General features: G+C 38.4%; 1 protein-coding gene across 1 annotated transcript; it reads left to right on the top strand.

Annotated features, from left to right (window-relative positions):
• The first annotated feature begins 30119 nt into the window (after positions 1-30119).
• BMP3 (bone morphogenetic protein 3) lies at positions 30120-62494 on the top strand. Its single transcript, XM_075204554.1, has 3 exons — positions 30120-30927; positions 52603-53501; positions 61550-62494. Exons 1-3 carry the CDS (start codon positions 30624-30626, stop codon positions 61739-61741), a joined length of 1395 nt encoding a protein of 464 aa, XP_075060655.1. The 5' UTR covers positions 30120-30623; the 3' UTR covers positions 61742-62494.
• Positions 62495-72089: the final 9595 nt, after the last annotated feature.

The raw sequence follows: 72089 nt of genomic DNA, 5'->3' as shown, positions 1-72089 counted from the left end.
TCAATACCATGATGGATTCCAGTGGTGGTCACAACATAGTACAGAGCCCCTTTGCTTACTAGTATACCATCAAGGTCTGTCCTGCTGACTGGATACCTTGAAGAGACACAATGCTAACTAAACCATGCAATAAACAGACTGTTGACCAGATACAATGCTTAGGCTCCCCACAGTCGCTCCTCATGATGTACATCCCCATTCCCTAAGCATGCTACCAAGCTGGATCTTACCAGTGCTATAATTAGCTGATCTTTCGCTGTGAACTCCAGCAGTCAATAGTAGATCACTAACTCAAGAATGCAGTTAAACAGGGGCAATCTAAATCCAAAAGAAACCATGTTGTTATCTTGACACCAAAAATGGTGTTTGGGCCAAATCCAGGAGGCCTCCAGATTTTTTTTAAATAGTTGGCAGGTCTGTAGTAGGCAACAGGAGAGGGTTAGTCTCTAATTTCTCGCTCCCCAACCCCTCCCCCCTTGGCAAGCTAATGCCGATGTACCCAAGCAAGTGAGAAGGCTTCAGACTATCTTGTTCAGCCCTTCTCTACATCAACACTATAAAAGGAACAATGATAGTTATGCAATTTCATTTGACCCTAGTTAACTGGTGGCCCCTTTAACAGATAAAGTTAGATGCAACAAATTTCCTATATATTAAAATAAATCCCCATTGCTTGCATATCCCAATAGCACTTGTGCAATGAACAAGACTGCGTGACCATATACACATATCATATGTCAAACCCCAGTTCACAAACATGTCACTATTTAAGGACATCTCTGGCTAAACACAGCTGTTTCCTCTGTTATGTTAATGCACACACCTGTGCTCTGCAAGGGTTATTCTTCAAATACAAGCACTGTGTGAGCACTGGAATTTAGATCTCTCTCTCTTTCTCTCTCTCTCCCTCTCTCCTTCTCTCTCTCTCCCTCTCTCCCTCTCTCCCTCTCTCTCTCCCTCTCTTCCTCCAATTTAATTTATGTATATAATAAGACTAAACAGTAAATAGAAAATCATTTCTACACATATTTTATTGTTTATGATTCTTAGAATTGGTTCATGTTGGTTATGGCAACAATAGAAAATCTGCATAAGTTTAAATGTGAGAGAACGGAAACACTCAAGCTACAGCATTGCTAATTATAATATTGCAACATAGTTGCATGTATTGTTAGGCAAGGGTACATTAAAATACTAAATACTCACCTCGATCAGATGAGTATTTAGTGAGCATTAAGTTAAACTGCACTGAATATTGTGCAGGCATCGGGATTACACTGGTGTTTGTCTGAACAGCAGAACAATGCAGGCACTGCGTGATATTCAGAGCAGTTTGCATGTAGTGGATTTTCACTCAATGCGCACTAATCCATATGTGAATAAACCATAAAACTTCTTTGTACATGAATATAAAATTCAAAATAAATTCTGCAGGTATAATTGAATGCTTAAGTTCTTGAAGTGGGATTTTAGCTATTGATAATATTATGAAATAGAAATGTGGTCTTTTCTCCAATATAACATTTACTTATATTATCGTTCTTACACAATATATGATATAAGTTAATTCATGTTAATTGGTTTTAAAACAAAACTATGAGGGTAGCATTATCCTGTCAGCAAAGGTGTATCTACAGGGCCCACTGTTTGGGCTCCACCTCCTCTGTCAAATCCCAATGTGTATATATGTTTTTTCACCTTGAGCGGTATATGGGGTGTCATAACAAGCACTCACCTAAGTCTGCATGACATTGTGTGTGTGTGTAACAAAGGAGTAATCCTTTGTATATCATATGCTCACTATAAAGTCAAAACAGCCACCACAAAGATTTGTTTCAAGAGCTGGCACTCTTACTGAAAGCCAAACTCTGCTCTATCTCAAAACTACAATCAAACCTTAAATCAACCAAAGTTATTGTCATTCAAACAATCACTGGTATTTCAGTTATGTAGAAGTTATTGTCATTCAAATAACCACTGGTATTTCATTTATGTAGTGATTGACTAGCCAAGCTATCTAGCACATGAATTCAGACAGAATATTATTAAATGGAACGGAATATTATGCAAAACAGTTTCTTGCAAAGAAGTAACAACAACTGAACTCACGCTTTTATTTAATTCTGTTTGCCTGGAAGAGGCAGAAAGAATTAATAAATTTTCCAATTTCCACATTGATTCCCAGTAGAAATGACAATGTTTGAAAGTATTACATGACCATTCAAAGCCTTTATTTTCCACCTATTATTCCCCTTCCTGTGACCTTACTAGAAAGAGGTGTGTGTGTGTGTGTGTGTGTGTGTGTGTGTGTGTGTGTGTGTGTGTGTGTGTGTGTGTGTGTGTGTGTGTGTGTGTGTATGCCAGTGGGACTAAGACTCTTCTATTCATAGCACATTTTTTCCTCATGACTTTTTATATGGAAATATATTTTCTCCAATACATCCCAGAGACATCATTTTACTTTAATAAACAGGTCATGTGTAGATACACAGATAAATATCAAAGCATGAATGTAATAGAGATAATATTTTGGATGATACTTCACTCCTTGGCTCCTCTAGTGGAGTGAACTTTGAATTTCACATATGCCCCAGTTCTAACTTCATGGACTAGGATTGTATACAGATCACTAGGCTGTAGAAATTATGAACAACATTCTTTTGATGTGTTTTGCAGTATGAGGAATATATGCAGGGTGAAGATTTCCTAGCATGATTACCATGTGAGCATTTTGGTACCTGGGTCAGAAATCTGTATCTGCTCATCAGATCTGAGCTGGTAGCCATAGAGTCTAGTTGACTATACACACACAGCTTGTTAACACTTCCTTGCTAAGTGACAAGACTGACAATTTTAAATATAGATGAAGTATCACAAATTGACAGGGGAGAAGTAACAAAGGAAACCCTTTTTAAACACAATGGGCCTGGTTCATCAAGGCACGTATCTGCCGATTTTCTGCGTATCACACGCAAAATCACTCCCAGAACCGGGCCACATGCAACTAAACGCAGCAACTTTCACTGCCTCTATGTATGCAAAGGACACATACTACAGCCTATGATTTCTGGGAGTGAACAGGGAAGAGGCGTTCCCCATAGACAATGTACAGTAAGGCTGTGCCAAACTCGAGCACACGCAGCCACGTCCAAATCAAGCTTTGGGCATCTCAAAGTTACTTGTTTTTCTGCCCTATCTCTTGCTTCAGCTGCAGGGCTAGTCTAAGTCCTGAGTACTAGTGATGACAGTCTTGTATGTATGCTATAATGCAATCAGGAGCAACTGTAAAAATGTATTTTATGTTCAGTAGACATTAAGATCATCCTAATGTATTTCATGGAGGGGGAAAAAATGTAAAAACAAACATATTTTTGTTTCTGTTTTGTCAGTAATGCTTATATTATTAACAGGTAACAATAATTGAATTTTTTTTTTTCTGTGCTTTCTTTTGCGACTGTATTATTTTACATTGGACATATCCTGCTTGTATTCGGGAGTACGCAGAGCCAATTTAAGTGCGTTTTTAAACAAACGCTCAATATGCGTGCCTTGATTAATCAGACCAAGTATGCTTCCAAACATTGTATTTAGTAATATAAATTAAAACTACAGTTTAAATGTAAGACTAGCCATTAAAAAAGACATACAGACTCATTTCACTGTGTTCAACATCTCTTATTCACACTTATGTTCCATCTGCAATAACCTGGTTGGATTTAAAGACATTAACACCAATTAACTTATTCCTATTGACAAGTAAGTTGGAAATGCCGAAGTAGATGGTTATTGCACGATGAAAAGGAGTGTAGTTAGCAGGTATGCAGCTAGAGTCCCTTATAAGTGAATGAAATACTTTCCAGCAATTTCCAACTTAAACTGGATCTTTGAAGAACATAATAGAACTAGTAAATTGGCCTTGTTTAAATCTCCTTGAGAGATTCAGCTGAAAACACACAGGGGCTAATGTGTCCCCCAGATTCTGAAATGAGAAGATTTAGACAAATGCCCCAGGTGCAGAGCAAGCTCTGTATCATTAAACAATGTCTGCGCTGGTAGAGATTGTTTACATGACTGGGAAACAATGCATCACAGGTCACTTTAGTTAAATGTGTTTTAAATAGAACTTTGTCCATTTTATAAGTTCCATTTGTGGTCTATGAACACTTTAGAAAGAATGTGCTTGTTTAATTGTTATATTGAGTGTTCTGTACACTGACTTTTTTGTGTGTGTTTTGCGGTTGTTAATTTATGCATTGCTCTGCAGAGATCATCTTGTAACAAATGATGATCCAAGACAAAAAATATGACTTCATGGTACACAGGCGGGGTTTATACTAAGCAAGTAACAGAATCTAAAAATTGTTCAAGATTTTCTTCAAAATATTGTTGCAATTGTATAATAGTAAATGTAATTGAACATTGGAATTTATTCAAATAACTCACATAGTACGTATACATCATACTTGCCTACTCTCTCAGAATGTTCGAGGAATTCTCCTGATCGAGTCGGCCACCGTCCCAGATTCCGTCCAATCTTTGGCAAAATAGACGGAGCGGGCTGACAGTGACTAGATTTGCTACAAATCACATTATTGTGGCCCTGCCCAACTGCCCAAATACACAAATTGCAGCATTGAACTACTAGTGGTGAGTCCATGATGACGAGAATCACGTCATCATCCCACGCACAATTTTCTCTTGGACCTCCCCTCCCCATTGTAGTTCAGCACTCAAAATGAATTCATCCTCTGTGTGTAGGAGAAAAATCTATTTTCATGCAGTTTTTTCCCTGTTTGTACAGAAAAGTGCATGGATTTAAGCATTGAGAGGATGTTAACGGGATAGTTGCAAAATGTTGCTCCTTTCAGTTGAAAAGACTATATAAGGATCATAGTTATTTGCTGAAGGTTGCACATTTGCAATTTGGTGGTAACAGTCATTGAATCTCTGGTTATCCTCATTCCACATCAGTAATACTGTACTTTGATAGTTAGAAAACAAGTAATTTTATATGGGAAAGCATCTCCCTAAATTTGACTTTTTGAAATCGCGACATGGCCATATCCACTGTGAGAAAAGGGGAAGTGTTGGCATCATGTTGGGGGCATGTCACATTCACTCGGGGGGTGTCTAGCCCTTCTGAAATTCTAGGCCACCCTCAAAACCCTTCTCTCCCCATGCCGGTTGTAACTACTCTTCACCACTACTCTACCCCCACACTAAACACGGCCACCAACATGAACAGGAAACAGAAGGTAGCTTCTTACACTATGATGTCACAGCCCAGAGCCATACTCCCATTGTAACACAGAGGATAAAACATTGCAGCTCTTGCTGCCCTCGCCCAACATTTGCTTCATACAGTGTAAGTGGGCAGAGGGTATATGCAGGGGCACAGTGCCTGAGGACAGGTGCAGGCAAAATTTGCAAAGATGATAGAGTGTGTTGTACAAATAATCAGAAAGAGGCATGTGTTTGCTAATCATTCAATTCAGTAAAACAAATATAAAACCGTGGATGCCCCTCTCACAATATGAACAAATAAAAAATGCAGGCAGCCTATACCCCAGAAGAATTAAGATGCAACACAAGTTATCAGCAGTGGCTTTTCAGTCATATAGGAACTGATTCATCTTCGGACGTAATTTCCAGTTGCATGCCGTACTTTGCATGAAGTTGCTCTGCGCATGCTCGCAAAAGGAATTTACACCTTTTGAAAGTACATCCAATTCAAGTTCAAGTGTAAATGACACTTGCAAAAAAAACCACACAAAAAGATAGACTGGCGCTGATAGGTATATACGGGTGCTGCACTTTAGCGCTGCTACAACACTAACAGGTACTGTACCTGCTATAAAACCAAGAACAACAAAACATTAAATAGAAGAGTGCTGGTTAAAGTGAAAGATACATTATTTTAATTATTGCTGTAGTTAATAATAAAATCACAAATATGATATCACATGTAATAATCCTACTATATGTGGCAGGTACATAGATAAAAATTACATCCAAACATTTTCATTGTTCATTTTCCTCAAGCTCAATCATGCTCATGATTGTTCTTTTTTAATTGTCCAAGCTTGGATTGAGGAGTCTCTTATTTGGTTATTTCTAATATTTATATATATATATATATATATATATATATATATATATATATATATATATAGATAGATAGATAGATAGATAGATAGATAGATAGATAGATAGATAGATAGTAGAAATTAACTAAAATTGACCTTGGCTCCATGATGGAGTCAATGTCAATTGCTGGAATAAAATTTTCTCCAAGAATGTTCCTGAACATGTAATCGATATTTAATATTTAAGTATCCACAGCAGTCGGGACCAGTCCCCCAGATGGTAATAAAATTAATCTGTTTTAGGCAACAATCAGAAACTACATGGAAAGTTTGCTTTAGTAACAAAAATGATGATTTGTTTGTCCAGAAGAAGACTTCCCTTGATATAGGTAAGGTTGGAACGTCTGTATACATATGTAACCACAGACGCATATGAGCATATCTTGATATTGAGCTGAGGATGTGTAGCCAGTCTTGAACCACAATAGTGTCAACTGACGTGTTTCTCCACCTCTTTAGCGGAATGGGGTTCCACATAGGACTATGTACAGTCACAGTGTGCCAAGGTTCGAGTGCATGCACATTCAATTGACTGAAACTCTGGGCATCTTTCAGATATGTGATTTTTAGCTGCATTACTTGTACCAGGGCCAGTGTAAGTGCCGATTGATAGTGATGATATGCGTATGCATGCATTAAAAACATCCTGACATATGTATTTCAAATATAAAAAAATTATAAAAAATATTTAAAAAAATGTTAAACGTATTTTTATTAATGTTTACAGTAGTAACAGGTGTTAATGTATTTCATTATTTTTTTCAATGCGTTCTGATGGGACTTTATATTGCACATATGCATGTGAGCATCTTGCAGTCTGTTTTGTCTGCCTGCATATGGCAAGTACCGTATAGCCAGAGTGTACTTAAACCAGTATTCAAATGGAAACATTTCTTGAGATTGGCTTATATTTGACTACAGTGTATGTGTGTGCAATTTGCATCCGATTTAAAAAAAAAACGCAAATTGCGTTCACTTTGCGTTCCTTGATAAATCAGGCCAATGGTGTTCAAATAAATATGCTGAAAATCCGAATGTACCTCCAAAATTACCGTATGATATAATAAAACATTGTATATCTATTACCTATTTGTTTCTTATTGCATTATATGTCTTTAATTACTTCATGTTAACCTATCACATATAAACTGCAGCTTAGACTTCAATGAAGATAGTGGTGTTTCAGGGGCATTTCTCAGTGACAGCCTCTGATTCCATGTCTGGGACCCGTTTATTGCTATGTTTCCCAGAGTGGAAACAGGATTCCTGGTTTAATGTTACCATAGAAACGCAGTAACTATAAAATGTCACTATAAAAGTCACTATAACACCACCAGCCTTCATCCAGTCTGAGGAAATAAGGGGTCATGTTAGGACCGGGGTCTTTTCTTTTCTCACCTGTATTTCTCATGAATAAATCACTGATTATAGTGATCTATTGGTAGCTGGCAAATGAGCTAAAATCAGATAAATTTAACAAGTGACATACAATGTGATCTATTGCTGCAGAGATGCAGGCAGGACATGGATCATGTCCCTCTGATAACCTTTTTTAAATAATTTTTGTAGGGCCATAAAGGGAAGGTAGACGTATCTACTAAAGGTCAATTGTCCAACCTTTCTTCCAAATTGATCAAAATAGCCAGAAATCTCTGTAGGGAAATATGGGAACTTCATCCCAACTCTCTATTCCATGCAGTGATCTTTCTGTTGGTTTGGGATGTTTAAAAATTGCTGGTCTTTTCTTTCTGACTACAAACTCCTTTCCTTCTACCTCATCTTATATCCTGCACCCAAATCAGCACAGTGACATCTAAAAGAGGCAGAACCAGCCACCAAACATCACTTCTGCCATTCCAAAATGCAATCCCAGTACTCGAAACATACCCGCCGCCTGCAAACATGCTACCATACTGCTGAGTGTCAATGGACAAAATCTCACTCCAATGCAGACTTCTTCCTTTATTTTATCCTGTCTTCTAACCGTACTGCTTTGTTTCTCGCCAAGCAAACCTACATTAGTTATATATAATATAATATCCACTCATTCCACCAACTGCTGTTTCCGCTTTGCCACCATCACTCCGCTGCTCTGCCCACACCACCACGTTCCCCTTCTTTCCTCACTATTCATGACTTTGTCACCTACTTCAAAGTCCACATTGACTCCATATATCAAGAGATCTCTGCCCACTCTCACCAACCTCCCCTTCTTTCCTCAATATTTATAACTTTGTCACCTACTTCAAAGTCCAAATTGAGTCCATCTATCAATAAATATATTTCTCTCCTGTTACCCTAGAAAAGGTCTTCACCATAATCTCTTCCTCTCCCCCTCAACCTGCCCCTCAATCCTGTTCACTTACAATTTATCTACAACCTCCACCCAATGTTTGCCTGCACCTAGCTCACCTCTTCAACCTGCCCTTTACTTTGCATCTTCAAACGTGCTCCTTTCTCCTATCCTCAATAAACCATTTACCTCTCTCTCCAGCACCATTTATTTTCACCCCCTTTGCTTCCCAACTAATTAAGCGGCTCATCTCCAAATGCCTGAACCACTTCCTCTTCAGTCACTCTCTTCACAACTCTCTTAATTAGGCTTTTGCCTTCTATGAATCAGGCTTGTGCCCTGTACTGTACACTCTACTGAGACTGCCCATACCAATGTGATTAATGATCTACTTACATCTAAGTCAGAGGGTCATTTCTACCTACTCTTTCTCCTTGACCACTCTGCCAGTTTTGATGCAGTTGACCAATGTCTTCTCCTCATCACCATTCACTTTGTTGACCCTGCCACACTGTACTCTCACAGTTCACCTCCTACCTTCTACTACTACTACTACTACTATTGATACATTGTCTCCTCCACTCCCTCTATCTGTTGGGGTTCTTCAATGCTTAGTTCTCACCCCTCTGCATTTCTCTATTTATCTCTTCTAGGTGAACTAATGCACTCCTTCGACCTCCACTACCACCTCTATACAGATGATACACAAATCTACATCTACTCCCCTGACCTCCCTCTTTCTCTTTAACACTTGTATCCAACTGCCTCTCTGCTATCTCCACCAATGCTATCTAAATAAAGCTCCTCATATTCCCTTCTCCTAGTGTCACTACCTCCCCTCTAGTCTCCATCATGGCTGACAACATCACACTCTCCCTTGTTCCCCAACCTGCTGCCTTGGTGTCATCATTGACTCTGCCTTCAGCTTCACTCCACACATCCTATCCCTTGTACAGACGATGCCTTCACCTTAGCAACATTGCCAGAATATGCCTCTTTCTCACTTAGGTTGATACCTAATCCCTTGTCCATTCTCATATTAACTCTCGCTTTGACTACTGAAACCTCCTATCTGGCCTTTGTTAGGACTCTGTATTTTGTATGTGGCTGCAGTACCTCAATACCACCAGAGCTGCTGCTGTTTTGCTGCCCAGATTGACCCTTTGCCCTGATTATGCGTATTGCTGCCTGGATTGACTCTTTAGCCTGTGACCCCAGCTACGCATATCGCTGCCTGAACCAACCTCTTACCTGGTATTGGACTCTGCCTTCCATCTGCTCCATTGGACTTACCTGGGTTTGTGGTGTCCGCTGTCTGCTCTATTGTACTCACCTGTGCTAACTGTGTTCCAGCTTGATCTGGTCTCTGCTTGTTCTGTGTTGCTATGGACTGTACCACTAATCTCTCCCTGCATTCATGGCTCAAACCTGGTTGACCTTGTTCTGTGGTTAACCCTTCTTATCCTGGAACTGTTGTTGCTATGCATTGACTTGCAATATCTAATGTCTGAAACATATCATTGCTTCAACTGAATTGTTGTTTAGAGATTTCCTACACCTATTGACTTCCTTGTATGTTTGCATTAATAAACATACTTTGTTTTATTCAAACACTTCTGTTTTCTCTGGAGTTCATATTAAGAATTGTAACAGCTTTTTCCTCACCTGTCTTTCCCTTCTACAATCCATCTTAAATATTCCTCCTCACTCTCCTCTCTTCATCTGCTGTACCGCTCTGCAAATCGCTACACTGTCTCCCAATTACCTCAAAAATTCCTTTATACATCTCTGACCACTTCATAAGATACACTCCCTCTTGCCCTCTTCGATTTGCCTTTGATCAACTCTTCTTTTCCTCTAGTAACAACCTTTCACTCCAGCCTCCAAGACTTCTCCCACATTATCCAGTTGAGCTTTCTATTCTGCCTGACCAGACTCTCCCCCAAACCTTAATCTTTCAAGCGCTCTCTCAAAAGCCACCTCTTCGATACAGTCTTCCTACCCCCATTTGATAATAATTCTTCTGCATGCTCGATCAGCTCCAGTGCCATGTACACTTCAAGTCCCACTAACACCTATTGTCCCTCTTGCTCTACACTGTAAGCTTTCACAAACATGGGACTCTCTACCCTTTGTCTCACATCTGTACCTCCTTTTTCAACCTTATCTGTAGCAATTTTATTTTGCATGATTTGGGTGATTCGTTGGTGGGGGGAGCTGGAAGAAAACAAAACAAAAAAAAAACGATACTAACGTGATCGCGCGGCGCCATGTCCCTCCTCTCCTCTTCTCCATTCACACTGACTGCCGGGCGTGATGTCATCAAGTCACGCCCGGCAGTTAGTGAGGAGCGCCGCAGCCAGCATGAAGAAAGAAGACACGAGAGGAGACAGAAGAGAAGAAAAGAAAGGAAAGAAGTTGACAAAAGGTAAGTAAAGTATCGGAGAGGCAAGGGGAGGAAAACAGAGAGGGACAGTACTATAAAGAAAGGGGAGAGAGAAACAGAGGAGGAAAAAAAGCAGAGAGCCACAGAGGAATAAAAAAAAAAGTGGGAAAGAGGAACAGAGGAGAAAAAAAAGGAGAGAGGAACAGAGGAGAAAAAAGGTGGGAAAGAGGAACAGAGGAGGAAAAAAAAGTGGGAAAGAGGAACAGAGGAGAAAAAAAGGTGGGAAAGAGGAACAGTGGATGAAAAAAAAGTGGGAAAGAGGAACAGAGGAGGAAAAAAAAGTGAGAGAGGAACAGAGGAGAAAAAAAAATTGGGAAAGAGGAACAGAGGAGAAAAAAGGTGGGAAAGAGGAACAGTGGAGGAAAAAAAAGTGAGAGAGGAACAGAGGAGAAAATAAAATTGGGAAAGAGGAACAGAGGAGAAAAAAAAGTGGGAAAGAGGAACAGAGGAGGAAAAGAAAGTGGTAAAGAGGAACAGAGGAGGAAAAAAAAGTGGGAAAGAGGAACAGAGGAGGAAAAAAAAGTGGGAGAGAGGAACAGAGGAGGAAAAAAAAGTGGGAGAGAGGCACAGAGGAGGAAAAAAAGGAGAGAGGCACAGAGAAATAAAAAAAAGTGGGAGAGAGGCACAAAGGGAAAAAGGAGGGAAGGCAGCGTGGAGGGCGCAGTGTGAGCATAAGGGGCACAGTGTAGTTGTGAAGAAGGGGCACAGTATTGTGTGTGTGATGGCACAGGGGGCTTGTTGCAATGTAGTGAGTGTGAGGTAGGTGGTGGCTAATTAATGGGTGCTATTTTGTTTGTAGGGTGATGGTGGGGACTATTAATTTAAGATGGGGTGGTTTGGGGGCTATTGAATGTTGGGGTGAGTTAAGGGAGAATGACAGTGATGGTTGCAAGAAATAGGTACTGCTGGGGCTGTTTGCAGGAAGGGAAATAGGTTTATTTATTAAATGTGAATAGTATTATTTTAATGTTGGGGCTGGAGGAAGGCCTAATTATTAATCGTGAGTGCTATTGATTTAACGTTGGGGCTGGCTGTGATTTTCGAAATGTAGCCGTTTTTTTTCAAAATAGGTCCTTCAACATTCCTGGATCCGGACAAGCCACAACTAAAGAAACCAGCAGCCACAGGTGGAGAAAGTGAGAAGAACAGGTAGGAGAGAGTAGCAGAGTGTGTGAAATGTTGTGATTCTAGTAGGGACAATGGCAATTTTTGGTGAATGTTGTGCCCAATGTAAGGTATAGGTCAAGACTGAACTGTTTGTGTACACACTGCATTCTTTGTATACTACACTGTGATGGTAGATGTCCTGAAAGGCAGGAGTGCTTGAACATATGTGACGCTCCGGCGAATTGAGAGTCTAGTGATTTTGATGCTTGCCACGCCCCAATGGCGCATTTGCCATGCCCCCAAATGCATGAGCACACCTCCGAAAGATTTTGCACTGCCATTAGGCTAGCCACGCCCCAATGGCGCATTGCCACGCCCCTGAATGTATGATCACACACCAAAAAAATTTTGCGCCGCCGTTGGGCAGTGCAAAAATTTTTTGGGGCTTACTTGACTATGAGGGGGGGCCCCATGAATTTGTTGTACCCAGGCCCTGAATTCCTCTTGGCAGCCCTGCTTATGGTGGTTGACATTTGTGAGCTTTATGGCTTGTGCTGGACAGTCTGGATCAAATACTGCACAAACCTTCATACTGAATTGGAAGAATTGCTAATGGGACACAATACCTTCTTTTACACTGTGAGTCCACAGGGTATGTTCAATATATTGTGTATTTTCCCTGTAAGTGTAATATCTTGATGCACTGTGTACTTGTAACAATTATTTTTAAAAGTGCTACTGGAATTTGGTGATTAGTTTTGGTTAATAAAATTTATGAATACTTTATTTTAGCAGAAGATATTTGCATAGGTGGGAATTCTGTCACCATACTAGCAGCACTGGCGTAAAAATATACAGGATGAGCCCAATGGTGTTCATCTACAGTCATGGCCAAAAGTTTTGAGAGTGACACAAATATTAATTTTCATACAGTCTGCTGCCTCAGTTTTTAATATGGCAATTTGCATATACTCCAGAATATCATGAAGAGTGATCAGATGAATTGTAATTAATTTCAAAGTCCCTCTTTGCCATGACAATGAACTTTATCCCAAAAACAACATTTCCACTGCATTTCAGCCCTGCCACAAAAGAACCAGCTGACATCAGGTCAGTGATTCTCTTGTTAACACAGGTGAGACAAGGACAAGGCTGGAGATCACTCTATAATGCTGATTGAGTTAGAATAACACACTGGAAGCTTTAAGAGGAGGATGGCGCTTGAAATCAATGTTCTTCCTCTGTTAACCATAGTTATCTGCAAGGAAACACATGCAGTCATCATTGCTTTGCACAAAAATGTCTTCACAGGCAAGGATATTGCTGCTAGTAAGATTGCACCTAAATCAAACAATTATCGGATCATCAAGAATTCAAGGAGAGAGTTTCGATAGTTGTGAAGAAGACTTCAGGGTGCCCAAGAACATCCAGCAAGTGCCGGGACTGTCTCCTCAAGTTGATTCAGCTGCGGAATCAGGGCGCCACCAGTGCAGAGCTTGCTCAGGAATGGCAGCAGACAGCTGTGAGTGCATCTGCATGCACAGTGAAGCGAGGACTTTTGAAGTATGGCCTGGTGTCAAGAAGGCCAGTAAAGAAGCCACTTCTCTCCAGGAAAAACATCAGGGACAGACTGATTTTCTGCAAAAGGTACAGGGATTAGACTGCTGAGGACTGGAGTAAAGTCATTTTCTTTGGTGAATCCCCTTTCAGATTGCTTGGGGCATCTGGAAAAATGCTTGTCCGGAGAAGGAAAGGTGAGCGTTACCATCAGTCCTCTGTCATGCCAACAGTAAAGCATCCTGAGATCATTCATGTGTTGGGCTGCTTCTCAGCAAAGGGAGTGGGTTCATTCTCAATTTTGCCTAAGAGCACAGCCATGATTAAAAAATGTAACAAAACATCCTCCAAAAGCAACTTCTCCCAACCATCCAAGAATAGTTTGGTGATAACCAATGCCTGTTCCGGCATGATGGAGCACCTTGCCATAAGGCAAAAGTGATACCTAAGTGGCTCAGGGATCAAAACATTGACATTTTGGGTCCATGGCCAGGAAACTCCCCAGACCTTAATCCCACTGAGAACTTGTGGTCAATCCTCAAGAGGTTGGGGGGGGGGGGCAAACAAAAACCCACAAATTCTTACAAACTCCAAGCATTGATTAGGCAAGAATGGGCGGCCATCACTCAGTGTGTGGCCAAAAAGTTGATTGACAGCATGCCAGGGCGAATTGCAGAGGTCTTCAAAAAAAAGGTTCAACATTGCAAATAGTGACTCTTTGCATAAACTTAATGTAATTGTCAATAAAAGCCTTTGACACTTATAAAATGCTTGTAATTTTACTTCAGTATACCATAGCAACATCTGGCAAAAAGGTCTAAAAACACTGAAGCAGCAAACTTTGTGAAAACCAATACTTGTGTCATTCTCAGAACTTTTGGCCATGACTGTAGTGATGTAATTGTTCCTGGTTTAGCTTGGGTTCACTCCTTTAATGGTTAGCACAGGTAGTGAGCCCTGGTATTGTGACAGTAGCCAAACAAGATATGTCATGATTATAGCCCAGCCAGGAAAATAAGGAAAATAATATTTATCGTGGTCATGATCGCTCCAAAAAGTGAAGTAACTTTCAGCAAATCACTGTGTGTAACAAAAAAGGGGTTAATGTATTTTGATGTATGCTTCAGAGGTCTGTTTTTAGTTACCTGCCTTTTACTGTTTATTCAGAGATGCCTGGTGTCACAGACGGACAGTCAACTGTGTTTATTACACAGATGCTAAAAGATTGGGAAATTTATATCCAAGTGGAGGTATAGTCCCTATAGGGAAAATACATCAAAAATACTTTCTATAATCAATGTTTGGGGACAACTCTGTATACATTTTTAACTACTATAATTAACAACATAACCTGGGTCAATAATATATACCTCTCCCATAAGGAATTTATAGGAATAATGTATCTCTCCAAGAAACGAGTATTATGTAATCATGTATCATATACATACATGCTGAAAATCGTACCATGTTTAGTGGACTTAATGACATATCTCTATCTATGTTCCAGAAAGAGTTATAATACAAAAAACAGGTGGTGTCGCAGAGGAGGTGGGGAGCGTAATGATTTAAGAAATTGTCAATTGTTGGGGACCAGTCTGCTACTGAGGAATTGTCTACCTTCTATTCTTTTCCTAGGCAACAAATTAGGCAAAATGTAAAGCTTTTCTGTATTTGAGTGTTATTTATGTTTTATTTTATAGAAACATTTGCTTTTATATTTATGTATGCCACTATGGTATCACCATGTCTATTCAATAAACATTTTGACTTGTCATGTTAAATCACATTTAATAATATTCTATCTTTGTGTTCTTAAAGATTTGATGTGTCAAGGGTAATTCATGTTTTTAAGTCCGCTTAGGAATCTTTCTGGCAGCTTTGAGAAAGTCCCACTACTGGGATGAAATGCGTCAGCAGCAGTCTATTCCTTTCACAAACAGCGGCTTCTATACTTATCAGTGAAGCTTTGTAGTAGGAACCAATATGGTCTGCAGTGGCTTCCGGACCGCCAAGTGGAAATAGGTGCACCTATGAGAACGCCCACACTAATGGACGAGGATACAGGGCTACACAAGTAAGTTAAAGTTTACAATCTGAGCGGTGGAGTCCGCGTGAACTCATTATACCGTGGTTGTCTCACCAATTCCTCCGGAGGATTTGTTGCATTTGTGGATGCTGGTAAGATTTTATTCCCCTTTTGGGGTAATATCCATGAACGCTCTGATACAGCTTGGATAAGTTCATATTTTTACTGCAGCCTATTTTCTGGAGTTCCATTTACTGGACTTTATTATTTGCTGAAAACATTATTTTGATTCTCTACTTTCATACTGTATTATGATGAGTATCAGGACAGTGTACTATCAAGCCTAATCTGGACATTCAACAAAGAAATTTGATTTAGATCTAGTCCGGCCTAACTATTTATTCTGTTATTTTCAAGTTACTGTCAAGTAATTGGATTGTTTACTTATATATCTATACATCTATTTAATATTAGTCTTTTAAGCAGGATTGGTGTGTTTTTGCTTATAATTTTGGGATTTTGATATATACATATTTTAATGGGTGATGTATTACATATTATTTTTAATTGAAGTATGAACCAATCTCATTTAATTTTTCTGGATGATTGACATGGTAAGAGCACTGTATATTATCCTATGTGAGACCTTTGAGATTGTATTCTTGCTACTGGATGTCAACTCATCAGATTAATGTATCAAGGTTCATAAAACATGAATGCGTCCACTTGCCAATGCAGAAACCGCAACCTGTGGGTCATGCTTTACGTATATTCACCCATGTAATGTAACAATTTAATTTATGAAGAATAAAAAAATATATATTAATTTTGCCCTTGTTCGGTTAGTGGGTCGTGAATTTCAACTCAGCATTTATCTCGTACACTGGATCTGCATCTCAGGTTCTAGCTCAGTCTCTCTTGTTCAAGTCCAGTAAGAGAGGAAGATTAAGGACTGAAAAGGATCATCAGTTTGCCTCTGAATAGTAATACAAAAAGTATTTTTTTATTTCAAGAAACACAAAAAGTATTTCTTGAAATACATAAGAAAATCTCAGATAGGATTTACATAGTATTTCTCCTGCCCCATGTGCAGGGCCATCTTAACAGCATTATGGGCCCCCGGGCAAAGCAATGTACTGGCGCTCCTACCTACACAACCAATCACAAGAATAAAAATATAAAGTATATAAAATTAAGCTTAAATGTATTGTTATTTGCAACAAAATCAGTGTTTAAACATTAAAAACATGCTGATTTTGCTCCCCTGCTGTCTCCTCTATTTCACATTGTGCCCTCCATTATGTTGCTTTTGCATCCATTCTGTCTTTCCTATTTCATGCTGTGCCCTCCATGCTGCTTTTCCTCTCACTCTTTCTCCCCTATTTCTTACTGTGCCCTCCATAATGCTTCTATTTGTTCCCTTCATGTCTCACTTAATTCACACTTTGTGCCATCAATTATGGTGCTTCCCTTCACTTACCATTCTATCGCCTTCTTCTCTCCTGTTTTTTCCTTTTCTGTTTTCTCGTCTTCTGTCTTTCTTTCTTGCTTGTCCGTCGCGGATCCTCTCGGTGCTCTCCTAACTGAAAACTTTCAGTGCAAGCTCAGCAGGGAGGAGGGGAAGAGGGAGGGAGCCGGATCGCCGCCCCAAACTGATTAAAACATTTTTATCCTTAATTTTTTTCTGGGCCCTATCTCTGGGGCCCCTATGTCTGTGGGGCCCCCGGACAACTGCCCAGCATGCCTATGCGGAAATACGGCCCTGCCCATGTGCAAACAATAAAACGGTTTTGAGGTTAGGAAAATTTTGCCTTGCCTACATCCTAAGATGTGGGCAAGGCAAATAATAATTGTATTTCTATCATTAAAATCAGTTTTAAAATGTATACATTGTAAGTTTTCCAAATTATTATTATATTTGACAAATGTTTTTGGCAGGTTTTCTAAAATATTCTTTATTCACAAAATAACTCATTTTATTTTCATTGTTAAGTGCTTCTTTTAACATTATTATATGGATATGCTATGTTACTCTGTCTTACTCTGCTGTATTTAAAGTATTAATACTAATACATTATTACTGATAACTAATTCTCAAAAGTCACACAAGTCACAAAACAGTGTGAATTGCTTGCATAATAATAAAAAACATTTAAGAAGAAATACAGAGACATTTGTGAATTCCATCCCGTATTTGCAAATAAAGTCAGTATTTAACATTGATATACAGTATATTAAAATGTATTTATGAGCTGAAATATCTAAAGAAATTATTAGCTAAATATGTCCACCATGCATTCTTACATACCTCTACAGCAGGTTGCTGTGTTACAAAGCAGAGTTACCAAGCTAAATGTTCTAGTCATGTGATACACAGTTTAGCTGTCCCTCACATGATCTCTCTGCCACCAAGAGAATATGCGCCTGTGGCGATAATGAAAATAAAACAGTTTCCTTATTTTTTTCCTGCCAACATGTTTGAGTTTATTCAGATAAGGTTCTTTCTGTAGACATTGCTACAAATTCTGTATTTGGATTATTATATTATATATATATATTATTATTCTTACACAAAGAAAATACATTATATTACTAATACAATTTTTAAAATAGTTTGGTAGTATGGACTACTTGTATGTGTAGTGTGTGTTTGCATTTTATTTATTTTTTTTGGGCTCTTGGCATTTTGCCGGTATATAGTAACAAAATGATGTAACGAATACAACTTGGCAAAATTCCTAGAATGTTTCTACAACAATAAAAGAAGAGACACAGGCCTGCAATATAATGTTTCCTTGAGGAGCCTGCTAGATAAGTAGTGAATAATAATACAGGCAATGGGAGGGGAATCCCAATGATAATAGCTATTTTGGAAACTATTTTTATGTGGTTATAGGAGGATGTGATAGTGATAGAGCAATGAAAGCCTCCTAAGAAGTATAAGTGGAGCGTAGGAGATTACTTTGAGGTAAGTGTTTCCATTTTAATGACTTTGGTAAATATTTTAACCTTGATTTGTTTAATCCTAAACCTGAATTAAACTAAGTGGTGTAAATTTTGAGGGGAGGTAAGTATCTAGTATCGCTGAAACCCAGAGCAACAGTTTAGTAACCAGATTAAAAGTGTTCAAGTTCTAAGTGAGCCCAACAGTACACAAGGACAATAGTCAGCATTCACCTGAAACTCCATATTCTACTCCTGATGTTTCTATGTCTCCCTAGCTGCAAGATTCACACCACAATAAGTCTGGTTTGGTCTCTGATCTTATCTTGTTCTCAGCTCATGAAAATTTGTTTTATCTGCGAGATTATTTCCCTGCAACATCCCCTCTGTTTAATTAGCCTGAATGTTCTACGTACACAGCCAATCCCTCCCACTACTACAGCTGTTTCAGACTTCTCTCTCGTCAATGTATTTTCAAGGCTACTCAAGGCTTTGTCTGCCATCACAAGTATGAAGAGTTGAAACTGAATTTGCACTGACATTGGCCCACTCGCCTATTTCATGACTCTGCAAGAACCCAGTCACTACATCACCTGTGCCTTATTACCCTCCATTCAACACTTCTACCCACTCCCCCACATGGCTCCCCACACCCACAATCCATAATACATGCCTAAACCTATCCCCTCTATGTGCTGTCGCTCCTCCATATATTACCTTGTCTCCCCAGGACATCCAATCCCACCAACCTTAATCCCATCCTTCCTCTCACACACCTTCCCCTGTCCTTCGCACTGTGAAAAGCAAGATCTGTCTGCAATAAGCTCACTCCCATTCATGACCTCGTCCTCTCCAACTCCTTTGGTCTCCTGGCCCTTACAGAAATATGGATCTCCCCTTCTGATACTGCTTCCCCTTTGCACTCTCCCACGGTGGTCTGTCCTTCTCCCACACTCCCCGTCCTAGGGGCCACCCGGAGAGTGGTGTAGGTGTCCTACTGTCTCCTGGCTACACATTCAGTGTTATCCCCCTTGAACCCTCCCTCTCCTCCTCCTTTGAAGTTCACTTTATCCTTCTCTTCTCCCCTCTCCACCTTTGTGTTTCTGTCATCTATCGTCTTCCTGGCCCTTCCTCCCAATTTCTTGATAACTTCTCCATCTGGCTTTGCATTTCCTGTCTTCTGATCTTCCCATGATTATTATTGGTGATTTTAACATCCCCATTACTACAGCTGCCTCTATACTCCTAGCTCTCATTTCTCCCAGTAGACAACTTCCGCCACTCACCCTGACATTCACTCCCTGGACCTAGTGTTCTCCTATCTCTGTGACATCTCCAACATCTCTAACTCTATCTTCCCACTTTCTGACCACAATCTCCTTTCCTTTAACCTCTCTTTCCCTCTTGTCCTCCCCCTATCCCTCCCAAAGTCACTTGCACGCAGCGTACCATTAACAGCATTGACTCCATGATCTTTGCGTCCTTCCTTGAATCCCTACTCACTCCCATTTCTTCCCTATCCTGCCCCAACGCCACTGTCACTCTTTACAATTCCTCATTCTCTGTTGGCCTTGACACTGTAGCCCCAAACACTCCACTCCATTTCCGCCAATCTAAACCCCAACCCTGACATTCCCTTCTTACTTGTCTCCTCCAAAGTTACTCCCACTACTTTGAATGCCAATGGAGGAAATCCCGCTCCATTGCTGACTTCATCCACTTTATATTCATCCTTTCCTCCTCTTACTCTGCCCTCTCTCTTGCTAAACAAACCTATTTCACATTCCTCATCTTTTCCCTGTCAAATAAACCCTGACGCTACTTTATTACCATTGATTCTTTACTGTGTGCCCCTCCACCTCCCACCTCATCGCTCTTGACTTTTCCACCTACTTCAAAGACAAGATTGACTCTATCCACAATGATATCTGCTCTCGCCAGACTCACCTCCCCCCACCCGTCCTCTCTATCACTCACTCTGCCACCCTTGGCTCCTACACTCCTGTAACTGTGTCTGAGATCCTCATTCTTCTCTTCTAATCTTACAACCTGTCCTCTTGACTCTGCACCCTCCAAGGTTCCTCCTCTCCCTCTCTCTCAATGTCTTGCTCACCTTGCTCACCTCTTTAACCCCTCTCCACTGGTATCTTTCCCTCGGCTTTCAAGCATGCATTTTTTTCTCTATGACGGGATGCATTTAAACTAGAGTCTCTGATATGAGGCAAGGTTTATATTGTATACTGCCTTACACAGTGGTCGAAGTGGAGAGTATAGAAGTGTATGTAAATTTAGAAATGGCAGTATGGAAAAATGCAATGAATTGATCGTTTTTCAATTAAAGCAGTAGGTGAAGTAGCGGTATGCCATAACACAATATAAAGTGGGCTTCATACCGAAGCCCACTTTGACCACTGGTCGTACACATACCTCTTATTAAACATCATACCTCTTGTACAAAAATGTTATCAGTATTAATTACAGTTCCAGCCAAAAACCTTGGATAGAACCATATGTATTTCATTAGAACTAAGGATTTGTCAGGGCTATCTCCCACCCAGCAGTGAACCCAAGTGTGGAAACCTACACAGTGCTACTACTTGGAAGGTAAAAATTCAAGGATGGCGCGTTAGGCTGGGTACACACTATGCAAAAATTCTCCTAGTGCGATATCCTTAACGATTTTACCAATGACTGAAAAAAATAAAAGTCCCGATCAGCATGACGATTCATGTGTACACACTGAACTAATTTGACATGATTTACCTTCAGATCTGTGCTTTTCATCGGTCATAGCCCTCGACTGAAAAGATTGTGACTCTGAACACTCCACACTCGTGTGATTTGCCAGGTAGTTGGCTAAAAACTCTGTAGTCTGTAATCAGCCTTATATGGGGTCATCCTTTAATTAATGGTTGGATCAGGAACTGTTAGTACAATATTCTACATAAGAATTATGAGGAGTTGGGAGAACAACAGCTAATATAAAAAAGACAAGATCATATTTAAGATAATGTAAAATATGAAATGGTAGATAAGAAGAGCCAATTACTTATTTCTTGCCATCAGCTTCATGTATTCTATCTGTGAAACGCCTTAGGGCATTCAATCAAACTCCTCCACTTTTCAGAATTTTAAATCGGCCCTGAACCAACACTCTTCAAGGAAGCCTGGCTGACAAGCCTGACACCTACATCACCCAAACAGGATGAACTATGCAGACCTTATGCCACATACTCCCAAAATACCAATTGATTCAAATGCTTTTAATGTGTCCTTCACAACCTTCAAAAGCTTTGAATACTTTAGTGAGTTTTTACTGTCTGGTGTCACAAACTGTGCAGCTACAAATCTATTTTTATAGCATTGTGAAGCATGCAGAACTTTGTATGCATTTATGACTGTAAACCATTTTAATAAAATACATTACTATTATTACATCATGTGGTTTTAATTGAGGTTTTTTTTCTATACAAGCTTGTCTAAATAGCTATTAGTGCTTATTGTAACTGAACTATGTACATGAGTGTGCGTCTCATTGGGCCTGTATACACTTCTTTATCTATTACAATTTTAATTCCATAACAAAAAATACGAAAGGAAATTACTCATTCACATACAATTTAAAAATACAGTAAAACATTTACATTGAAAAGGGTGCATAAAAAAATGGTGAGTATGAATATTACCAGATTATTTGTGTTTTACATACTCGCATATAAATACATGGCAGTCTAACAAATGCAAAGAGTTAAAAAGAACACTAGTTTCACAATATTCCACCTGGGCCTATCCTGCTGACAGGATCAGTGTTCAATTTCATCACACCCATGTGTGGCCAATTTGGATCAGATACGGCCATTCGGCTCATCAAGCCTATTGTCTATAAGGTCTCTTAAGACATTTTCTCGATCTCAGTTGTTATATTACAGCATATGTGACCAGCATTCCATATTTAGCTATCTAGGCATTTATATACCACTATTATAATTTATATTCATTTATTATAATATAATTTTCAATATTTAAAACCGTGTTTTAATTATGTGTTGTTATTTTGAAAAAACAGCATTGCAAATGTTTAAAGTTGTATTATTGTTTATGTATAAGATAGTGTTTTATGTAGTTTGTGTTTATTGTATTATGGTCCCTTTATATGTTTTATTTGTTTGTGATTTTGTTCCCTATATGTTTTAAATGCTGAAAATAATGCACAATAATATCTAGAGATGTGGATTTTTATTAATCCTTTTAATATATTTGTAGAGGTTATGTTTGGTGACAGATTTCACAAGTCTTTATTTGAGAATAATCATACTAATTGATAGTATTTTCATACAAATGCAATATAAAAAGTGGCAAGCATAACAATCAGAAGCATAATAAAATATGAACAAGAGTGAATGTAAAGTCACATTGTTTAAACTATAGTCTAGACTATTCTTATCTACTAACAACACAGACTGTTTGTTGGAATTGTGATAAAAAGCATATCTGTTCAGCCCCCATTTAAATGGTTTAGCTTTGTTTAATATTTGACAATCTATGTTAGCTGGTTTACTTACTGGACACACACACAAATTAGGTAATTAAAGGACATATCATGTCCAATGTTTTAACTCAAAATTAAGGAAGAGGTTAAACAATTCATCAAGCAGAAAGGATAATGCTTTGTTTTTCTTGCTTTTTTCTTTTTTTAGATGGTAGTATAGATAACCTCACTGTTTAAGTGGCCATACACATTTGTCTTGCTGGGTTGTAAATGTTAGGCATTGATTTGCAAATTATGAATTTATTGACATTGTTTGCATTTAGTTTTATATCAGAAAAATGACAATTTCATGCTCAGAAGATAAAGTTGCTAAAATATTACCCAGAAATTACCTACTGCATCTGCTAATACAGTCACGGCAGTTAGCACATGTCCTATTATGCTGCTCTTGTTTTAGAAGGCTCTCTTTATAATTCTCATACAGGTTTTGCATAGACTTTGATTATTTTCATAGTTAGTGATTATATTCTATTTTCTAAGCATCCCTAAATTTGAGGACTCGTGTTCATAATTAACATATTTAATTATCATACTTCATTTAGCACATTTTCTCCAGCTCTGAGCAAATTTCATGAGCTTCAGTTCATGAAATACTAGTATTATGGGTGTTCTTGGAAGTGAAGTAACACACAATTCCCAAATGACAAGAGGAGCAGAAGGAACATTGACGATTAAGTTCTCAAACTCTTCAGAAGTCAGTAAGATGTTGGGCCTGAAACATTTTGGAGTACAAATGCCGCTATGTACCGTTTTTGGCTTAAAATGGTACAGCACGCACACAGAACCGGACCATACGCTAGTGAACGCAGCTTCATCTTGAGAGCAAAGGACCGTTACTACAACCTACAATTTCAGGGGCTCAATGGGGAGGGGAATGTGTATGCATGCAGTCAATTTTATGTGCAGTAGACATTCCTTACATCCTAATAAATGTATTTTATAGTAAAAAAAATGTTTAATGTGTTGTCATGACTATATTATTAACGAGTGACAATCATTGAATCCTTTTTTTTTTTTTCTGTTCGTTCTTTTGTGACTTTATATTACATATATGTATTGGACATATCCTTCAGTATATTGTCTGCTAGAGCAAAGTGCAACTAGACACATATTCACTAACAGACGTTTCTTCAAATCCGCTCCTTGAATACAGACGTGCGTATGCCTGATGTACATGCATTTTCTAAAAGACGCACGTTATGTTTGTTTTGCATTTGTTATATTTATTGGTAGAATCTGTGGGCATTTAATTTCTTGAATTAATGTGTAACTTCCAATCCACCCAAAATCCAAAGAATTGTGAAACTTGATTTATTTTATAATCTCTACCTTTGAAACCTGTCAAGTTGAATAATGTCCTTTTTGCTAAGTGATACCCAATATTGTAATGGGTATTGAAAATAGAACCAAGCTACATTTTCTCTAATGGCAAAATGATTATTTCATCCTTATTTGGGAATTTAATTGCTAGCGATATGGTGCGTGGACAATTCGCTGCATACATTGCCAGTAATTATGGTAGAAATCTACGCTCATTTTCAATTTAGTGGAGATTTCTGTCAAATCTCCGCCGCAAAGTGTCTCACAGATGTTCCGGAGACACTTTGCGGCTAATTGAATTTCCCCCTTAATTAAGTTCAGTATCAAAATTACCAGACTTTCAAAATTACCAGACTTTGAACATAAGCTTGAATATTTCATATATGTATTGTCATAATGTACCAGGGGCGGATCTAGAAAACTACTGTACCCGGGGCGATTAAGGAGGGGGGGCGATTTAGGCCCCGACCCTTTCTAACAGTTTAGGCTGCCGACGGCTGCACAGTATGTGCAGGTCCGTCCAGCCGTGACAGGCAGGGACAGTGACAGGCAGGGACTGTCCCTGCCAAACACAATCAGAGCAGCCGGGCAGCACACTGTCCCTGCCTGTCACTGCTGGACGGACCTGCACATACTGTGCAGCCGTCGGCAGCAAGTGTCTGCTAGGGGGGGATCGCCCCCCCTGGATCCGCCACTGTAATGTACAAGGTAAAATATCTGAATAGAGATAAACCTGCTGACTCTTTTCCCATCTGACAAAAGTCTTCACTAAGAGATTTATGAATTATGTAGAGAAAAAGCCCTATCTCCTGTGAAAATACATACATAGGGCTTCTCCCTATTTATCAAGGGCTATCGCTGTGCTGTTGATGGAAGTAGCTAATGCTAGTTAATAGCATGGTAAGTCTATTTAACAAGGATTGCTTTGTTACATGTACAGCTACAATCCTCCATTCTCTATCGCCAATTTCAGAATGCTAATAGCAGAGGGTAATCATAGCAAAGAAAATTGTTTTACATTTGAAATCAGAATACCAGAAAATGATATGATTTTGTCCAAAAAAATTTTTTTTTAGTTTTTACATATTATTTTATTTTAGCTGAGTAATGCATGCGCAGATGCACCCTACTCGTACTGCAGCCACTAGTATCACCAGGCAGGGTGAGCCCTAGCTGGGCATTCAGCGATGAAGGCCAAACATGAATCCACTGCTCCAGCGATTCTTTCTGGGTAAATTGCGGCAATAACTAATTTTCTGGGCAATCTGAGGTGTCAAATGATTGCCTGTGTTGGAAGTCAGACCAAAGAGCTCGCTACAGAGTTCTCTGCTGTCACATACACCGAACCTTCTCCGTTGAGCACTGCATGACACCTCCTTTAAGTTTCTTGAAAAAAAGGTCAACAGAAGGACATCAAGTGCACGGTCCTATCTTGGCATCAATAGCACATCTCAAAATCTGGCTCTGGCAAAGCTCAGCTTATCTTGTGCACATGCCTCTGCAACCAATCAAACCACAAGAATGCTCACAGCAGAACAGACTATTTCTAGAGATTAGTGGGCTGACATTATAGCAAGCAATACTGTGATTCTACAGGTGAAAGTGAATGTTAGATAGTAGTGATGTAATGATGAAAAGTTCCTATTACACTGCATCAGTGTACTAGGAACTTTTTATTCAGTAATATTGACTTGTTAGTTCATTACACAAAAGGTGAAGTGCTGTGAACAGGGGCGGATCTAGAAAACTACTGTACCCGGGGCGATTTAGGGGGGGGCGATTTAGGCCCCGCCCCTTTCTAACATCTTAGGCTGCCGACGGCTGCACACTATGTGCAGGTCCGTCCAGCCTTGACAGGCAGGGACAGTGTGCTGCCCGGCTGCTCTGATTGTGTTTCAAACACAATCAGAGCAGCCGGGCAGCACACTGTCCCTGCCTGTCACGGCTGGACGGACCTGCACATACTGTGCAGCCATCGGCAGCAAGTGTCTGCTAGGGGGGGCAGCCCCCCCCCCCCCCGGATCCGCCATTGGCTGTGAAATGTTTTCCGTTTGTATAATTGGGACATGGTGTGGCTTGGTCTAGGCCTGCTATTAATTGTTATTCTATGCCTTAAGCTCTCCATATACGGGGCAAGCCAGCTGCTTAGGCTGACAGCTGAGTGGCCAATTCTCTGTCAGAATTGTCCATAATCATAGTGAACACATACACAGTCAGATGCTGTCATCACCCCACTGTTTATACCAACTCTCCCAGATTCTAGCAAACATTTTGAAGAATGTACTAAATAAATGATAACTAGAATCTGATTGGGTGCATAGGCAACATCTGCACTTTTCAAACCCCCCTGGTCCTTTTAGGCCCATACACAGTAATATTTAGGTCTAAAACTTCTTAATTGGCCATCAGAGTCTTAGTATGTATGATAATGTCTACTGCTGTCTCTCTGCCATCTCAGTTTGTATCTTTCATCGCTTTGTGAAATGTAATATTTCTAAGACTGAAATCATTGTCTTCCTCTTTTCCAGAGCTCCTTCAACTCCAGTCCTTTCTCTTTTTAGTGATAACACTACCCTGTTCTCTGTCCCTCAAGTCCGCTGCCATGGGTCATCCTTGACTTCTCCCTCTTCTTCAAACCTCATGTTCAGTCCCTCTCCAAATCCTGCAACTCCCTCATACGGAATATATCCAAGATCCAGCCCTTTCTCACCATAGAATCTACCAAAATTCTTATTTACTCTCTTATAATCTCTCTTCATGATTGCTGTAACCTCCTTCTCTCTATCGTAGCTAACTTTCGTCTTGCACCTCATCAGTCTAACCTAAATGCGACTGCCCACCTTATTTTTCTCTCCCGTCACTCTACTCTCTGCTGTCCTTCTCTGCCAGTCTCTGTTCTGGTCTGCAGTATTAAATTTAAACTCCTCAACCTCAACTACAAAGCCCTAAGCCAATCCATCTACATCTTCAACCTCATCCCTACCCACACTCTTTCCTTCCCCCTACGCTCTGCCATTGACTGTCATCTCACTAACACACTACTCACCCGTGGAACGATCTTCCAAGAACCATCAGACCATCAGTAAGTAATCACAAAAGTTCCCAAAGTTGCTGGGTTTTATTTATTTCACTATATTTCCCTGATATTACTAAGCATGTTACAGCTCAATCATTATCATGTGAGGTGCACTGTAACATTACAGACCTCACTGTCGCTAGGTAGGTTGATATATTGAAACCCAATTAGATGCATCTTTATTGTGAAGAATCTTATAATTTCAGGTTTAAACATCTCACCAACATCAATACCAGAACTCATTATCTTCCTGATGTAATCTAAAATGTTGCATTAGTGTTGTAATAATCAGAATAGAATTATTGTATTATATCACTGTAAAGTGACTATAAAATTGGAAAACATCTGTCAGACATCAATGCACCTCTTACAAGGGCTATTGCAAGACCCCCTCTCCCGCACCCCCATTCGCAATGGGCACTGTGACCCGCACTGCTTTTCTTATCTTAGTTGGCAAATAGTGGGGTTGTATTCTCAACTCCTCAGATTGGGAGTGTGGTGCTTTGTTGTGGCATCATAGCCCAGTGTCACACTCCCAGCGTAACACTGACAAGGAGGAGCAGCAGCCAGCAGCTCACATGTAAGATGCTGCTGGCTGCTTCTCCTTCATGTCAGTGGCTGGCGCTCTGTGTGGGGGCACTGCAGGGGCAATAAATTACTGGATGAGTGACATTATGTTTGCCTAATGGCAGCGCTGGCTCTGCTACCTACCGTTACAGTTGTAGACCAGAATACCATATCCCAGGATACTCAAATATTTCTAGAGATCACCAAATGTATAGAATGTAGGTAGAACAGATAAACAAATCCAAGCAAACGTATGTCAAGTTCATTTTAAGTACAATTTACTTGCACTTTTTGTTTCATCCACTTTTAAACAATGCCCCCTATGAATACTGTGCTGGTATAGTCTACAAACTAAATTATACTGGAAATATATGCATTTAATGGAAAACCCTGTAAATTTTAACTATACCCATACCTCTATGTTTCTAACATATATTTTATGCCTGATCATCAATGGCCATGGAGGCTTATTACATTAACTTCTACAATATGATTAAATAACTTCATTATTACACAGGTGGCCCATGGTCTCCAACAGCTTGCTGTATTTTGTCAACTATTATTGCATATTTCAGTTACCTTATAAACTACATCCACGCTCTGGGCCCCGGGTTATAGCCCTTAACATAACAATACTTCGGTACATTAATTATTTTGTACTGCTTACACTCAACAATATAGAATGTATAGTGTACGACGTATCGTTCTGTATACTGGACAAGAGAAGGTGTGTCGCTAAGAAATTGAGAATTTATCAGCAATGAAAACCTTAGGGATCGAAATCCTTAAAACTTTATTCCTGGTATGTAGAGTTCTTGTCAGTTGAAGTAAAACAAACCTTCATTTTCACTATCCTGAACAACCAGGTGTTTGATGCAAATACACATGAAATAAATGAATCATTACTATGCAATACTTACTGAATTTTACCTAAATGTATCTATCACATACATTTGTCTTGTTACACTGATGACTCTGCCAGTTTTCTTCTAATTTAATGAATGCCCCGAGGGTGCCCACCTGTTTATGATTACCAGACACACCAAGTTCTGCTTTGCAGATTTTATTCCTATTGAAATCATTAGTCTCTGTGGGTAAGAAAAAAAATACTGTAAGAAAAGAATTTGTGCTTTGGACGTGAACATTTGAACTTTTAACAAGTGACACACTGTATATAAAACTATATAAACTGTTGTATGAAATAAACTCAGAACTTGAGAAGTCACTTTTAGGTAATGTTGCACTCCAATAAAATATTTCATAATACTAAATAAAATAGTGCCATTAATACAGTAATAATCTTGCATACAATAAGTGCTGTAGTGATATTAACATTTCTGATAAGTCATTGCATGCTTCAAACAGCAAAAATGTGTTAATAAGTTCTTTAACTGCATCACCAATTTCTGCATACTGCACCCGAATCAGGAATAAGTAAAACAATAAACAGGTGCAATATTTTGCATCAGAAATGTTTTCTCCCATAAATTGAGCAAAATTGGGGCAAAGTGCACAATTGGCACATGATAAACGTTCAGCATATATTTCCATGCATTTGTTCATGAGTCTATTGAGATCAATTATATTATTATTATTATTATTATTATTATGATTATTATTATTGTTATTAATATAATCGTCATCCATTATTTAGAACTATCAACATTTTACACAGAGCTGTACATTCAGTTTACAGACATGACATGTCATACAAGTGCAGTCCAAAATGAAAGTTATTAGACACTGCACTTCAAATAGGACAGACACCTGGATAGGAGCAGACTTGTTACAGTGTTGGTTTGAAGAACACTAGTGATGCAAAAAGAACAGGGACATTGGAGGACTTCGAGATAAGCTTAAAAGTTCCGGAGAAGAGGAACAGCTCCCGAGAAATCCTGCCGATAGTCTCCATAATGTTGTCCAAAGTTGACGGGCAAGAATGAAATGGGCAAGTGAAGTGTTCAGGAGAATAAATATGTATTAGAATAGGGGTTTGGGAGGCACGCTCAGTGCATAGGTGGAGTTGAGAGGTGTGGTTGGAGCATGAAAGCAAAGGAACAGCAACAAGAACACACATCCACAAACAGCAGCAGGCAGCAACACGACTAGGAGATCTGCAGTAGCACTATATATTCTGCTGGCTCTAGCACTGCAGGTTGGTCAGAGGAAGGGACCTGCGATTGGCTGCCTGCTGAATTGGATCAGCCCTGAACTCGCACACAAAACCACGGCCAAGCAGCGCCTCTCACAGCAGTCAAAAGTCTGGCAAAGAGGCGCAGGAAAGCACAGACAAGATTTACAGAGGCAGCAGGGACTGACCATCACTCTATAAAGCAAAGGATCACTATGTTCACATGACATCTGCTCAGATAATGATACAGTATCTTCTCAAATAATTTATTATAGTCTTTTTCTTATTTTTAATTTTTTATATTACTAAGAACAATTTTGGTGATAAATAATTCGGTGGATTATAAATTAATAAAAATTATTATTGTGATTATAAAATTTTATCCGATCATTTGAGTGTGCTGACTTCAGTTAACTAGTTTATCAGACACTTGTACCTGTCTTTTTCTGTTAATATCTGGAGATGGCCATTGACTGTCCTCTTTGGCTCTTGCTGTGGCTTGGTTGCAGCAGCTGCCTGTGCCTTGGAGAACTGTTAAAGGAAGGTATGGTTGGCACCAGGAGCGCTGTCTCTGGGACTTTGCTGGGAGCAGGTGATTATCAGAAGTACGAAGAAGCTGTACTGCCGATGGGTGACACAGTATCCGAACATATGCTTAGACTGTATGATAAATACCGAGGCGGCGGAGGAAGGGGCAGAGACACTTCCAGGCATCAGCTGCCACTTCAGGACGGCAATACAGTGAGAAGCTTCAGAGCCCTGACTGGTGAGTACAAGAGTCCTATGTGCAGACACCTCTATAGTCTTCAGAATTCTAGATCTGATTTTCATTATACGTCCAGGGCTATTCTTTGCTGATATTGTTTTGTTACCAGTGTAATCAAACCGCAAGACTGTTCTAGGTATTCACTAGGAAGATGACAGGTATTTCAGGACAATTTAGCATTGGGGATAAATAGTCGTGTTTATTTTAATGTCATTATATATCATAGTAATTTGTAAATGAAAACTAAAGAAATTACATTTTTATTAACAGGGACCTCTGGTGCACACAGACAGTTCCTACTAATACTATGTAGAATAAATGATATGTGTGATTGCCCTCCAGTCCTGCCTAGAGCTATAGTTTGTGCCCATATAATTAACCTATATTTATCCTTAATTCATTTTTTAAAGACAGATACATTTATATAATTTCTTAACTTACAGTTGTGTTATTATTATTATTATTATTATTAGTATTATTAGTATTATTATTATTCAACAACTCATATTCAGTGTATTCACTGACAACTATGTGACGGTAACTGATCTTATAAAGTTCAGGTTGGAGCTTGCCATGTATTTAAGTCTTAAGTGACCTATATTTATCTGTTTGGCCTTGTTAAGTAGAACACCCATTGCTATTTTAATAAGGATAATTGTGTGTCTGTAACTAATTTATTGAGTGACATTATAGTGTTTGAACTGTCACTGCTCCTAAAATAATACCGAGCTAGTTATGAATGGCCACAAAAGTAAGCTCCATTCTGTTCCATTGTTTTTGATGTTTTAATTGTTTTAGTTGAGAAATACACATGAGAGTTGTAAGTGATACTGTAGATTAACTTATGTTTAAGGTTGAGTCCATGGTAATGCTTAATAATATCAATAACTCTCCCTCTCCTCATATCAATGTCTCTCCCTCCAAAATCATATGCTAAACGTCTACTTAATATTATCACCAGTTGATAATATGGCCCTTAACTGTATGTGTGTATATATATATATATATATATATATATATATATATATATTTATTTATTTATTTGTGCTGCTCTTTTTGGTTCAGTAGAGTGTGCAATACTGTACAAAACCGATTCAATCAATTTCTGATTAGTCTATAGCACTCATACTTTATACTGTGGCGACTGTGCCAATCACAATAAAACTGTTTACATTCATTTGATTCTGGCCTGATTAAGCGAAATAAATAAAAAAACAGCTGTAAGAGTTTGTTTAGGTTTCTGGTGCGCCGAAGGATAGGGAATATGGATGTAAGTGCTGTGTATGTAAGTATGGGTACTGGGTTACATGTCTGTAGACCTGTCAGGGTAATGTATGTTGTTGGAGAGTCACAATCCTGTTTATTTGCCTTACAATGCTCACATTCACAGAATAAGTGGAATGCTTGCCAGCATGTGTTTCTTATGATAACTGGAGATGAAGCATATTGACAGCATATTTGGGAAATGTCATTTCATTGGCTTTCTTACTTCCATTCATGGCTTCATTTGATATTTAATTTCAAGGTCAGTTTTTTAATATGAAATCTGTCATGCTGTAGCTTCAATGTGAGTCTAAGTGGTTAATGTATGTGAGAACGTTGTTGACACAATCTCTTTTGGTCTGTATTTATGCAGCAGAGAACACTTGTAGGTAATAAGACTAGGAGGCATGTTGAACAGATCTCTCTCCTGAAGAAGTCAGCATTGAGTGCTTGTAAAATGCTTGCAAGATTCTACTTCTGAGCAAAGAGATTCTGAGCACCCTCTCTAGACACCAGCAGAGAACCTCAGCTGATATAAAACATCCACTCACATTTCAAACATCCGTTTATCTTTTCACAGTGGAAAAATCTGCAGAATATGCGTTAAGGCGCAGATTGTGATGAAGCCATGCTGTGTTGTATTTTGATCACACCTTTGGCAGCGGAGAGAGTGTGGAGTTAATTACATTAATCCATTCTCTGCCAGAGTAAACAGCAGAGAGTTGGAAAGGGCAGTACATGGGTAAAAACACCACTGGGACATACTTTGCACATAGTGATACAGTGCAGAATAATTACCTTTGTTAACTGCACATTGTTACCTCCATCTAATTTGTCCTGTAATAGTGCATTATCTGCATGTCGTGAATATGGAGTTGTTATTTTTAAGGCTTTCTAAAGATGCCTAATTTGAAGTGAGACATCTGGGATCCTTACAATCGCAGTCAGATGTTTTGGCAGTCAGAAAAGTGTTAGGTCAGGCGCAATATCCACTCCACGTAATGTGAATTAATTATAACATATACACCTTGGCCTGTGTAATCATTATTAAATTGCTTTTGGCACATTAGATTGCTGTTTAGTCAGTCATTTTGTAGCAAATGAAGCTTTCACCATTCTCATCTACAAGGGAAGGGTTTTCTGTGCTATATATTGAGGGAGATTTTCATATAAAAGGTCAAATACATCATCATTGCATAAAGAACACAACATAAAGATATATTTGTGCCGACCATTTGAGGCTTAGTCTAGCTAAACCTATATAGTGTACATGACAGAAAGAGTACACCTACTCATTACTTCTTCAAACGCCCCAAATAATTCAGTTTTGTACATCAGCGTTGGCCAGTGCTGTAGGTTCATATGTCACAGTACAGGATACAGTTCAAAATCCTCATCTCAACCTACAAAGCAGTATCACATGTCCTTACATCTCCTCCCTAATCTCCAGGTCCTCTCCTAAGCATAACCATGACACGCACATGTAGTCCTTCTCTGACAACCTCTTTACACTCATGCCTCCAGGTTCTCTCTTGTGCTGCACTTATTCTCTGTGTCTCTTACCCTCATGTTATATCAGACACTCTCAGTCTGCCAGCTTTTAAATACTCCATTTTCACTAATTTGATATAACCTTAAAATAAAGGTTGGTGCCACTTCATTTGGTCTTCAGACCATCAGAGTTGAGCCGGAACTTAAGAGGTTCAATTGAGATTTTGAAAGGGGACAAGTCTCTTCCTGAAGATGATCATAGTTACTGAGTGCTTATGATCTTTATGTAGCAGAAGTAGCAGACGTTATTTGTTTTGACTTCACCTCTGGGACAATCTGAGTCACAGATGATATTGACAAAATAACTCTTGCATTATCTCTCTTTTTAGTGTCACCACTGTCGTCAGTTGTCTGGGAGACATTTTCACTTGTGGGTGTGTGGTTCAGTTCCTTGTTCCAATGAAAGAGTTAGGTGCTAGTTATGCAGGTAACGTTTATCACTTAGTAAACATATATATTTGCAGAAAAGCAAACAAAGCGATACCAACTGCCTCCAATTCCCACTGAATGGGATCTGTTATTGTTTCACAACCATAAAATAACTTTTTATTCCTTCATACAATTGTGTGTACATTATGTAAGCGCACAGAGTGCATATGGACGGAAACAGCACATCTATCTCCCAGGATCACGTGCTTTACCTCACATTTAACATCTACCCTTTTAACCTTCTTATTAATTATTAAAAACATATGTTACTTTTTTTAAAACATATCATCCCCTTAAATTGTCTGAATGTCTTTGCATAGATGCATACAAATCAGGCATTGTGTATGCAACACCTGCTTTAAATCTCAACTTCCTTATCTACTTGATACTGAATACATTTTCCAGATCTATGGCTTTCAAAGTCATGTTTGTGTGATTGGTTGGGGTTATAGTTGGCTCTTAACGCTCTTTACTCATTTTCAAGGAAGAGAATTCTCCAGCCACACTAGCCCAGGAGATAACCTGGATTTTTGTGTGTGTGATGTTTCAGATCAGACATGACACAAGTAAATGTTTCTTTGACTCTTTGTCTAGGCCATGATTGAGTGTCTTAAAATTCTATTATAACTTTAGTATAATTCTAGCTCTATATAACTCTAGTATATTTATTTTCTGTATAGTATTAGTAACCTTTTCAGAGCTACTAATAACATTTAATTATCAGTACTGCCAATTTTAAATCTCTAACATATAAGGAAAAAAACTTTATTTATGAAACCTGATTTTAAATCGTTTCTTGGGAAATTGTTTTTAAAGGTAACAGTTTGTAAACCCAGTATAAATATTACTCAGTAATCACCTAACTGCAAGTGCTATGCTGTATGCAAGATGTGGTCAACACAGACACTTCTATGTTTCCAGTTGGACAACCTCTGATCAATGACCTTTTTAGTACTGTTCATGAGCATTTAGTGTCCACATCATAATTTGGTCAGGGCTGACATTAGCTTGCATACATATTTCTACTACAGATGATCAAACAGTGTTCGTTATTTATGAAGCTTGAATAATGCCCTTAATATTGTGATGACCTTTATATTGCTAAAATTTGTAAGTAGTCATAAAAAAGTACAGAGGTACAGTGGCTATACAAGTTTAAATATTCAGCTCCTGCCCCCCAGCCCGGCTAGGCTGGGGGACAGGGGGGCATCTGACCCCCGGTCCAGTCCTATTGCGGGCTACCTTGGGCTGGGGCACTGGTCCACATGCATTTTTTTCCTTTAAAATATTCCTGATAGGTCCTGATGGAAATAACCAAAATGTTCTTAACTATTTGCAAATAAAAGAACCATAATTGGTTACATAAGTATTCACCCCACACACTCTTTGTTTTTAATACTTGTTTGCAGCACCTTTAGCTGCAATTACAGCTGTGAGCCTATGTGTATGTCTCTACCAGAGTTACATATCTGGAAGCTGCAGTTGTCACCCATTTTTATTTGTTGTACTGTTTCAGTTCCATCAGGTTGGACGGGGAGTCTTGGTCAATGCCCTAGGTCTCTGGCAGACTGCAGCAGGATTCCTCCACGATTTGTTTATATCTTGCCTCATTTTGCTACTGTTTTAACACGTTTATTCCAGTCACACAGAACAACATAGCATTATGCTCCAACCACCATGATATAGGGTAAGGTGTTCTTGGGATGATGCCCTGTTTATGCTTTCACCAAACATATTGCCTTATACTGAGGCCAAATAGTTCCCTGTTGGTCTCATCAGACCATAAAGTCTTTCTCCACTTGACATGTGGTTCTTCTGCATGTTTACTGGTAAACTCAAGGGAAGATTTCATGTGCGTTTTCTCCTACAATGGTTTTACCTCCCTCCCATAAATTGCTTGGATTATTATTTTCCCGTGGACATATCAGTTGTTTCATTCTATAACTCCTTAAGTGTTAACATAGGCCTGTTGATGGCCTCCCTAGTAAGTTTTCTTCTTACACTGATGCTAAGTTTTGGAAAACAGCCTTCTAGACAAATCAAAGTTGACTGTGATCTGGGGTTAATAAATATCTTTAAAATGCACTTATATTCTTCCTGTGACTGATGCTTTCACATAACCTTTTCTCATATTTTCTTTGCATGTTCTTTGATCCTCACAAAGAAACTCTGGTCGGAACTCTTTGCACTTCTACCTCCAAAACCTCTCCCGTGCTGCTCCCCACACCTGTGGAATGCACTCCCACGCCCCATTAGACTATCCACTAGTCTCCGAAGCATTAAATATGCCCTTAAAACTCATCTCTTCATTCAATCCTATCAGCTCTCCTTCTAACTACTCTGCTACCATCTATACTCCCCTACTCAGTGCCACTTGTGTCTTCCCCTTCACTCTAGAGCACGGTCTTCTTCCTTTGTGTTTTCCTTTCTGCCACTGCACTTTTTGACCAGTCCTCTAGGCCTGTTTCCCAGACTCGTTTCTAAAGTCCATGGTTTTGGGCACAAGGTTGCTTCACGTGGGTATTACTTATCAATTATGCTCACTGTCTAGTCAGTAGTTGTTATGCATTACATACCGGTATGTACTCTGTTAATTCGCAGCTCTGCATTGTATATTTATGTATTGTATATTAATGCATTTCTCCTAGCTGTTTGCGCATTGTGTAATTTTGTAAATGTGTACTCTGTTCATGCTTTCATGTAAAGTACTGCAAACCCTTTTGTGATACCTTATAAATAAAAGATAATAATAATAATAATAGCTCTCATAAATAGCTGTATTTATTTTGAAATCAGTTGAAACAGTTGCTTTGTACACAATTGGACTCCAATTAATTAAATATGTGACCAGGTCTAATATAGGTGTTTTTAGGGGGTGAATACTGACGAGATCAATAATTATGTTTTTTATATGTTGTTAAAAAAGGCTTATTTTTTATTACACATTACAGTGTATTTGTGTTGATGTGTGGTGAGCCTCCCAAAATAAATTCATTTTCTCCCATTATTTAATAAATATTATGTGACACTTATTATCACCATAATTTTAATAAAGTTTGATCAGTACATACATGACACATGTTTTCGGTGCCACATTCATCAAAACGGCCATAGGATTCTACTTTTCCTATTTGATAATCTTAGTACATCTGAAGTCTGGATTCTTGGAATATAATTTCCCCAAATTAGAAATGTCGAGCAAGAGCACACAGGCCTGGAAAAATTGGAACAATGGAAAAAAATTTAGCAGTTGGCTATAGTATTTTGGAATTGTGACACCGGTGGCCTTATGCCTTTATATGATTATGGCTCTAATCATGCACTTCTGTGGGTAATGAGGTTTGGAATCATAGACTCAATGTACTGTTTTTACACGTTGATCTACCTCCTGGATTTCTTTTTCTTGCTCAGATTGTCATGTCTAATTTTATAGTAGCAGCAAGTATTCAATTTTCATCCTTCTTAATTTTTTACACACAGCTTTACTAGAAGCAAAATAACAACTGATCCAACTACCATAACCTTAAATATATCTGTGACCTGTGCAAAATATTTATTTTATTTTTCTAATTTTCTAATTCTACTGTTAATTTTTAACTAATCTGCTGGACAACTCCACAGATGAATTTCCCAAGGATGTCCTGGAACCATTCCACTGGTGGTAACATGAAGTTCATATTAGTATTTGATGTGGACACAGGCATTACAGATACATTTAATGGTAAACCAAAGAAGACACAGTTATCGGTCACGCTTGGCTTTTATAAATAGTTAATAGTTAAACGCTCCAGCACAGATGGATCCCAAAATGATGAAATTAAATGTGAAATGTGCTGTACAAAATGTGCTTTAGGTGTTTATAAAAATATTAGTTAGATGTAGTACACACTATATTTATTTTTAAATTTGGGGGGCCATCTGTGCTAAAGTATATTAAAATATCTTCTAGCGAATATCTTAATGGTGAATCGTGCCATTTTGGCCCCGCCCCCATGACAGGATCGGCATTTTTGAAGCAGCGGTGGGGCCAAAAACACAATTCGCCACCCCGCTCCCTTCCACCCTCCCACCACACCCCTCTTCAGGGGATCCCTCAAAGTAGGCAAGTATGCCAGTGCTTATGATTAGAATTACATTTTATTGAAGTTTAAATACTGATCTTTAATACTTTTTAAAGATAATTTTTACCTTTAAAGGTAAATAATTTCTCCTCGCGAATTCATTTTGTACCTAAAATTACTTTTGCATTCAGTTGTGTTTTCTGGCTGCCACGGACAACCAAAGAAACATCTGTCTGTTATTTTGAATAAATGTTGTCTCTATTCTGCTGCATCATCCACCGACTGACAGCACTATAAATGATACTATCGCTGGAACTGTCCATGCATGATGCTGCGATGGGGGAGCATTTGCTTATCGTTGCTTAAGAGCTAAATGCTCTTCCACAATTTACATATACTTACGAAGCCCAGGGAATAAAAATACATCATGGGAATGACATCCGTTATGCAAAATAAGCGCTAACATATTATGCAGCTGCTCCTTATTGAAAAATAGAGACATTGCCAAGGACAAAAAATTTAAGAGAAATATCTTTAAAAACCTTGGACTGTCCATGGATATTAGCGACACTTAGCAATTAAAGTATTTATATGATGGTATTTTGGTCAATTGTATCAGGAGCAGGCTGGGCAGGGGTCAGGGGGGCATCTGCCCCTCCAGCCAGTCCCATAGTGGGCTACCTTGAGCTGGGTCACTGGGCCACCTGCATTTTCTTTCCTTTAAAATATTACCTGATAGGTTGCTGAGTTGAGTCTTGCCCCCCGGACTTAAAATTGCCAGCCCTCCCCTGATCAACATGAGCATATCTGATTGTTGTGTTTCATGTTAACTTGATGTTTGTCTAAAACTACAATGAATGGACAAAATTGAGCAAAAAGGGGTCATAATAATTGTAAGTGTAATTGTAAGTGTACACTTTTTAAATTTTAACAGTATGTGTTGTAAATATGCAAGTGAACACATAATGTAATCGTTCATTGAGAAGGGCATTTTTCATCAGTGAGGTTCATTAAAATACCTATTAAGTTGGAAACTTGAATCTACAGATTAGTATTTATTCCACCAGATGCTCTAAAGTGCATTAAGAACTTTTAGGGGTACCTTTCTTAAGTAAGTAAGAAACGTTGGAAAGAGTTAATTAGCTATACTCTATGCAAATCAGCTACCCTAACTATTGTCTCTTATTTAAAGTAAGGCATACTTGCCAACTTTTCCTCGTTGGCTTCAGGGAGATCCTGGGAGAGGTGGGCGTGCGGGGACGGGTCTTGAGAAATCACATAATTTTGGCCCCAACCCTAAACGATTGTCACAATTTTGACCAATTACAGCAGGGGGCGGGGCTAAAATGACACAATATTCGCGTCATTAAGCCCCACCCCCTGCCACTTATCTATTGTGAGGGCAAGAATCAGGAGTTTGCCCTCCTCTTCCGGGAGGTCTCCCAGAAATGCGGGAGTCTTCCGGACATTCCGGGAGAGTAGGCAACTATGCGTGAAAGAAAAGCAGCTAATGAATTTCTAGAGACTGATGTGTCTTTTACATTTCTGTCTCCATTACTGAAGTCATGTTGTCTGACCTGTCAATCTTTGATTAAATCTTGGTCTCCATGAAAATGGCGAACTCCATAGGCATCAATACATGGACATAGGACACAATTTCTGAACTGTGTCATCATGCCACAGATGGTGAAGTCAACCACATCTTGTACTGGCTCAGCATCAGGGAGAATGCCAGATTCTTTAGGGTGTGAGGGAGATCACCCCTATTTCTGGGAGTCTCCCTGACGTTCAGGGAGAGTTGGCAAGTATGAAGTAAGATACTGCCGTTACCTGGCAAGCTTTACGCTTGCTCAGAACTGATTTCTTTTGCGTTACATTAATAATCAGGTCAGCTCCATTTATAGAACTTTCTAAGTAATGACAGTGCGTTACTTAAGGAGAAAATATTTTCTGCATGCTAGTGTTCTACTATAACCGGAGTGCCAAGTACATATATATTGTATCACCTGACCACTGTGTCGTTGGGCCTGCACTTCGGCATTCAGAGATGACTGATGAATGGTTGGCTCAGCTCTGCTCTGCAATAAATACATCCTGTTTAGAGGGGACTGTTCAGTTCACTCCGAATTGTCATCATGGCCACAAATCGCACCACTGATTGACACGGATAGTGCTTAATGACGCAATTTGCGCGGCCACACCACATGCGACAGGTTTTAGGTGTTATTTACATTTTTTACCTTTAAAAACTTTCGCTAAGTATAACAGTGTTTAGAGAATATTATTATCATCTTTTATTTGTATGGAGCCACAAAGGGACCGTGGCGCCGTACATAGAAAGTGGACAAAACTCAGGATACAGGACAGTCCAGGGCAGATAGTGAAAGCAAATGTCTGATATGTTGCCACGCTTATAGTCACTGAACTTCTGAGAAACTTGTTAGAAAAGGGGTAAGTTATCCCCTAATTAAAAGTCGTCAGGACGTTTGGTAATTAGTCAAGTGTAAATGCGAGTTTAAGGAAAAATAAAGTAATAAAACATATTTGTCTTTCAGGATACGATTATGCATGAAAAATTTATTACATTCACCTTGTGTTTTCTTCATTCTTGAAAGTTTAGTTTATCTGGAAAAGTAAGGGTGTTTTCTAGCTTGGCACACCTGCTGAAGAAATACTTGAGGTTTTGAAAACTCATGTGATATTCATAAAGGATCTTCATGTTATTGCATTATGGTCTGGCTACCATTAAACATTGCATTGATAATAAACACAGGGATATTTTTTGTGAGAGTTAGAGCTTTCATTTCCACTTTAATACCAAAACATATATTTATATATCTAGAACGTCAGCTGGGCTGCAATTAATAAGAAAGGTTATTACATCAGAAAGCTAAATCTTAAATTAGTGTACTCTTCTGGTCCATAACTTTGTATAATACTGTTTTTATGTCCGGCAATAGTTTAATAATGAGGGGTATTAAGGGAAGGAAGGGAGGGAGTAAGGGATTGAGTGAGTAAGGCAAGAAGGGAAGGAAGGAAGGGGCAAGTTTACTGTCGTACAGTCAGCTGATGCTATTAGCTGGTACTAGGCATCTAGAACTTGAAAAGTACACAGAAGTACACTGGTAATAACCAAATACAAATATAAAAAAGAAATTAACTCGCATTGTATTATGTCAAACATTAAGCCATGATTTTATCTTACCTCCCAACTCTCCTGATTTAGGCGGGACAGTTCCGAATGTGAGGGCTCTGTCCGGCCATCCCATTTGGGGCAGCTTTGTCCTGTGGGTGTGAAATTTGGGAGGAATGTTTCGTTCACTGCTGCTCTGCATAGCAGAATGGGTGCTGCAAAAGTGGTAGGCACTCAATGGGGGAGTGACCACATCCTCATCGTGGCCACACCACCCATGGGTCCCTGGGGCAATATAATATGTTGGTGCTATATGAATGAAGTTTAATAACATTACTAGATGTTGCATCTCCATGTCAGTGTGACTGCAAACTGTACAATTACTGGATGAGTTTCAAATATATCTCTCTATGGCTATTGATGCCCCCTATATCAGAACATCCAACCATCCTGATTTAAGTGGGACAGTCCTGATTTAAGAGCTCTGTCCCGCCATCCTGCTCTGTCCGCGGGTGGGATAGTTGGCAAGTTTTATCTGTTTGCTGCGGCAGTGGTCAACCAGTGCAAATGAAGGTGTTTGGAGGGGAGGAGAGAACAGGGCTGGCTATTGCTTCAAACGTGCTAGGCACGCCTCTCAGGCATGTGACCACTCCCTAACCAATATGTGGGCATGCTCTTTGTCCTGATGCCACCTACCCAAGAGTTGAGAGGTATGCTATAAGTGAGTATATATCATGAATTCTATCAATACTACAACATATTTGCACTATTTACATTTGTATGAATATTTATACCTTCTGTCACCCCCTTAAGAATGTACCTGGTTTCAATAGCTGTCACCAGCTTTCTTATCTTATAACTACAATACAGTGCTTCTTCTGAAGGATTTGCACTGCTCCATGGTTACTAGCTGTAATTAGTTAAACTTAATGCATTTGATGGAGTTCCCATGTTCCAGCTCCCTTGGCCTTCACAGTCTCCTATTTACTATTACTATGTTCTATATCTCATCCATGTATTTTCACGTGGGACAACACAATAGATTCATATTAACCTGATTAGTTTTTATAAGCCATGCTTACAATATAAGTGCCATATGACCTGCACTTAAATAAAACCCAAGTACTGGACAGTATTAGAAACATCAATTAAATTATATGTTGTGTGGAATTAATATTGACAGTAAAGCTGTTATTTATTCATTGTTTTATACTCGAGGTAATAGAATTAGAATTCCAGTCATAACAGGAAGCTTTGTAAAAGGTTTTTTTTTTGTTGTAATTGGCAATAGTGAATTCCAATAGTAGTTAGATTTTGCAGTCTACAGAAGTAAACTGCTATGTGCGCTAGAGGACCACATCTCTGATTACTGAATCAGGAATACATTATGACTACAGCATGTCATTATAATACACGTGAGTTCTGATCACGATATGCTGCTTCAGAAACATTGAAATAGCTAAGTATTCCTTAGCACACATTCACACCTCTCTTTCAGTAAGAATTAAATATTTTTATCTCAAATAATGCTACTCAAAGGGGCATATTCAATTGTTGGCGGTTTCTGCCATGAAAAAACTATTACCGTTATTACGGTAATACTAGCCGGATTTCAGCTCACAGCTCCCTGAGCCGCAAGCTGAAATCCAGCGTGAAAAGTACCGTAATAATGGTATTTATGTGCACTATTACCGTAATGACGGTAAGTGCGCAGGGCGCGTTACTTTTGGCTATAATGCAAACAATTGAATATGCCCCAATGTGTGAAAAAAATTATGTTTGGTGACACATAGCAAATGCAAACTAATACTGTTCCCAATCTGTAAATATTTTCCAGTTTACCTAATGCCACATCACGGAGGCCTCTCATAGGCCACACACTATTGGCCTGTGTGTACAGTCATCGGTTGACCACACTACAAGGCCTCATTGATGCCAGAAGTGATTGGACTGCTTAGTTTGTAAGCTAAGCGACAGGATCACTGTCCAATATGGTCATGGAAGTGAGTGGCCAAATGGCATAAGATCCAGCAGTTCTGCACTGTGGTTGAGCGACCAAATAATTTTTGGTGTCAATGCATTCCTCCCAATTGCCCCCATAGAGAGGGAACAGTCATAATTCTGGGGGACTGTCCCGTCATCCCAATAGCAGAGACATTTGTCCTGACTGCTGGGAATGTTGGTAGGTATGTCTCGCTCACCGCTCACTTCCACAGGGATTCAACCATGGCCCCATCAGGTGACCACAGAGGTGGCCACACCCTTATCCAGATTCCAAAATGAAATGTTGAGATGTATGTCACTGGGGCTTGCTACTGCGTTCAGGAGACGAGGTTGTCTTCTGACCAGATTTGCTGTCATGACATAAGGATCCCATCAATTTTGATCTGAATATTATGGGGTTGCAATGGGATCCCACACTCTGCATTATCGGGCCATTTGCATGATAACCTGGTAGATATTGCTATATGTGTGTCCAAATCCTATATGCTAGATAAGGTCAAGATATTGGATGTACAATTTAAACTACAGTAGATTTATACTCAGATCCCTAGTCCATTTGTATTGAAGGATATTTTATCCCCTATGTGTTTTTAAAGGGGAACTCCACCTTCAGATAATTCAATGTTTAACTTAGAGGGAGCTCTGTTCTGCATCAAAGTCTATTAAAACTGAATTCAAATATTGGCTCCTATGCATATACTATACAGGTACCATAACAGAGCAACCTGCTCTACTTTAAAATCAAAACCACAATCTGGAACCTTTGATAGTAGAACAACGATTTTCTCTTCACAAATCACTTTGATAATCTGTGAGGGACTCTACAGATCTTTAAAGGCAAATCCAAGCCAGGCATGCTCTTTTTCCTGAACCCATTTCATTTACAGGTACTCTTTCAACTCTGTAAAAAACATCACAGAACTGAGAGTGATCATAGGAATTATTAAAGGATTATTAAAGGAGTGGCTCATTCTTTGTTGTTCCAAAAAAACAAAGCTTAGTTAATTTTGGGAAATGCTCAAAGGGTACTTTCTTTTTAATTAGTTATATGATTTGCTGTCAGTATCAATGATTTGAAATACACCAATGTTCATATAGGTGGCTTTTTATTAGTGGAATTTGATATGCTGTAAGAAACGTTTACAGAAAAACTTAACTCAGAATGCAGAAAAATATCTTGGGTGGTGTTCAACAAGTTAAGATAAAAAACAAAGTACTACTTACCTTGGATGCAGCGTTTGTCATATTCTACAAGTGCTCCAATGACTGTAACAGGCTCACACTGCTGTCCTCTTATTGCTCAGTATACTCCTCCTCCATGATATTCATTTTTGCATGCAGCAGAAGTTTTCTTTTGAGGGGCATCAACCCTTGTTCAACATTTTTGGAACAGGCCAAGCAGTATGAGGAGAGTAGCTTGGATCTCCAAGCCAAAGAGGACATCTAACAAACGGTGCATCCAAGGTAAGTAGAACTTTTTATCTTTTTAACGCCTTGAACTCCACTGAAAATATTTTTTTTCTAGTTTTGGGTGGAATTAACATTTAAGTCTGACTTGACAGACATTTTTATGCTCCTATCTTTTCTATACATTTTTTCCAATTTTTTTTACATTATGTTTGATGACTATTTATTTTGCTTAGACTTAGATAGTTATCCACTTTTAATGCTCAAAATTGTAAATATGCACTAAAACCATTGTAGCTAATCCAGCTTTATTGTTTATCTGTCAAGTATAGATTAGACAATAGATGTAAACATCTGATTGGCTGCTGTGGTCAATGCCTCTATGAGTGTCTGCCAAACCTCCCTCTAATTGGAGCACTTAGCGCAAAATACAAATATGAGCGCACAACCAGATATACCTACTCCATAAGGATGATGTGGATGGACAGTGTGTACTACTGTATGGTGTGTTGTCAGTGACATACCATATATTTGAATGTCATAACTCAATTACATCTAGAGGCATACTGGTTACATATAAACATCACAGACCTCAATGCATAGGGAAGAGTCATTGGCATTGTAGGTGGCCAGAATCCCCTCTCTTGGCCAGTTTTAATTTATAAAGTATGAAGAATATCTGTTTTTCCCCCAATTATCCATTTATGCTCAGAGATTTGAAGACATGTCCAGAGCAAGATGTATATATAATATTTGCTATGGGAATCGGGACAGGGAGTGGTGTCAGGTTGCAGTGTGGGAGTGGCTCTGTATGACAACACCTATTGGGGTGTGCCTAATGGTTTTGAAGGTTTAGGCTGCTCTTTGCACCCCTCCCATCACACATTAATTGCTGAGCACACCAGTGGGAGGTGTGTGTGTGGCATCCGTTCACCACTGCTCTATAATGCAGAGCAACGGTGAACGGGAAAATCCTCCCAACTTTTTGACCTATGGGACAAAGTTGTCCTGATCGGAGTAGCGGGCACAGCTCTCAAATGTACAAGTCTCTGCAATGTAACATTCCTAAAAATGTCAAGCCACATCTTGCAGTCAATTCTGTCACCTACAACTAATTTTACTAATGATTTCAGTCTGACACTAGTTTTACAATCACCTTGTTTATATATTTACTGTAGATTATACATTTTATGACCATATGATAGTGGGCATTTATAAAGGTCACAAAAATCTGAGATCATTTCTAACATTCATTATAATTTACACTATCCTTATAATACACATTTTTTCTAATAAACACTGAAGTGATGACATCAGAACTCACTGTTTGTACAGATATTATTTACAAGAGTTTATACATATATTACATAACTTGTGTTTGATGAATGTATCAATATGTGAGGAGTTGCAATATTTCTTAGGTCTATGCATATTGTCCAATGAAAAACTATATCAACATCATCCTTAGGTGGTCGTAACCAGTAAAAATATCATCTCTAAAAAATTTAGCATAACTCATACAGCAATGAAAGTTTGGGCATTTTCCTACAAGACCGCTATAATTACTGCTTTTTATTAACTTTATATAGTGCCAAACTATTCTGCAGTGCACCACAATCCCTCTAATCTAAGCAATCTGGAAATTATAGTATTAAAAACTGGACCAGTAATGAAAAATCCATTTTATGGAATTGTATTGAACAGTGGATTCTTGAATCAGCCCTTTAGTGTGAGTTTATCGTTTGATTAGGAATGTTAACTCTTTCATTTCTAGACCACACACTCTAGAGCAGTATTTTCCAAACCCAGGGCCTGATTCATTAAGGAAATTTAAGCAAAAGTAAGTAAGTAAGGCAAAACCATGTTGCATTGGAGGGAGAGGTAAATTTAAAATGTGATAGCAGATTTATATTTGGGGTAGGGCATGTCCTAGATCAACTTTAAATTTGAGTGTACAAATAAGCTATCAAGTGCTACATGAAAAAACACAGTATTTTCCTTATGTGCACAATAATAAACTAATTTCCACCCCTTGCATTGCAACATGGTTTTGTCCAGAAAACGTGAGTAAAAAACTTGCTAAATTTTTTGCTTAACTTTCCTTAATGAATCGTGGCACCCTAACAGTGCAGGTTCTCCAGGTGACAAGTGAAATAATTAATAGAACACTTGGATCTGTTACAATGTGTCAGTCAGTAATGAATACACCTGTGCTCCAGCAAGGAGATATGGAAAACATGCCCTGCTAGAGGGCTGTGAGGACTGGATTTGGGAAACCCTGCTCTAGAGAGAGCACTGGTCCACAGCACAATACAAAAAAGCACTGGAGTCATACGTTATAATACTGCTGCATTACATCAAGGAGACAGGTGCTGTAAATATGTTCATTAGAACCGGTTTTATGTAGGGCAGGCAATACTTTCTGCTGTGGGCACTCACCTTATAGGATAGGTCCACTCAAAACTGAAAATTTAGTTGTGGGTGGAGTTCAATAAAATATAATAATACTTAATATTACTGACATGGGGTCTGGCAATCCTCCCAATCCAGCTGGTCTTTCATTCATCCCCATGAATGGACAGTTCACGGAGGAGGAGCTTTGACAACCGCTGCCAGTTTGAAAAAGATATGAAGGAGAATAAGTGAGGAATGTGTTGCAGGACTGCAACAGATCTCAGGGGCCCACCAGATTGGGAGGAATGTCGGAACCCTGGTTAGTATTGTTTACCACAAATGTTATTATTAGTTTTAGATGATGTTATCCTTTAGCAGCACCCGCCTACCAAAAATTGCATTAGTTAAAATTTCGAATTGCAGCTGTATTTTTAAGTTAGTAATTTTTATGTATTATTTTAAAATCTATCTTAGTAATGTTAGTCCTTATGCACAGGGGGTGTTTCTTTTAAGTGTTTAATGCACATTTTTAACATTTATTACACATTGTGTTAAGTGTCTGGAGCTGTCAACAAACATTTTTTGATAAGTGTTCGCTTACCATTTTTTGCATCAGTTTCGGCTTTCCCTCCAGCACTCAGAAACGTTATAGCTTGATAAAGTACAATAGCATTTTATGGTATTGCTCATCAACTACATAGTTCACTATGCTGCAGGGAAGCTTAATGAACATGCTTCTACCTTTGTCTATGCTATTACTCAGTGCTGTATCTCCATGGGAGTGTGAATGAGCATTTATGGCTTTCTCTTGAACTTGATTATATTATATTATAGAGATAATATTGGGGTCCCAACATGTTTCCTACTCTGCTCCCACATTACTTATTCCAGAATTACTGTAATCCCGACATGTCAGACGATTCAAACCCACTGTCATTAGTATAAATTGAAATACTATTCCTTTAACCTTAACAAGCCATTTTCAAAGGATTTCCTTGTGTGATCACATACAGGATAATTACAGATGCAGGCACTTATGAATGGCCAGGAATATTCAAGTAAGAACATAAGAACGTTAGAGAAACTGTAACATACAACAAAGAAAATAAGGGAAAATAGTAAATGTCTCTCATTCTCTTGCTCTTTTCATTTCTTGCATTGTAAGAAGAGGTTTCAAACATAAACAAGTCTGTCAAGTATACATTAGTTAAGCCAATAATGTACTATTTGCTTTTGTTGTTTCAGGCTCTGTGGTAATATGTTTTAGAATACAGCGCCATCTACTGTACTTTGCACTATATTTTATATTGTTACAAGTTGAAATCAGTGCATTGTTAACGGCTGCAAATATATAGTGACTTTTGTCTCAGATCTGTTATAATCAATAATATAATATATTCATTAGTAATAACATTAATAAATCTTTCAGTTATTGATTAATACATATTGAAGGTGATACTGAAAACATGCAAACAATTATATATTATGCTCTAGGTAGCAGGGCTTTAATTTTTTGTGTGTTGTATTTAGTTTTCATTCTGGGGTTTATCTAGAGTTGGGTGAACGTAATATTTTTCTATACATATACGCATTTCCGTACTACACATGCATAACCAAATGTGTTGTTATCTAGATTTATGTATATTTAAGATTTGAGTCCCCTTACAACTGGAGAGGTGGAATGTAGACAGACAATTGTAAGATGGGTACAGTAAGGGCCACTTTATGTAAATGTTAGATGAGAGGAGTAGGGACAAGAGAGGGAGAGAATGCACTTAAAGATGACCAGATTACCGCTTTCCTCTCATGCCACTACTCCTCTTACCAGAGGTAGGACTAGCGAGCTGTGGACCCTGGTGCAGGGAGGAAGGAACTGGGGCCCCCAACCCTCTGCGTCTGCCATGCAGCGGGCCCCATTATCTCCATAGGCCCCGGTGCACGGCACCTGCTGCACCTATGGTAGTTCCACCACTATCTCTCTAAGTCATCACACTCGCTCTGCAGTTACCGGTTGGTGTCCTGAGGGAGGTGGAGGAGAGATGCCAGAGTACTGATGCCACATCGGTCAGCTGAATGTGTCCTTGAGCACAGCTGCATCTTATTACACATGTGAACTTCCAGAGGGCCTTTGTTCTTATTCATTCATAAGGTTGCAGCTTAACTGTTAACTGGAAACCAGTGATATCGCTGACACGCTTCATGGACACATATTCATAAGACACAGTTACATGATACATTGATATATTCTCTTTAATGCAATAGTCCTCAAAATAGTTGTTGCGTTTGTCTGTAGGTGCAGATGCAGTTTAACATGACCAAGGTCTGTGACTTCACTGAGTAAGGGGGAGGACAGAAATTACTTTATGATGTATTTTATATTCTGTTTGATGTGCTAGTCAAACAATGATACAGAAATACAGTTATTTTTTTTTAATTTAGATCGTTTTCACTCATGCTGTCCAGATCAATACAACCTTTATTCATAGCCATGACAGGATTTCACCATTAAAGTTAAAAGTCTATTATGCACTGTGGTGTAGGTTATGCTTTTACAGCTGACAATCACTTAGTCGTATTAGGAAACTATTTTATTTTAAAGACTCTTTAGTAAATCTTCCTCTTCCTATTAAAGGGATTACTACATAATTTAATGTTCCTGTCCTAATTAGTTTCTGTTAAACATTTATGACGGTTCATTTTTCAACTGCACTTGGAGGATGAACACCCGAATGAAACATACGTATAATTAGATTATTAAGTATTGGGCACATGGTGTCTCTGAATGAAAGACTAAGCCTGGTTCTCATATTCCTTGGTCAACTTCCAGTCCAGGCTGAATATACACACATGCTTTACTTTACTTATATTTTCCACAAAGCTCCATTTTACAGCTCTCCAGTGTTTCTTAGCATGAGAGTCCGTGTTTCTGCCAGTTTCGCCAGTGTGGGCGCAGTCACAGCCCATGAAGGGAGCTTAGCAAGTTGGATAAAAAAAAGTATGTTTTTCTCTTTGTATTGGAATTGTATCCATGGACTTTTACTGTCAGGGAAAATATCTTTTGCGGTGGCTTTTTAAATGATTGCTCCAGAAATTAAATACACTGAACCAGTAAATGAAAAGCTGCTGGCTATTGTCTAGGTGGCGTTTTCCTAAATGTAAAACTCTCACTCTCTCGTATTCAAAGTTTTGACAGCTCAATGAGAAATAGCAACTGTTTATAGTTAAAAAAGATATTTCTTCATTGTCACTAAGGTGATTTTTTTGTATATGTTTTATAGTCCATGTTACTTCTAAGAAGCTCAGTAGTATGATGTCTTGGGACCCATATGCTAACTTGTGATTTTAAGGATCTGCAACTTCTTCAAGTTACCCAAGTCCATTTGCCTTGGTGTCACACTCCATCCAGCTTTATTCCTTAGATACAGTCACTCTCCCAGTCTTGTTGCCTCCACCTTAGAAATATTTTATTATATTATATATAGTTTTCTTATATATAGTTTTCTTACCCAAGATGCTACCAAAACTCTAATCCACTCTCTCATCATCTCCCAACTTGACTTCTGAAACTTCCTTCTATCTGGCATTTCCTTTCACCCATCTGTACCTGCTTCAATCAATCTTAAATGCTATGATCTAACTTTCTCACTGCTCCACAACTGCCACTCCACTTTGCAAATCCCTACACTGGCTTCCTGTGTCCTCCAGAATCTAGTAAAAATGACTCGCCCTTATCTACACGACCCTTAACAACTCCACCTCTTCATACATCTCAAATCTCCTCTAAGAATGCTCTCTCTCACTCTTAGATTTCCGTGACCTGCGTCTTGTTTCATTTCTGGTAACCACCTCTCACTCCTGCCTACAAGACTTCTCCTGTGCTGCTCCCCAATTATGGAATTTCCTACCATGCCCCATAAATCTCCCACAGCCTTCAATTTTTTAAAAGCTCTCTGAAAACTTATCTCTTTATTAAAGCATATCCTACTCCAACCTATACTACCTACTCTAAAGCACCCTCACAACTGTCCCAGTCTCCACTCTTTGACACACATGCCCCTCTTGTTTAAGCTAAGTCCTCTTTATCATCCTTCATTGGCTCATATCAATGGACTGTGATAGTCGCCACCTGAATCTTGTCTGTTGTCTTTGCCTGTTTGTTCTTGGTCTGTGTCATTCCTAGCTCTCAATTTCATTTCTGTCACAAAAAAACAGTTATCCTTTAGACTTGCTCATCTCCCATCAAATCTTCCAGTACCACAGACAATCCTTGCTCTCAGATCAATTTGCTCCCTTGACTCCTCACAGTTATCCTTTGTCACCTTAATCTCATTTTACTACATCTTGACACTATCATTACTTTGTCTCCGTTTTGTACAAACATAGCTGCAATGTAAACAATAACATCCTATTATCAACTCTTGATAGTATCATCCCTCTCATTACTACTCATCACAGATGGCTAATATCTGAACCATAGCCGGATCATCCATAAGGCAACTAGGCCCTTGCCTAAGGCCCAATGGAGACAGAGGGGTTCTTATTACCATAACCCATTTTTATATTTCGGGTTATTTTACAGACATGGTAGATGAAGGGTTCCCAAAGCATTATGTTGCCTAGGGCTCCATTGGGTCTGAATCTGGCTCTGACCCCATCCCTAGCACTCATGCCCAACACAAAAATAGTATCAGACAATAATTACATCCTCTCCCTTGCTAAACAGCCATACTTAAACAGCAGGTGCAGACCGCGCTCTTTTTCAGATTGGTGCAAGAGTTGCAGAGATCTTCGGGTTTCCTACCCTAACAGACAATGACATGTATAACAAAAAATCTTGCACTCTATTGACTTCCTGATATGTATTCAAAAATAGTGATTGTTTAGCACAAGCAGTACAGTACTTTCTAATGATTACATTGTTTGTGCTAATGGAAGTCAAGAGACAATATTTTATTGTTATATATGAAACAGGCATACGTCTCCCCTCTGAAAGGCACTCTTTCATCCAATTCAAGATGAATATTTCACCCTTCTACACCTACCAACACTTGAATATTTATATTTGTGTGCTTCTTGGTGAAGCCCATCTATTGGACTCCAGGTGTGCTGAAACTTATGTTGTTGTTAACTTAATATACAGTTGGCATAGTGCTAGTATGCTAAACCTGTTGATGCCCTTGGTTAAATAAATATTAATGAAATGTTCTAACTTGTCAATATCAGTCAACAAAACATAATTGCAACACCAAAAGAAAGAGAAAGCAACATTATAAATTGAAGGCCACAAACTCAGATCCAAGTCTTTACAAAGCTATATTTGTGTGTTCCTCATATGATCACAGGTAGACGAGACACTGAATAAATATATTATTGATACTGTTGTGATTGTGATTAACATAATTAAAAGTTTTTCTTATTTCTTTTTGTTTTCAGGGGACGTAGAGAATTCAAGTCGACACATTTTCAATTTGACCTCACTTACGTCTTCAGAAAATATACTTTCAGCTACATTTCATTATTATCTTGGAGATATTTTAAACAAGAGCTTAAGATGTCTACATTCACCCCAGTGCCATCATCGTGGACACAGAAAGCCCGAACTATCCATAGATTTAACAGTGTCCAGTTTCACATCTCTAGAGAATCAGACAAGAGTTTTGGGCAATTTTCTTATAAACATGTCTACATCCTACCGTGACTTTCCCACTTGGCAGTGGAAGGATATTACTCAAGTTTTACGGGAGGCCAAACGATATGGAGAGGCTCTCATTGGAATCAACATGACATTTGATACTCCAGCTCAACAAAGGAAACAACTGTTAGGTCATAAGCCTTATATTTTGGTATATGCTAATGACTCAGCTATTTCTGAACCTGATAGTGTTGTTTCCAACTTGCATGGACAACACAGTCCTATAGTTCAAAAGCCACAACGTAAAGTAGGACTTGTAGAGCACAGGAGTAGACGTTCAACTGATATTCTGTTGCCACTGCAAAACAATGAGCTACCAGGAGCTGAGTACCAATATAATGAAGATGAAGAGGGCTGGGAGGAAAAGAAGCCCTACAAAACACTTCAAGTACGGCCAGCAGAAAAGGGAAAATCCAAGAAAAAGCAGAAGAAAAGTGGACGCCAGAAAAGCCAAACACTACAGTTTGATGAGCAGACCCTGAAGAAAGCAAGAAGAAAGCAGTGGAATGAACCACGAAAGTGTGCACGGCGCTATCTTAAAGTAGACTTTGCAGACATTGGCTGGAGTGATTGGATTATTTCCCCTAAATCCTTTGATGCATATTACTGCTCAGGTGCATGCCAGTTCCCAATGCCAAAGGTACTGTAAATATTTTAATAGTATTTTTACACTAGCTTTTATATCAACATATATTTTCACGCAGTGCTGGGCAGGAAAGTGCATGTCTTTTTTATGAACTGTACATCTTTTTTTTTTAATCAATAAAATATCCCAGCTGTTTTATTAGGGAGCCCTCTGAAGCCGTAAATAAGTAATATTTTTATGTCTGTTCTATAAGTGTAGTTGTTAAAATAGTGAGATTTAAAAACTGAAGGTTTATGTGCAGGAATTTCTTGTACAGTATCCAAACACTAATGCCTTGCTATGTAGAAAAGCATGACCTTTTGTCCGCTTGTGGAGGTTCATGTTCCACATCTTTTTGCATTTGTTATTGTCCACATTTCACACGTTTACTAAAACCAGGCATGCTTTCACTCTTTATATCATCAATGTCTGCTTAAAGGGAACGCACATGCTTTTCACCCATACACACATCTTTAATGAAGTGAGTTGTTTGTCAAGTGCTTACTTGAATTTATTGTTTCATTAATATATTTGGATTTTAATATTACTAAAACAAAAAATGTCGGGCTCGAAATAACCTATCTACATAAAAAATCTGCATACATCGTATAATGTATCCAATTCAGCTGCATTCAAAATAACTATAAAGAGCTGAGGGAGAAGGGATTAAAAAAAAAGAAAAAAACAAGTATATCCACTGAATAACATAAATACCTAAAATGAATAAAATAATAATAATCGGGGCTATACATATATAAATAAAATACAGATTACAAAATGAATGAAGAAATCACTGACTGGTCACTGATCTGGGAACAAGTAAATACAATTTACATATCTATCAAATAGACCTCTGCTGACTTCTTCAAAGTCAAAGCTGAAAGGGAACAAGTATTGGCTTTTAGTATGGTTGGTTACATGACATCCAATATCACACCCACCCATTCGGAGATGGGTTCATTGGTTGCTGGATATGTAAATTATGTATAATTTAAATAGATACAAATGTATTCATTCTTGTCCTGAGCTTATGAAAGAATTGTTGACCTAAGTTGGGAGGCCTTTAAAGGCTTAAAGAAGACCTTGTCATTCTTCACACAATATGGCAATGTATAGGCCCTGGCTATCACCTAATGCTCCAAAGTAGTTCTGGATTTAGACAGATTGAAGCAAGTTTCATGCAGGTTAATTGGGTAGACAGAGTGTCAGGAGCTGTGTCAGTGTCAGTGCCCAATAGAACATAATCCATCCATCCAGAATTATAATTAGAATAGTATGGGTAAATAAAAGGGGAGATATATAGATCTTTTCATTTAAAGCACCAGGAACCATTTTAAAATAGAAGTGTTGTATAATGGAGATGGCTTCAGGATGCACCTAGTGATGCCTAATTCCTCTGCATTGCATTTCCCTGTGCATTCTATTCAGCAAATATCACATGTGGGAAGGAATGCCTCTGTGTATGCGTATTTATTATAAGGCAAATATGTGAAACTTTCCTGTTACTACATAACATCAAAAAAACGTCTGTATTAGTATGCCTATAATGAGGCAAACTGAGGCAGATCTCAGGTTGCTGGTTGTGGGCTGCAGCACAATGTATGGAATTAACATGCTAATGTTCATGTGCTAATTTTCCTGCTGCAAATGTGTTCTTTAACTTGTTAGATGTAATAATGATTAAAGTGAGAGTGAGATTTATTTATTAACATTGACTCAAAGGTGCACATCTGCATTAAAGCCATAGCAACCAATCACATTATATGTAGTGTAAGTTAGATATGAAAGCAAATATTTGATTGGTTGCTGTATAGTTTTTGCAAATTTGCAGCTTTGAGACCAGAGTATGCGGAGGGAACGCATGTGTACATTGGGAGAGCATGTAAACTCCACACAGATAGTGCCATGGTTGCAGCTGAAAAAATGGCCAGGCATTGTGAGGTACCACTGTTAACCACTGTGCCGCCCTTCACATAATAGAGAGCAATCAGAAATCATTTAACATAAAGACATGTTTTAACCTATTTATTAGAATTTAATTGTAGGCATTAAATAAATATTTAACCACTAAACAAATTCTGCCCACTTGCAGGGGGTGGAAGAGTGTATTTCTGGACCCCAGAGCAAAGTTTGACAAGAGACCCGGCAATGTTGCTGTAACTGTCCAGAGAAGGGACCTCTTCTGAGCAAACATATCTGGCTCAGAAGCAGTACCTTGAGGGGTTGATGTTGGGGTGCTGGGTGCATATTAGGGCCCTCTTCACCTCTGGACCCTATAGCAGCCACACACTCCTACATCCACAGTAGTTACACGACTGTCCACTTAAGCGGCATCATTCATGCAATGCATAATATAATTAATAAAGGTAGAATTAACCAACATATGTCACTTTGGGGCCAAATCAATTCTTAGCAATATGCCCCAGACATCACAGCGATATCGGCTCTGCACATTCCCACGGTACCCCAACATTGTGGATTTTCCTGCGCATCTCTATGGGGTGCGAAGAAAGATCTGCAATGTTGCATCGCTGCAGAATGCACTCGCAACCATTCTGGAGGTACTCTGCGGGACATCACAAAGGATTGAATTGCCCGCTTTGTTATTAAATATTGTGGCCGCGTTTTATTTACATACAATCAAAACAGGTGGAACGCAATAGACAATCCACAAAGAAAGCTTGTGGCCTCCTCTGTGTTCATTTACATGTGATTGCATTGCACTTAAATCAGAGATTTTCATGCCAGCATCATAGACCTCAAAGATCGCCACCTACATGCACAATTCACTTAAAACTATATATAAATGATCCTTCAAGCTGTAAAATATAGGGATTATCCTTCTAATATATTACTGTAAATTTAAGAATATCTTTTGGCTGCAGTCAAACTAAAAGTTTGATGCAGCTGATTTTTATTAGTATCAATATTACAGAATTCCTATTAACATGTCAGGAATAATAGTAAATGCTTATGGCTAACTTACTATCATAGACATCATTCCAGACTTGCCAACTCTCCCGAAATATCCGGGAGACTCCCGCATTTTGCGAGAGTCTCCCGGGCTCCCGGGCGAGTGTGGCAATCCCCCGCATCTGGATAATTCTGCCCACTTCCTAGTGAAGTGGGCAGAATTAAGTCCCAAACGCCGCGATTCCCGGTGAATCGCGGCGTTTGGCCCCGCCCCCCGCTGTCAAATGACGCATTCTGCGTCATCACGTCATGGGGGCAGGTCCAAAATGACGTCACTTGGAGCCCCGCCCCCCCGTCACGCCCACCTCCTCTGCAGGCTCCCGGATTTCACCAACAGAAAGTTGGTAAGTATGCATCATTCCCATTTAAACTGTGTTTTTGTTACATTGAATAGAACAGTAATTCTGCTGAAGCCAAGTAAGTTCAGGTCACAATGGAGGTTTTGTATTTTATTTCTAGGTTTAATGCTTCTACAATTTGGTTTCATTGTTTATCTGTGGAATTGAAAGTATGAGTTGGCTTCACTTCTCATTTGTGACATGGGGTTAAGCTGGAATTGGCTCTAACACCTATTCTAAAAGTGATATCAAGTTCTACCATTTACAAGCAGGGAAATTCTGGATGCATTTGTTACATTTTCTGTAAGTTCAAGCAAGTTGGTCCACCTGTATTTTGTGGAATTCCAGCTCCTTTAACATATTGGGCTCAGTGCCCAAAGGTTAATTATAGCTGGTTGACATTGATAGCATATCACATACCTGCTTCGGGTTGAAAAGTTAGTCAACAGGAAAAATAAGAGCATGCGTTTTCAATGTTTCAAAGTACAAAAAGAGCTGGGGGGTAAAAAATGGAAATGATTGTTTTTATTAGTAACCATAAGCCAATATATTTTTGTACTGTCGGTCTATAAACCATAGAGGGAGAATATCCGGTCTGCAGGAAGAGAACATATACTTGCACTGTTATTCCGTTTCTGTTCCTTAGTAGTTTAAAGCAGCAATCCCACATAGGTTTTAATTTCCTTTAAATAGTAAGTTAAATACCTTTTATCCATGCATCTGTTCTCCTGCAAATCATTATCTGCTATAAAGAATTTCAGAATTTTCTGGAGGGCAGACAAATATGGCTGCCAGTCACAATCAAAGGGGTATATTTACTAAACTGTGGGTTTGAAAAAGTGGAGATGTTGCCTATAGCATCCAATCAGATTCTAGCTGTCATTTTGTAGAATGTACTAAATAAATGATAACTAAAATCTGATTGGTTGCTATAGGCAACATCTCCACATTTTCAAACCGGCAATTTTGTAAATATACCCCAAAGACTCGGCCTCCCAGCATGTCATGTGAAGGCAGAGGGTTAGGAGGGGAAGTATTGTACAGGGCAGACAGAGCTCAAAAGCCTTTCTACCCTCTGCATCATGTGACACATGACTGTGATTGCCATGGTAGTCACATGACACTGTAGAAAATGTGCAGAATTATAAATCATTTAAATCCATTAATAGCAGCCTGAAGAAACAACCCATGGAAAAATGGTAATTTCCAAGCTTCTTTATGTAGCTTGCCACAGTAATTTATGTTGAAACCCAAACTATTATTTTCATGGGATTGCTGCTCTAATTATAATACTGATTTATGAGTCAGTTTAAAATCACTGTAGTTTCATAGCCTTTAATGTAGAATGGGGTGTTCTTTAGTTATATAGTTGTTTTATACGGCTCTTGGAGCTGGGATTGCAACTCCTTTTGTGAGCCCTTTGTTGCCCATGCACTCTAGAATTAATGCATGTAACTACGATGGAAGAACGCTAGATGGTAAATCACATGGGACTAAGAAAGTACAGGAGGAAAATATGATGTCTTTTTCTATACTTGTTCTTATAGGGTCTAGAAGGACCAGTTAAAATGTGTGTGACCATCTATTATGTCTGACTCATAGATAAGACAGTATCCATGCATTTGGCTAACTCCACATTTGGCATGGCTTCATAGCATCTTTGATCTTCAAATACATTATGTATCATTTCACAAGGGCCAAAGTTTAGTCTGCAATAGGAAAAAGGAGATATTTACAAGTTGAAAGCTAAAAGAATATGAAGCCATTACGTACAAAAGATAATGATATTACTAAATATATTTTTAAATTTTAAGAAGTCGTATTTTTCAAATACAGAGTTCTGACTGTATGAGAGAGGTGGTTTGAAGAATGACAAAAATCAGGACACAGATATAAATTGCATAAGCCTTTTGTAACCTGTACTATTACTGAGACACATTATTAATAAACAGTGTATTCTAGTCTGTAGAAACATTTTGTGGTTGCTGTTTCTCACTGGAATGAAAAATATTGGTGAAACTTTTAATACTGTAGCTGTTCAATACCCAACAATGTTCAACATGTACATCACTGTACCTTTCTCTTTAAAGGCTAAAGGCTAGATTTACTAAGCTGCGGGTTTGAAAAAGTGGGGATGTTGCCTATAACAACCTATCAGATTCTAGCTTTCATTTATTTAGTACCTTCTACAAAATGACAGCTAGAATCTGATTGGTTGCCATAGGCAACATCCCCACTTTTTCAAACCCGCAGCTTAGTAAATCTGGCCCTAAGTCTATTACATTTTTCGTTTTTTGTTAATGTATGCAAAATGTGTTAAACCAGAAAATCTTACTCCTCCTATCCTCTGAGGTCTCCTCCAAGCCTCTAATGGCCCGTGTATCCGATGTAGCTCTCCCCTCATATTCTCAAACAAATAGCCTAGGTGTTGAAGCCAGATGCCTGGTAACTTCCCATTCATATTTTAGCCAAAATTCTAACAAGTTAGATTGTCCTAATGTATTCGACACTGTGCAGCTTTTTATAATGCAATACAGAACAAAGTGTAATTATGTTTAATTGTACATTTAACATGTTTTCCTGCAATGCAGTTGATAATACTAACCGCTGTTTGAGAAAGATTAGTATTCTCAGTTTTATTTTCCTATATGAATAGAAACAAAATGGCAGGGTGGTCTAATTTAAACCGTATCAAGCGTGTACCTTGAATTCTGAAAGTTTGCCATTCATAGCCAAGTAACCTAAACAATGGCAAACATTGGCTACTTTTTCTGTTTAATCATTGGAACATTAAAGTACAGCCCCAAAAGCCCATGAGGAATTATACTACAAGAGCAATTATTTTATTTTTAGATCCCAAAGTTAAATGTCACCTGGAATATGCATTGATAACTATTTAGTGCTTCTACTGAGCACAAATACAAAGTGAGTTCAGTGGGCTAATGCAGAATTTTCCAAAGGGATTTTAAAACATCTGGTCTTTGGTCGCACTTCAGCACCAGTGAAGTTATAACAAATAGACTTAGTAGGGGTTTTTTTGTGTCACTTGTAAGTTAATCCTGTGCACAGCTACGAATATGGAACTTAGTTGTGGGTCCCTCCTCAGGGTCACAAGGCTTAGTTGTATGATTACAGTGGGTGGTAATCAAGATGTGGCTCAATTCTCTTCCAGACTGTGTCTAATCAATCATATTTCTGCACATTTCAAATAGTCAGAGAGACCAATTTAAGACTAATTTAAAGTAACCCATTTTGCTTGTGATTCTAGGCATATTAGACAACACATTTTTAGACTTTTTAAAATAAATTGTTATATAACTCTGCTTCAAATATATACAGCTCAGAATCACAAATTGACATTTTCAGATATGAACTATGAAGGGAAATATATTTTCCAGTGCATTGTATTAAAGATTGGTTTAAAAGTATAAGATCCCTACTCTATTGTAGATAGCTAAAGAACTCCCCATCTTTAGGACAGTGTCCTAATACAAGGGCACTCCTTTGGGGGTGGGTCCTAAGAAGCCAATGGGACCCCCTAAGAGTGGTTGTACAGGAGCCCAGGATTAACCTATCGGCGGTGCCTAATGGGATATAATGCAGGTCAAAAGGCTAAGAATGATGTCATTTCAAATGGTCAAAAATTATTGGCCCTGCTCTGATGTATGAATCAACCAATCCACGCAGTGCATTTCTATAAAGCTTGTCTGCTAAACTGTCAGTCATCCTGTGTTTACTTTGTTGAACAGGCACCTAGTTCCTAACATTGCTACCTGCTGCATAGCCAGATCTTCCATAGTGCAATCTAGGCTCCTACCTAGGGCTCAGTGAGTAATCAGGAGCCCAAATTATGATTATCCATTGTTAAGTTCTTTTGTTGCCTAGGACCCCACGGGAACTTAATTTGCCTCTGCTTTGCTACAGTGTACTGAAAGATGGCATGATTTAGTTGTAGTCATTTTGGGCACCATTAGAAGACATAAGTTTGTTAAATAATTTACTCAAATCATTGAATAAAATCATCAAATCATCAAATAAAATTGCTTAATAAATACTGGAAATTTTGCAATGTTCTCATTCATCCCCATTCTCAGTTCCTTAAGAACTGCAGGACCAAACAAAGTGTTAGAACTACCTCCTCCCGAAAAAAAAATAAACTTCCCAACTCATATACCCTACTCAAAAGCCATGTGACCTTCCCAAGTCCATTATTGTGTGAACATTAAAAAGTACTTTTGTTTCTATTGGTATAGCTGGGATGCAGCAGAATTATCACTTCAATCCCAGTTAGAAGGTTCGCTGGCAGAGAGCATGTCATCCACACATTCATTTCAAGAACTGCATCCAGTCAGGCACCCACTGTTTCCACTGCCACCTGGGACATTCCCATTGGTCCATCAGGTCCACTACTTACCCACGATTTTATTTCAAGCACCATTTTAATAGAAATCATGTAGTGGATAAGTGTGGAAAAATTTGATTGTGCTTGAGTAGTTGGGATGCCATTTATATTTTTAAGTGGTGATCTGTCTATCTGTGTAGAATGTTAATTGGTCATCATTTCAAAACAGCTGTAACTATAGCACTATTAAATCAGAATGTTAGATATTTATTTTTCCAGTAGAAGTTGAATTGTCCAGAATTCTGTAGCTTTCTATGAGTTATATGGAGTAGACATGACTTTCTGACTAGCCGTATGTTATGTACTGCACTGTTACAAATTCACGGTATCTACTCTTCTTCTTTTCACAGTCCTTGAAGCCATCAAACCATGCCACTATCCAGAGCATTGTCCGTGCAGTGGGTGTGGTGCCTGGCATTCCTGAGCCCTGCTGCGTCCCAGAAAGGATGTCTTCTCTCAGCATTCTGTTCTTTGATGAAAATAAGAATGTTGTGCTCAAAGTGTATCCCAACATGACAGTGGAGTCCTGTGCCTGCAGATAACATCTCAAACCTTCAAAAGTGTTCAAAGCAATCTTCATATTTGCACTTTCAGTACAACCATTTCCTAAAATGTTCAAGTTTAACAAAGACAGCAATGCAAAACTATATAGATTACAAACACTGGCGATGGACCTCTGCTGCATACAAGTCATACTGGACTTGGATGAGTGATCACAGTGGAAACTGGCATGTAGAACACAAGAAGATAAGCTCCTGTCTAAAATAAGCTCTAAGAAAATAGGCGTTCTGTTTACTTCTCCAAAGACACATTTATTTTTGTATTGGTAAAAGATAGAACTTTAAACAGCTGAAGCTGTAAGGTGCCTTCAGACTCTCAGCATTCACTCGGCTACGATGTTCTTTTCTTATATATGTACAGTCCAAACATTTCTTGTGTCTGTTACACACATCTGTTGCCATAGAACAGGCAGGAAGTTAAAGATTTGATCCTAACCTAGTCAGTACTAAAGGAGTGTTCTTCACTGCATGATTGCAAGTGTAAATAGTTTGAAGGCATACATCATTGAAAAGTGGTTTGTAACAACAAGTTTGTGTAACATAATTGAAAACTTTATTGATTTTTCTTTTTTTTTTGTAAACAGCACTTTTTTTAGTAGTGTAAACAAATTGTATAATGGACATGACAGAGGGGAAAAAATTGTGTAAAATAAACAATATTTAATTTTGTTATACTGTACCACAAAAAATAAATCTGCCTGCTGCTTCTCTATGAGGATGCGGAATATATTGTCATATGTATGAGGTTTGGTTTTCTTTTTAGACCACTATTTTCACATAATATGTGAGAATTACATTCCCACTTATTCAATACTTAGGGGTAATTCACTTTTAGAAAAATGGGGGCATCTATTCACAGTAAAAAAAAAAAAGTGGAAATATGCAGTAACACATGACAACCATTTATATTTTCTTTCCGTAGTCGAACTTACTCTAGACTGATCACAACTAACTGTTGACTGATTACTATGAGTCACATGATGTTGCTTCTGTGTTAGTAAATAACCCCCAATGGCTTATTACAAAATAAAAATATAGTGAAAACTCATGGCTTTTCCTACTATGAGGTGAGAACCATACAGACCACAAAATTATAAATGCAGCGAGCAGGTACAAGGTTCTTATCCATCTTCCTAGTCACCTGTCTGCCTATGCTCCTCTCCCAACCCATTACAGGTGGATGTTCAGTGCCATATATACACTAACCACCTGCACTAACTGAATGAGTAAAGGTACCAGAAGGCACTGGAAGTATTATCCCTTTTATACTTATTCTCCTTATGCTGTTCAACACCATGTTGCAAATATAGTGACTACAGGGGGATGTGCAGGTGAGTAGTGTGTACATAATATTGCGTTACCTCTAGTAATCAATAATTCAAGAGTGCTGTAAGTGTCTTCACAAGAGATACTGGACAGGGATGGGAGGAGGGCTGCAGTCCAGCCTTGTGTGGTATACGATGGATAAAATACCCTGCTAATATATACATTTCATTGGAATAATAATTATGGGAATGTTGTCTTTATAGTGTTTGTGAATATTATTCAGTTATTACATATTGAATGCATTTGTGTTTTAGCAATAAACAATATAGTCTACTTATGAGTGAAATTTATATATTAAATCATATTCCCCTAGTTGAGTTATAATGCTATTGGAAGTCAAATAGGGCATCTCAGAAACATAAAGGCATGAAGCCAAGTTATTTTGTAGTGGTTTACAGACATCTAACGTGACTTTAACAAATCACATCAATGTTATCTACATATGGAAACAGGAATAGCGCAACCTAGTGGGAAGACAATAAAATTAGTGGAATACATTACACCCACCCTTATTTAAAGCAGCAATCCCACATATAGGTTTTGTTTCTGTTAATAGCAAATTAAGTACCTTTTAAGCATACATTCATTTTCTTAGCTGTACTACTACAAATTATAATAAATCGTTATTTCAAAGTTCCTTGTCTGGCAGAAATGGCTGCCAGACACAATCAGTCTCCTAGTTGTCAAATGTCAAAGTGCAGACATAGCGTCCCTGCTCACTACATCATGTGTCATGTGACTGTGGTTGCCATAATCCAGAATCATAGATCATTAATAGCAGCCTGAAGAAAAAAACCAAGGGAAATGGTAAATACCAACATTCTTCTTATTGCATGCTGTATTTATTTATGTTAATAAAAACACCTGATTATTTCATGGGATTGCTGCTTTAAAATGGTGTTATTTCCACAATCCTTTTATATGTACAAGCTCAACAATGAAAAAATATTAATTTGGATTTTAGACGACTTGTTTGGCATATAATTTAAAGCATACCTGTAGCCTAAACATATGTAGAATACCATTGTATTGGCTGAACCAGTTTTCTAAATGCCTTATGAATCAGTGATCTCACTAGTTGCTTCTATGTTGATTCAGCCCACAAACAAGCAGTCTCCACAACGTGTAGTAACTGGGTGCACGTTAAAGTTGCTATTATGTTATATGTGGGTCATTTTTTCGGTAAATATGAACAACTGGCATTTCCACAATAATAAAAAAAGAGCTAGGAAAGAAGAATATGTCTAAATTAAGTGTACACATCCCAGAGACCTTCACATGCAAAAGTCTCACAGCTGTCAAGTTGCCGCCTTATGCATTTAACAAAGACACATTTTCTACAAACATACATATAGGAATCACTTAAAACATACTTGCCTACTTCGGGAGACTCACAAATTACAGGTAGTTCTCCAAAACTCCCCAGAGGGCAGACCACTTGAAAGTGTGCAGGACACGGAGCCTCAATTACATGATTTGTGGGGATCATGTAATTTTGTCCGTGCCTCCCACCCCCGCCCCTCTGGGGCACAGAAGCGATTGCAGATTTATGCCAAGGTGGTGGTAGTGGTGGTGGGGGAATTACCCGACCTTCCCTCTTGGATCTCTCAGAGGGGAATTGGAAAAAGTAGGCAAGTAAGACTTACAAAGCATTTGTAGGTTTTTTTTGGGCGAGAAAATGTAATGTATTGTCATATGCAAACAGGGACTTTTATAAAAACAGCCACCAAAATATGGGGGGGAAAGAAGATCAAAAAATTGTGCTGTTAGGTATAAACATAGATATAATTGAAGTGCGTTTTTCCTTTACCCATATTTTTGGGCTATGATGGTTAAAAATTAAGAAGAGGATTATGGCTCCAAATTTTTGAAGAAGTTTTTAAAGTTGCTGAATATTTGCAACTTTTTATGGTGCAAAATGTATGCTCACACACAAATATAACCAGGCAACTGCATGAGATTTTCTTAAGGGGTAAGTGACAAATTTATAGAAAAGTTCAACATTTTATACATTTCTAACACACATTTTAGATGACAAGCTTAAACTTTTTTTCATATTTTCAATATGACTACATTTAGAATGTAACAAACGTATCATAAATGGATCCAGTACACTAAGAAACATTATATATTTTAAGGACGTAGCCTAAAACAGCAATGAAATATAATCGCTTGCATATCTGTCACTGAGTTGTGTGAACTGGTAGATTATTTTATTTATTTTTTATTTATTTTATTTGAGAGTGCCTCTGCTTATAGCCCCTACTTATGCTTTCTTCCTCTGTCTTCTTTATTGTCACAATTCCTCCCTGGAGTCTCCTTTTTTTATTACTGTTTATTTGTTTGCTATTGTTTACTATTATGCATTCTGTTTTGTTTGTACTATAAAAACATAGTTTTAATTAGAATTTTTTAGAAAGCATAAATACAATTCAGATACAATAGAGAGACCAGGGATGTGTATAGATGTAAAAATACATGCTATGTTTCATATATGGTGCATTATAAATATTTTTCTGTTGTGTCAATAAATGCGTAAGCGATTTTTATTGTTTGTTTTTAACATTTATTTTTTTAATTATATAATGTACATTTCTCTTACTTTTACGCACACATGAAACATGCAACACATTTGCAATACATTTCCTACATGTGATGTGGTCTGTGTATTTTTCCTGCTTGAAATCCATGCTCTTTGAGTGCATACGTGCATGGGGCCAACTTTTAAAAATGTTTGGGGATGCTCTCATTACCCCCACCCCCCTCTCCTATTTCCAAATTTATGTAGTTTATTGTTGTTGATGCACAAAGACACAAATCTCCAGCCCAATGCAAATGATGGCCACAACTCCAAGTTTGCTTAGACAGCTCCGTTTGCTCATTTAAAACCATACTTGCCTACTTTTCTTTTATTAACTCCGGGAAGTACCACTAGGAAGTGGTGCTGGAAGCAGGAGAATTGCCTGCTCTCCCGGAAGTCCTGGAGACCGAGCCGGAATTCAGAAGTCTCCACGACATTCTGAGAGAGTTGGTAAGTATGTTTTAAAACCACCATATTATTTTTGCTGAGCATCAGGTGCAGAAAAGTGCCTATAAGATAGAACCATGGCTCATGCCGATCTGCCCATTGTCAAGCTGAATTCTGTTCATGCCCACAAAGCTGGCGTTTTTGTAAAAGAGTCCTCTCTTTTCTCATGTTCCGTGTCTAGTTTACCATAGTATACAATACACTGTAAAATTAGCAAACATTTTGTACAAGACAAATAATTTGACGTTGTGATTAGCACTTCTGCCTTACAGCACTGGGGTCATGAGTTCAATTCCCGACCATGGCCTTATCTGTGAGGAGTTTGTATGTTCTCCCCGTGTTTGCGTGGGTTTCCTCCGGGTGCTCCGGTTTCCTCCCACACTCCAAAAACATACTGATAGGTTAATTGGCTGCTAACAAATTGACCCTAGTCTGTCTGTCTCTGCCTGTGTGTGTGTGTTAGGGAATTTAGACTGTAAGCCCCAATGGGGCAGGGACTGATGTGAGTGAGTTCTCTGTACAGCGCTGCGGAATTAGTGGCGCTATATAAATAAATGATGATGATGATGAGATAAAAAAATAAAAAAAGGTAATTTTGCTTATATTTTAACATGCACCCAGTCAATGTGAGTTATTTGGTTCCTCTTGTCTGTTGGAATAGATGCTCAGAGACTCACAACGCCACTCTACATCAAGGTTCATTATGCAAAAGATCAATGATCATCATGCAAAATGTTCATTCTTCTTCATGTTCGGTAACTTCTTTTTTGGTTTCAAATGAATATCTTTAGACTAGTACCTATCACAATAGAGTACAGTATATCTATATCTCCAGCCATGTCTCTGTAAATCAAATTAGGCTGGACCGGTGCAATAAAAGGGAAGCATCCAATAGACAGACATCTGACACCTCTTAGTCTCTGTTATCTCTCTGCTTCTGTTCATGTTCATGTTCTTTTTAGAAGGCAAAGCAATAATGTTTCATTCTTTCCCAATAGTTCTGATTTTCAGATGACAAAAGGGACATGGTCTATCATAAAGGACATGACCTTAATGCAATTGGGTGTGGTATGCCTGGTTCATGGATTGATGTTGAAGGACGTGTGGCCTAATTTATCCCAAATTTTCCAGTCGGTAATGTTGTGAAGTATGTTGTTATATGGTTAAAATAATGCTTACAAATTCGGTATCTGTGCCTTATATTTATTTTAATAAATGTATGTGATGGTTGTACAATGCTTATCTTCAAATGTCTTTTCAGTGTAATGATAGTTGAACTGTACTGAAAACTAAAAGTGCATAATTAAATATTACATATTGTTACTACCATAAGCATTCTAGATACACACTGACTCTTAGATTTCACTGTAGCCCATTCTATAGCGCATTTCACTAATTATCCACCTAGAGGATTAGGGATCTCCTTTGTCTGTTCCAATTGGCAGTTTACTTCATCTCTTATTAACATTGTAGGGGGTGTAGAAGCAAACATCCATTCTAAGTATTGAATCTAAAAGTGATTAAACAGAATAGGTGCCTTCATTATTACTTTGTGGATCTGTGCCACATTAACTAAACTGTTGTGCTTTTAGAAACTTCCTGTATTACAGAATTAATGAACATTTAGGGCCTGATTTAGAGTCGATCGCAAGTCCTTTTGTTCAGCGCGAAGAATAATTTTTTTTAAAAAGGCGTGTACCCCTCTTAAACAGCATAACAAACCCTTGTGCCGCTACTTCATTATCTGCATTTCAGGGTGCTGTGCATGATACACTTACATGCCGGCCCATAAGGCAGATAAAGAGGTGTGTTTGTGCAATTTGCACAGTATTCTAAGTCGGTCTATGCCACTCTAAATATTGTGTAAATTACGGGATGCAATTTACACTTACGATTTCAGTGTAAATTGCGTCCAACTCTAAATGAGACCCTTATAGTCCATTTTAAAAACAATACACCACCACCAATTGCCACAATTGTGGATTTACTGCATAGCTGACGTACCCCAGAGCACCATAACAGTGTTTGTCCAGCTACCAAAACCATACCCCCAAACATTTTTAGACGTTGGCTCCATGCATAGCAAATATCAAGACCTTTATTTTTTAATTTCTAGATGGCGTCATGCATTTAGTGAGATTTGTGTCCATTGCTATAACTAACAAATCTAAAGTATATTGTTTTTAGATCTCCAGGTTGAGGAAAAGACAAGTGCATGCATACACGGTCAGGATCACTCTTGCTCCATGTGTTTTTAATGACACTTTGTAAAATATTTCCCTTTCTGGCATCTTCTTAGCGGTGCTCACAGTCAATTTCCTTCCTGCTCATGTACAGTCATGAGTGATCGTGCACAGTGGCCTGGCATTGCTTAAAAGCCCATTATAGGTTTTGCTTCCTAACCTGGGAGGTATTGTCTTTTGCATTTACTGTTACTGACCTTTGCTCCTTGCCACATGCCCTGACATTAGTACCTGCAATGACCTTGATTTTGCCTTCTGATTTTGTACAGCTTTGTCTAGTGTTTATGACCTAGATTATTATGTTGTTGTTTATGACCAAGTCTGCCCAACCTCTCACACTTTACTAGTCAATAGTCAGTCATATTGATCAATGACTAGAGGTACATAAGTAAGACCTGAGGACATCTGAGCATTAGTAAACACAGTAAGCTCTATGGGACTATGGGCCTGATTCATTAAGGATCTTAAATGAAGAGGTATCTTATTTCAGTCTCCTGGACAAAACCATGTTATAATGCAAGGGGTGCAAACTAGTTTTCTGTTTTGCACATAATTTTTTTCATGTAGCACACAAATACTTGATAGATTATTTGTACACTGAAATTTAAAGTTGATATTTGTGTGCTACATGAAAAAACAGTCAGTATTTAACTTATGTGCAAAACAGAAAACTAGTTTGCACTCCTTGCATTGTAACATGATTCTTTGTCCAGGAGACTGAAATAAGATACCTCTTCATTTAAGATCCTTAATGAATCAGGCCCTATATGACTAGTAGCTGACCTACTGCTAGTGTCACTGGTGACCAATATACAGTGTCATCTAGCAGACACTGCAATCCAAATTAATGTCAGTATCTGCTGGAATATTATTGGCCTCTCTCTGCATGTGTGTGTGTATATATATATAAAATTTTCGAGAGCAGTGTATGGTAGTATTATATATATAAAAGTCATCCTCAAGGCCATATCATAGCCTTTAGTATCTGATGCCACTAGCAGCAACCCAATGTGACACCATGATTTATATATATATATATATATATATATATATATATATATATATATACATTACCTACCCTGTCTTCCTCATCCTTTAACTCTACTGCCATCCCTGTTCCCAGCACATGTTAGAATACTTTTCATGAAATTTTATTACTATCGAGATTCAGCTAATTATGAGATTGTCTGAAATTATGTTGTTTGCGTCCTGCAAATCAGTTCACAAATTTTTCAAATAATAAGAAACAACTTGGAAAAAAGAGTGCAATGATTAATAACATGGTATCAAATTATAATAAATGATATATGATAAACTCCTTCTCTTAGGTATCATTTGCCACTGTACTGGTGGTAGGGATGCTTTGTACTGCATCTGCAGTGTTTTTTTTAACAATTATGGCATTAGACAAAGTAAAGCTTTTATTAGGATTAGTAGGCTGTAATGACAAAATGTGGGAGCAATTGATAGATCCTACATACTTTTCAAACCTTTAATTTATTGTCATGTCTGGGTGAGTGAACTGAAGAGAAGGGAGCAGTCATAGTGAAGTACCCCACCCCAAACTACCAATAACTATTGTGGCCGGGTAGGGGGGCCTGGTGCCCTCTCCTGGAGTAGATATGGTGTTTATAGAAACTGAGAAATTTCACACAAATCCAAAGGTTTCGTGTAACTGCCCTCAGCCAGTTTTATTCAGTAAGAAGACAAAAGAAAACTCCAAAATAACCACATTACTGTCTGGCTTTAACTAAACACTGGTCACTCCTGAATAACAAACTAATACAAAACAAAAATGAGTTTCAGCAGTTACTTACAGGTAGATATCAGGCTTTCTCTCATAGAGACTCTTCAGCCCTTGTATCCAGGCAGTGAGAGACTGACTGAACTGCTTTACAGCCTTTTACTAGCACCACTCAGGCGCAACTCCTGATTACCAGCCGAATCACTGGTAAGTTGGAAAAATCGGTTTACGGGCATAATGTATGGAGCCCGCCCTCACTTTCCATCCATAATCCCAGAACCGTTTGCCGGCTTTTCAACAGGCCTATAGCCCTTTAGCAGAAATATTTCCCTAGGGTTTTAAAACAAGTAGGCTAGGAACCTAGTTGAAATATAATTGCCATCAAACACTAATCCAGTGACTTTGTCACACTATATTAAATGTGTTTTCTTGCTGAATTACTACCTTCATTTGTTCGGAAACTATGAATTCAATGGCCCTTTCCTCTGCTCTGTATTCTGCTTTTGGAGATTCCACATATCCATTAATATATCTTCTCTAATGCCTTAGATTTACCCTTACTGAGTAAACATTTGATATCTTTATGTTATTTTAAAAAAGACATCCATACCTTGTAGACCACAAGTAATATCATTGATATATACATTAAACAAAACTGGACCCAGTACTGATCTCAAATCTACTCCAATGGGTACCAACCCTTCCCTTTCCCGAGCTTACAAAATTGACTACAACTCTCTGTCTCCTGTCCTTTAGCCAAACCTTTATCCACTCCACTATCTTTAAGTCAAGGATTTTCAGTTTCTGTTCAGTTAATTGTGGGATGCCACATGAAGGTCTTGATAAATCTAAATATGTTATGTCCACAGCTACACCCTCATCTATTACTATTGTAGACAGAAATCCACTAAATGTGTTTGACACGATCTCCCAGCAGCAAATCCATGCTGCCTCGGATCTTAAAATATCTCTGTATCTGCAGGTAGTAAAGACTAGTGGTTCCAAACAAATGTACAACAGTTTGTTTGCAGTGTGCTGTGTGAGATAGAAGTGTCTCTTTCTAATTTATTAGGGCAAAGTGAACACACATAAACATAGGTTCACCTCATACATAATGAGAGCTGACATACAGACAGACTGTGCGTGATCTGTGATTAACTCGGCAAGTTACAATACTATATGTGAATGGAGAACTCCAAGTTGTTACAAGTATATTAACAAGAAGCTGGAGCCACATATATCAATATTGTGATAGAATGATGGAGATATAAAGATGAGTACTACAGTCTGAGTACTACAGCCTGGATTGATATATCGATATCTATTGATTAATAAAATGATATTGTACATGGATAATTGAAACATAAGAGGAGACATTAAAAGAAAAAACTTTGATCTGTAAGACATATAGGAAAATAATTCTGTGAGTTCCAACTCCATGGAGTATATTTACTAAACTGCGAGTTTGAAAAACTGGGAATGTTGCCTATAGCAACCAATCAGATGCTAGTTATCATTTTGTAGAATGTACTAAATAAGTGATAACTAGAATCTGATTGGTTGCTATAGGCAACATCTCCACTTTTTCAAACCCGCAGTTTAGTATATCTAGCCCCATGTCTTGTTATTAATACTGGTCACTTATCACAATTTTATTTTAATATTTCGCTGAAGATCGCAGGACATTATATACTGTATATTAGATATACACTTTAACAATTTGAGAAATAAAATAAATTTTTAATAACATAAAATCTATTTACTTTGAAAAGTAATTCGGAGTCTTAGAACTGGCTATTTAAAATAATGTGTCTCTAACACTAGAACTCATTTTTCTTGTCTTTTTGATGTCTTCCATGGAAAGCCAAGGGGACCAGACTTGAGTGAAGTGGTCATAATTTTTTCATATATGCGACATGCCAGATACGATTTTTAAGTAACGTTAAAGGAGAAGGATCGTTTTTTTGCCAGTAAGTTGCTATGCTTGAT

The sequence above is a fragment of the Mixophyes fleayi genome, chromosome 1 (genome assembly GCF_038048845.1).
Source record: "Mixophyes fleayi isolate aMixFle1 chromosome 1, aMixFle1.hap1, whole genome shotgun sequence".
Lineage (NCBI taxonomy): Eukaryota > Metazoa > Chordata > Amphibia > Anura > Limnodynastidae > Mixophyes > Mixophyes fleayi.
The sequence above is the reverse complement of the archived record's forward strand: the minus strand, read 5'-3'. Positions and strand labels throughout refer to the sequence as shown.

Excerpts from the sequence above, each read along its gene's own strand:
- BMP3 (XM_075204554.1), top strand. The coding sequence starts at position 30,624 with ATGGCCATTGACTGTCCTCTTTGGCTCTTGCTGTGGCTTGGTTGCAGC. Across the intron at positions 30,928-52,602 it reads AAGCTTCAGAGCCCTGACTG|GGGACGTAGAGAATTCAAGT; the intron begins GTGAGTACAAGA and ends TTTTGTTTTCAG. Across the intron at positions 53,502-61,549 it reads GCCAGTTCCCAATGCCAAAG|TCCTTGAAGCCATCAAACCA; the intron begins GTACTGTAAATA and ends TTCTTTTCACAG.